This window comes from Bubalus bubalis, chromosome 9, assembly GCF_019923935.1.
Source record: "Bubalus bubalis isolate 160015118507 breed Murrah chromosome 9, NDDB_SH_1, whole genome shotgun sequence".
Lineage (NCBI taxonomy): Eukaryota > Metazoa > Chordata > Mammalia > Artiodactyla > Bovidae > Bubalus > Bubalus bubalis.
In genome coordinates, this window is record NC_059165.1 from 58008488 (window position 1) to 58073324 (window position 64837).

The 64837-nt window shown below is 43.7% G+C and overlaps 1 protein-coding gene and 2 long non-coding RNA genes across 7 annotated transcripts; 1 reads left to right on the top strand and 2 right to left on the bottom strand.

Moving 5' to 3' along the window:
- Nucleotides 1-32350: 32350 nt before the first annotated feature.
- Nucleotides 32351-44320, bottom strand: LOC112586887. 3 transcript variants are annotated; one of them, XR_006553351.2, is made up of 3 exons: nucleotides 44135-44320; nucleotides 43540-43698; nucleotides 32351-32834 (listed from the first exon to the last, which is right to left on the bottom strand). It is a non-coding gene; the product is annotated as an uncharacterized LOC112586887 (long non-coding RNA). The 3 variants fall into 3 exon arrangements; XR_003111379.3 differs by having other exon boundaries at nucleotides 44106-44243; XR_006553352.2 differs by having other exon boundaries at nucleotides 44110-44236.
- On the top strand, nucleotides 44182-55562 carry GNPDA1 (glucosamine-6-phosphate deaminase 1). Of its 2 annotated transcripts, XM_006062639.4 has the most exons (7): nucleotides 44182-44319; nucleotides 45193-45322; nucleotides 48653-48754; nucleotides 50254-50436; nucleotides 51418-51602; nucleotides 53264-53438; nucleotides 54109-55562. In XM_006062639.4, the coding sequence occupies exons 2-7, from the start codon at nucleotides 45199-45201 to the stop codon at nucleotides 54207-54209; spliced, it is 870 nt and encodes a 289-aa protein (XP_006062701.1). In that variant the 5' UTR covers nucleotides 44182-44319; nucleotides 45193-45198; the 3' UTR covers nucleotides 54210-55562. The 2 variants fall into 2 exon arrangements, with proteins under 2 accessions (XP_006062701.1, XP_025148317.1); XM_025292532.2 differs by lacking the exon at nucleotides 45193-45322 and having other exon boundaries at nucleotides 44244-44319.
- LOC123466153 lies at nucleotides 51704-60685 on the bottom strand. Of its 2 annotated transcripts, none has more exons than XR_006641402.1 (3): nucleotides 60539-60685; nucleotides 55662-55763; nucleotides 51704-53537 (listed from the first exon to the last, which is right to left on the bottom strand). It is a non-coding gene; the product is annotated as an uncharacterized LOC123466153 (long non-coding RNA). The 2 variants fall into 2 exon arrangements; XR_006641403.1 differs by having other exon boundaries at nucleotides 51704-53634.
- Between the last annotated feature and the right edge of the window lie 4152 nt (nucleotides 60686-64837).

Genomic DNA, 64837 nt, shown 5'->3' on the forward strand with positions numbered 1-64837 from the left:
TTTGACTAAGCAGCTATATAGCAGTCTAAACTGACTAAGACAAAACCAAAGATTTCAAAGAAGTTTTAAACTTCTTTATCCAAATGAAGTTTTAGAGCATCTGGTACCCTCAATTCAACTGAACACTCAAGGTCTACCTACAATGAAGTCAAAGAGTGGAAAATTGATTTCGTCTCATATGCCCACTGTGAAACTGGCTGCTAGAAGTGTTATGTTATAAATAGTCCTGAGGCTTTATTAAGGTTCAGCAGGAAAGGGCCTGTGATTGATTAGTGATGTCTGCCTCAGGCACAGGATTCAGACATGGCTGTTGACTAGCTTGCCATCCCTGGGTTCAGGTCACACACCTGAATTACCCAGTGAGGAAAGCTCTTAATAGAGGTTTTGAAGCTGTTTTAGCATCAGAACTCTTTGTGAAGATGAAATCTTATTCAATGTTCCAATTTTTTTAATCTTTTTTGTTTGTTTTTGATTGCACCTCACAGCATGTGAGATCTTAGTTCCCCCAGGGGTCAAACCTGTGCCCCCTGAGAACAAGAAGTCTTAACCACTTAACCAGCCTTAACTACCACCAGCCAGCGAAGTCTCGACATTCCAATATTTTGGAGTGGGGCTGCCCTCCCTGAAACAGGGAAGGGAGTAGTCTAGAGCCCCACCCACTCGCCCTCCTGGTCACTCATCAGAGAGGTACTAGGAGCACAGCCTGAACCATCACCACTTTATGAGACTGTGGCTTTCTGTGTTACCAGAGAGCATTTAGCAATTTGTTCATATTAAATTCCACAAGAGGGATGATCATCACCATTTTATAGATGCTGAGATTCAAAGAGGTGAAGGGCTAAGCCCCAGGATCCTCCCTCTTATTTAGGCTGGGGTCTCAAATGTCTCTCGCTCTGCGACTCCATTAGAGCTTGTCTTCTGAAGAAGAGAGCTGAGTTGAACCGAAATAAATGCAAGGAAAAGGGGGGATGATCCTGCCCCTCTGTGTCAAATTCTGTCTCACTCTACCTTCACCTGTGTATCAATTCCACAAGCCCCTTCATCAGTGACACATTAGAGGTTTGCAATCCGGAGCCACTCGGGCTCTAGCATGACTCACATTTCCTCCTCACTGCAAGAGCTGAGGCAACTCGCACAACCTTCTTCCCCTCTCCTTGGCTGTTCAAGAGAACCTGTCATCTCTACCCAGAGGAGAGTGTCGGGTGGAGCTGCAGAGGGCTGACACGGTGGTCAAGGTGAGTCCCCGCGTAAGGCGTTTACAAATGACAGCTCGTTTGTTATCTCACCATGCTCACGCATCATCCCCACAACACTTCCAGCCTGGGCCTCAGAAGGATCTCCCCTCCCACCTCTTCTCCCCTCCTACCTTTTCTCCCCTCACCCACGTTGGCCTCTCTGTAACCGCTTCCATTTTCTGCACTGCAAGCTGAGATCTTTTAATAACATACGTCTGACTGGATCACTCCTTTGCTCAAAACCCTTTAACAGCTTCCTGTTGTCCTTGGTACCTGATGGAAAGAGTACTTACTTGTGAGAGTGTGTGGAAGTGTGTGTGTGAGTGTATACACACACACTCCTGCAAGGTAAGATGGTTTATGGTACTCAAACTGGGACATTACAGTAGTATAGGCTCCATTTGATGCACAGCAGGGTATACGTCTTGTTCATGTATATTAATGTAGGTCCTGACTCACTCCACCAAGGGACTGGAATGGCTGGGTGTTCAGTGTGCTTCCTGGGCAGGCAACAATGGGAAGCATTCTCAGTTATGCTTTGAAAACATCAATCCTGTTATATAAATCAACTACAATGCAAAATAATAATAAATGAGTATTTTATTATCCTAAAAACTTGGACAGGAAACTAAGAAATGACCTGCCTGAAAAGGTGCTCTGTCACAACCTCCAGAAGATTCCTGGATCAATGAAAGAGTATTCTGAGAAGCACTGGGAGAAATTGAGTCATTACCTAAAGCAGTCACGTTACTGCTCCAGCCCTCCTCTTCACTTTACTCAGGGACACTTGTTTATTTTTAGAGATCTTCATCATTTTCAATTACACAGGAACTATACCACTGGGGAGCGGGAAATTTCTCCTTCTACCCCTCTTGAGTTCTTGTGGCTGGACTAAAAATAAAATTCACAAGAGAGATTACGGGAGAAGAAGAAACAAATTTCAATTCATGCACATGGAGGTCCCATAGAAATGGGACCTGAGAAGTGGCCAAAGCAGGCAGCTTTTATAGGTTTTAGACAAACAATAATGTGCAAGGAACTGACAGGACAAAGAAAGTAGGTTTGGGGTGATCAATTAGTGAAGAATCTAAAGAGCCAGTTTAGACTTGGGGCAGTAAAGGAGTAACACAGTTTGTATATACAGGCTTCTTAGCCTGACCGTCTATCTTTGGTAATAAGGGCGTCCTTCTACCTCCAGATGCAGGGAGGGCACCTTTCACATGAGATGGATTTCCTGCTTCCAGGGAGACAAAACAGGAAAGTTAGGGTGTCCCTCTTACATTGAAAGTGAAAGTCGCTCAGTTGTGTCTGACTCTTGGCGACCCCATGAACTATACAGTCCATGGAATTCTCCAGGCCAGAATACTGGAGTGGGTAGCTTTTTCCTTCTCCAGGGGATCTTACCAACCCAGGGATCAAACCCAGGTCTCCTGCATTGCAGGCAAATTCTTTACCAGCTGAGCCACAAGGGAAGCCCAAGAATACTAGAGTGGGTAGCCTATCCGTTCTCTAGCAGATCTTCCTGACCCAGGAATTGAACCAGGGTCTCATGCATTGCAGGTGGATTCTTTACCAACTAAGTTATCATGGAAGCCCCTCTTGCACTGACTGTTTCTAAAGTAATTTTAATTCAAAAGAATCAATATGCCATAGAGGTACATTTGGGGGTGACCTTCTCTGGATCGCAACAACATGAATATATTTTTTGCTAGGAAAAAATGTTAAACAATATCCACTCTCTACTCAGAAGTACCCACTGTAGCCAATTTGGTATTTTGTGTCTTTTGTTTTATGGGGAAGTTGTTTTTGCTGTTTTCCTACAGGGGATGTATCCTGTACTCTACAACCTGCTTTTCTCATTTGACATTTTTGTTTTGGCCTATTTCCCTTTCCGGGTATGCAGATCTACATTGTTCTCTGTAATCACCACATTCTGATTCCACTGAATGGGTGTACCATACTTTATGGATGGGTTTTCTCTGAATAAACATTTAGGCTGTTTCTGATTTTTTGTTATTACACCCAATGCTGTATGTGAAAACTATGCACAGGTAAAGACAAATTCTCTAAAACAGAGAAGAGGAATTTTTGAGGTAAAGCATATATATACACATTTAAAATTTTAAGAGATACTCCCAAATTACCCTCCAAAAAGAAAGTTCAGCGATCTCCACTAGGCAGTGACGTGGTTATACAGGACTGCTGTGTTCATACTCTTGGAGATTGTGTGGCCTAAAACTGATATAATGTTCACAAGCAAAAAGAGGCAAGCAAATTCATAGACTAATACAAACTCTAAAAAATAAAGCACCATTTTCACTGTCATCAGGGATTGGGGGCAGAGAATGGGGAGCATAAAGGATTTGTCAGAAGAACAATCCCTTCCTCACCTTTTCCTCCACCAGGCTCTGCTCCTCTTCCTTCCCATTATCTGGTTGAATAAACCAATATGAAGGGAGAGGGAGAGGGGGGCTTCAGACAGGGCAATTGAGAGCAAAAATTGGTATGTGCTGTAACACTAACTTTGGGGCTTCCCTGGTGGCTCAGTGGTAAAGATTCTGCTTGCCAATGCAGGAGAAGCAGGTTTGACCCCTGGGTCAGGAAGATTTCCTGGAGAAGGAAATGACAATCTACTCCCGTATTCTTGCTTGGAGAGTTCCATGGACAGAGGAGCCTGGCATGTTGCAGTCCATAGCGTCACAAAGAGTTGGACATGACTGAACAACTATACAACTAACACTGCTTTCAAGAGGCTGCCATCACCAGACTCTGTGAGCAAACTGCCAGTGGCTGATTGTACTGACCCAGATGGAAGTTTCCATGCCATGAGCATCTCTCTGGAGATGCTCTGCTCCTCAGCTTGTGATGTAATAAAATCATGAGCATCCTGATTTCCCCGTCTTCTAGCCTTCAGACATTATCTTTTCCTTCAATAACCAATAAAAATGGCTGCTTTCCCCATTTCACATTCTGTGGCAAAGACACCTCCCTTCTCAGGATCTCTATGGGTTCCAGGGTTGCTTATGTGTCCCTGGTTACTTCCTGTCCCTGTCCTGTTCCTGAATCTGCTCCTGGCCTCTTGGCTCTCATACCTCTCTCCATGCTCATCACTGCTGTTCCTTCTTTAGTTTCCCAAATACCAAGTTCTTCTGCAGTTTGTGGGTAAAGGAGAAGGGTCACAAGACAATGTCAAACAGAAAACATCACAACAAATACCAGGCACCACTCTTCTGAACAACTCCTTGACCACTGTTCCCTGGGGGAGCTGCTGACTGAACTTCTCAGGCCCTGGCCTCATGCCAACTTGCCAGGTCACCTCCTCTCTCCAAAGGCCCTCTGCCATGTCCCTAGATTTCTTTCAATTTCACCATCCAGCTGTTGAGAAGAGCTTCTCAAGTCCTACTGCTTTCTTATTCAGCCCCATAGTTGACCTCTCCTGGTCTTGTGGAGTCGTTGACAGGCCCTATCTGTTCACATCCAGGCTCTGCCTATTTGGCCCTCGGCACAGTACTCAGCCTCTCTCAGCTCCAGTTTCTTAGTATGTGACAGGGATTGCACCAAAATGTATTTGAAACGCTTAGCACAGTCCCTGGATGTGCATCTGGGTATCCATCATGACACCATCTCTCATGCTGGGAAATGATGCATTGAGGCCTTTACCGCTCAAAAGAGCTGTTACTGCCCTGAGTTCTGCCACCACCCTGGGACATGTGCTGTGCTGTGCTTAGTCACTCAGTTGTATCTGACTCTTTGTGACCCCATGGACTGTAACCTGCCGAGCTCCTCTGTCCATGGGGACTCTCCAGGCAAGAATACTGGAGTGGGTTGCCATGCCCTCCTCCAGGGGAACTTCCCAACCCAGGGATCAACTAGCAGCTGGCTTTTTAAATATTACTTTCTTTCCTATTAGTTGTAGAAAAGCTTCCTTCAGTTTAACTTCTTAAAGATCTTACTCGTGAAATGCACTAGTTCTCAGGGGTTTCATGAGGAATGGTAAAAGAGGTACTTGGGCAACTTAAATGCTCTTCCTTCAGGCCACAAGGCAGAGATTCAGTACAACCTTCCCCCTCTTTGCCCTCTGCTATGCCTCTTCACAGATGGCACCTGCACCCAGCCAGGAGTTCAAGGCAGATACCTGGGAGTCCATCCATGAGTTCACCTTTCCCTTATCTCCTCTCCCCACCGCCATCAAACCCCCTGCAAGCCCTGTTGGGGCTTCTCTATACATACCCCTCCCCAAGGCCAGCCCCATGCACTGAGGCCACTGCAGCCAATCCTTGCTGGACCCCTGGCTTCTGCTCTTGCCTTCCTGCATTCCATCGTCTAGCAGGCTAGCAAAGCCATTTGAAAATCTAAGTCAGATCACTTCCCTCTCTTACTTAAAACCCATCAGAGCTTCCTGTTGCCTTCAGAGTACAATCCAGGCTCTGGGGAAAGGCTGTGATCCCGCAGCTGCCTCTCAAGCTCCATCCCCCGCTGCTCTCACAATTCACTTCCTTTCTCCTCCTCTAAAACCCTGGAACATTCCTCATACCCTGTGACAACTCCATGGATCTTTCTCAGCTTGACAATTTCTGCTTAGAAAGACCTTCCCTAACCACCCACTCTAGCTCAGCTGACCCCCTCCAACTGCTCTGTATCATCTTGCCCTGTTTACCACCTTCCAAGTCTCTCTGTATTCATTTGTTACTGTCTTCCCCCCAGAAAACTGTGAACTTCCTGAGGGCAGGTGCTATGTCTTGTTCACTGTTTTGCCCCCTTCCCCTGGCACAGTAGGCACAAAATATATATTTATTGAATGAATGAACAAACATGGATGGACAGATCAACCAGGAAAATGAGGAGGAAATTTCCAGGAGAATGTGTGGTCTATGGACACACTCCAAGGGTAGGGTCCCCAGGGAGCTCTCTCTCTACACCGGAGCCTGGTTCCTTCCTGTGAGACAGGTGTAGATGGGAGCCAGGAGTGACAGCCCTGAAGTCTTGGGGGCCTCCGGCGGCTTCCGGAGAAGGCAGAGGGAACGGCTCCCCATCACTCAGAAACGCCTCGACTGCCTCAGGGAAAGGGCAGAGCTGCCTTCTCCAATGCTGATTACCACACAGCGGCTGCCTTCCTCCACCCACCAGAGAGCCCACTGAGTTGCCATAGCAACAGAGGACTGTGCCAGAGTCCAAACAGGGATGTCTGCATCTCCCAGCATGTCTTCTAAGGAGGGCGAGAAGGCGGGGCCAGGGGGGTGGCGGTGAGGTTGGACCACAGTCGTGCCCTGGTTCTGTCTGCCTCTGGTCTGTCCTGGTCTCTAAGCAAATCACCTCCTCTGCCCCTTACCCCCACCTCCCCTCAGAGCCTCCTCCTCTGTGTTCTCTCTTCTGCAGGGGAAGGAGAAGGGAGGGATGGCCTCATCTTTGTATCCCATCCAGGCCCACAAATTGGCCAGAAGAACAAAGGACAAGGGCTCTGTGAGGGCTCACGGCTCTCAAGACTGCTTTAAAAATGTTTTCTTTTTAAACACCATTTTGTTGGTCTAACTGGTCACCTCCTGGAGTTTTTGAGGCTTTGTTGGCTGCCTTTTTGGTATCCCTAAAGAAGCAAAACCTCGCTTTTACTCCCCAGAAGCTAAATGGCCTTTGGAGAAGCTGCTGAGCAGCAGTTTGTGTCATGTGTCAAAAGGATGACAATAGTATCTGCCACTCGTTGAATGTGTGAATACATCTCTTCTCTCAATCCTTACAACTGCCCTGGAAAAAAGGTGCTATAGTCTCTCTTTACATGTAAGGAAACTGAGGCTCCCTTGTTCCTGGAGTCACACTGCTGCTAAAAGGTCAAATTGTCATCTGACCACTGCCCTCTCGGATGCTGAAACCCAAGTCGTGGCTACTACTCTATACTGGGAGGTACCAACAGCTCCAGGAAATGACCACAGTGAGTTCCACCGGCCCCAGTCAACCCCCTTGGGTCCTCACGTGGCCCCATCCTGGCCCCAGCACTCAGCACTTGTTGGCTCAGGCCCCAAGTCACATCACCCCCACAGGGATCTTGACGGCAACTCTCTCAGAGTGGGAACAAAGGCAGCTTTTTTAGCCCCTTCTTTAGAAACCTTGACTCCAAGCCACAGAAGCAGCCCCTCAGATTGGCTGCTACCATGGCAACTGGCTGCTGATCTCTGTCCAATTATGTCAGCCCAGAACTGCAGTGCCTCCGTGTCCATTTCCTGTCCAGCTCCCCAGCCTGCTAGCCCAGCCCCTCTGACCTCCAGGCAGCTTTGAATGCCTACGCTTTCTAATTACAGCTGCCTTTCAGTTCCCTAGTCCTGTTGGAAACCTTTGTAATCTGCATTAAAGGACTCCTCCTCCCAAGAGCCCATTTTTCATACTTGGCCTCTGGCTCTTTATCTGTGGTCTATGAAGCACTGATTGTATTACCCAGCCTGGCCCCCAGCATATGCACTCAGTCGATGCTCAGAGAGCTTGGATACAAATTTCAACTGAATTGTCTGGCACCAAGATCTTTCTGCTGCAATCGTGATCTTGTATGGGTTTACAGTGGCTTGATTTCAAGTCTGATGTCTTCATTCATTCATTCAATGAGCCATGAGCACCTACTGCGTTCTAAGCAATAGGGTTACCATGTTAAACAAGACAAAATGGAACTTTACATTTTTCCCAGGGGAGAGGGATGATAAAGCAAACAAGTAAACAAATAAACAAAATTTGTGGAAGCAGGAGCTGTGATGCAGGAGCTGAGGGGCTCCAATCCTAGGCTGGACGTTTCCCTTTGTCCTCATCTAAGCTCCCAACTTGTGGAGGGAGGGGCCCTCCAGAGGAGGGGGTGGGCAGATGGTATTTGGTGTCCAGTGGGCACTTCTGGATGGGAGTGGCAAAGACCAACCTCAGGGAGAGGGGTTCTTTAGGTAGTGACACAGCTGCAGATCTGAGGCCTAACAGTTACCAGGACTCCATTCTCACTTTGTGTCCTTTCAGGACATCAGCATCTTTCCTTCTCATTGCTGTGGCTTTTCCCACAAGTCAGGAAGTGTGGCTGCTGACATACCTATGAGTTTTACTTTTCACAGCCTCAGTCATGGAAGACAGCCTGACCTCAAGCACTCTTCCATTTCAAGACCAAAACACCAAGAGCAGAGACTCATTGCCCCAGGTGAGAGGTTCCCAGGCCTGGTCTAACCAGAGAAAGCCAAGGATGGGATCAGAGTATGACAAGGGGACTCCTAAGTTCCTGGTTAGTGCTCTGTGGTTGGGGGAAGGCAGACCATCCCAGGGTCTTCTAAACCACTCTTACAAAGTGAGACCCACCACAGTGTGTGCCCCGCTCCACTCCCTCACCCTCACCTCACCCCACCCCATTTCATATTTTAATGGCCTCATCTCTATTTCAGAGAGGAAGCTTTGTGGGTTGTGCCCCAGTTCAGTCCCAGCTCTTAAGGCAACCCTCTGATCTGGGGGCTTCTCTGCCCGCCTCACCCATGTCGCCCTCATGTGGAGTCCCACACACTTCATGCATGAGAGTAAGTCACCATCAACACTGGCAGGGACAGCAAGTATTACTGAAGGTCAGAGGGTAACAGAGACCAAACACCCCATTGCTCAGAATAAGAGCAACCTGTGGTCCGATTCTCATCATCTTCTATCCTTAGAGCTCAGTCTGAGGGTCTTATCTGGTTCCCCTCCCTCCTGACCTCACATCGCACACTGAGCTCACAGCAGGCACCTGCAATTTCCTTATTACTTTCTACTGCAGAGGTGTTCAGCTATCTGCTTCCACTCAAATCAGGTTCCCAAGCCAACCCTGGATATCCTAAGAACACACTAAGGTAATTTGCTCAACTAAAAAATCTCCATGCTGAGCCTACCTAGGACAGGAGAAGCTTTGGAACTGCAGTTACTGGTTTAACTTATCCACTCTCAAATGCTTAGGGCTCCCATCCCCAAGGACCAGAGCAAGGACTGGAGGTGGGGGCAGAGGAGTTCACCTGTAGACTCTGATTTGACCCCAGGATAAGGCCTGTCCTCCTCAGTGCTGAGCTCTTGTAAGGCTGACTGGGAAAATTTACATACGGTATATTCCACTAGGCCTTGTTTGAGGTGACATCTTAAAAAAGATGCACACCATGAGAGTTATGAGTTAAATTTTATTTGGGGGCAAAATGAGGACTGCAGCTGTGGAGCAGTTTTTCAGAGCCATCTGAGGTGCATCTCCCAGGCTGCAATCCTCATTTTGTCCCAGATAAAACTTAACTCACAACTCTCATGGTGTGCATCTTTTTAAGGTGACAGAGGTTAGATGGGGTCATGTGCTTGGATGCCTGAGACTTCCTCCGGGGATGGGCTAGCAGGTCACACACTACTCAACACCCAGAGGGGGACACAGAGGAAGAACCAGTGGCTCCCAGACTGCAGAAGTTGGAGTCGCCTTAGCAAGGGACACAAGATCGCATTCAGGGAAGAGAAACAGTAACATGGCTCTGTTACCAGGGTTATTGCCCCAGAATCATACTCCCCCTTCCTCTTATCTAAGGTTCAGGAGGAAGCTACAAAGGGAAAAAACAACTGGTTAGAACCAACTAAGCCCAAGATGGCAGAAGACTTGACTTTCAGTAGACCTTGAGCCTCTATATTCTCATTTTAATACATTAGCATGCTAAATGACATATCTGTCAGTGCCACAACAGTCGACAATTGCCATGACAACAACTGAAAAGCCTGTAGAGGGCTGAAAAGGAGAGCTGCCTTCTGGATCCAAACCACACTCCTGTTCTCAGATAACTCATGAATATTCCCCACTCTTTTCAATTCCCTCCCTTTTACCTCGACCCTCCCATATTTGGTGGCTCCACCAGAAATGGGGTAAGAAGTTGATTTGTGAGCTACGTTCCTGCTTTTCCATTCTTTGGCTGCTGAATAAAGCTAGAGCTGCTCCAGTCTCAGCATCAGTTTCATTATCAGCTACACGTATCTGATCAGAAAAAGAACCTCCTGGATGGGACAAAGGGTCTTGGTCTGGGCTAGGACCCCAGCACGAGTCCAGTCTACCAATGCAGTAACAGATCCTCTCTCCCACTATCAGTAAGACTGTCAGCTGAAAAAGTTCAAATCCATGCCTGAGTTTCCAGGGCCTGCACTTTTCACCCTGAGTGCCATGGGGCTCAGTAAATGCTGGCCGACTTGCCTCCTCTGCAGCTCTCTTTTGATTTGTGAAGATTCAAAGATGACAGTCATCTGGGAAGATGTGCCTTACATGTTTCCAGCTGCCTGAAGCTGTTTCTATGAATAATCAGAGCCTTCCCTGTGACCTCAAAAAATCTGTGCAGAGGTAGACTGCCCACAAAGGGCCCTCGTGCTCAAGTGCCTTGACTTAGAGGCTATTTTTAATCTTCTGGAAGGATGAGGGGCAGGGATGGGGAAACCAGCTGCCCATGCCACTTTTCTCCTGTACTCCCCCCTGGAGAGTTCATATGAGGAGTTACCAAGATCCTGGTGCTCATTCTGTAGAAGGCTGCTTCCTTCTCATCAGCTCAGTTTCCTAGAGCCTAGTTTTATTATGGACCCCTCCAGACTTTGTGGCCTGAGCAGACTGAAGGAGGTTTCTGGAAATGCATCTGACTTTGAATCCAGGGTCTAGAGACATGGCCTTGAGATCACTTTCCCTCCTTACAAGAGGGAAGAGCAGGTTAGTGGAATGGGCAGAAAGCAGGCAACTTGGGTGATCTGTCCTAGCTCTGAGGAAGTCTGATGGTGAGCAGGTCATCGGCATCTCAGGATCTTGCTTTGTTCATCTGTCATAAGCATGGCTTGATCATTTTCTAAATCATAGACACTCATCTCCACCTTCATACTTTTTGTCACACCTGTGTATCTCCCATCCTATTATACACTTAATCTCTTTATTTCTGAATAATAACTTGGCTCCACGCTAAGCAATACATCCATGAAACCACATGTTTATGGTGCCAGTTTTATTTTCTTGACTATGTGCTAAAACAAATATTTATTTTTAATCACACTCACCTGTAAAATCCCTGAAACCATCCTGAGTTCCAAACACATGGAACACCCTTCATAAACACTGGATTAGAGCATCACTTTGGTTCCTGATATCTTCACCCCTATCGTGAAATTCTAATCCCCCAAAGGAAAAGCAATTTCAGAAAGAGAAAATATATTATTCCTGAGCCAACAGTCAGCATGATCTTTGAAACAAAATTGCTGTTGTTTTGACAGCTTCTCTTCTCCTATCATGGTTTACAGCACCCAACTCTTAACTATAACTTCCTGAGTCTGAGAGTATACTGGGCCCTGGCCACTGCACTTCTCTTTGAGTTCCACGTGGTTTACTGAAGGCCTCAGTGCCAAACGGCCCCACGCCTGCCCCTGTGTCAGGCGGTGGGATTGCTGTGGCCCAGAGGGGAGGGGCTAACTCTCCCACTCCCAAGGGGCTTAAGGGTTGGCCTTTCATCCTGATCAAGTGATCCCAAGGTTAGAGCAAGTCTTTGGTGGGTTGGCAGCCTCATCTGACTTCCTTCACACCCTCAGTGCTTCCTGGAACACTGGATGACATAGTCAAGGGGATCCTTGGCTGGGAACTCTCTTCTCTGGTAAGAAATTGGCAAGTGTGGGAGAGGAGAGCTAGGCAGCCAAGATGGGGAATACAAGATGATTCCCTGGTGAGAGAAGTTGTCTCTGACACCTGCACAGAGAAACAAAAGCTGAGCAGATCATCAGCCAAATCACCCAGGTTGTTCTTTTTGCCATCTTGCTGCTGCTGCTTCTGCTAAGTCGCTTCAGTCGTGTCCAACTCTGTGCAACCCCATAGACTGCAGCCCATCAGGCTCCTCCGTCCATGGGATTTGCCAGGCAAGAGTACTGGAGTGGGGTGCCATTGCCTTTGCCACCTTAGGGGTTCTCAAATGTGGCTGATCATCAGAATCACTTGAAGGATTTTTTAAAAATAAAGTAAAAATGAAGTTCAATGCTGTTACATAACAATTATCCTCCTAGGTGTTTACTCATGACAAAAACATATTTATAGCAGCTTTATACATAATAGACAAAAACAACCCTAAAAGTCGCCTCAGTAGGTGAAGAGAGAAACAAATCAAGACACTGCCATATGGTGGATACTCATGCATGCACGCCTGCTCAGTCGTGTCCAACTCTTTGCTACCCTGTGAACTGTAGCCCGCCAGGCTCCCCTGTCCATGGGATTTCCCAAGCAAGAATATTAGAGTGGGTTGCCATTTCCTCCTCCAGGGGATCTTCCTGACCCAGAGATCGAACCAACATCTCCTGTGTCTCCTGCATTGAGATGGATTCTGTACTGCTGAACCATCGGGGAAGCCCCATGGTAGATACTGCTGCTGCTGCTGCTAAGTCGCTTCAGTCGTGTCCAACTCTGTGCGACCCCAGATACGGCAGCCCACCAGGCTCCGCAGTCCCTGGGATTCTCCAGGCAAGAACACTGGAGTGGGTTGCCATTTCCTTCTCCAATGCATGAAGTGAAAAGTGAAAGTGAAGTCGCTCAGTCGTGTCCGACTCTTTGAGACCCCATGAACTGCAGTCTACCAGGCTCCTCTGTCCATGGGATTTTCCAGGCAAGAGTACTGGAGTGGGGTGCCATCACCTTCTCCGTGGTAGATACTACTCAGCAACAAAAAGTAATGAACTGTTGATGTGATCCATGGAACAGCATGAATGGATCTGGAAAACACTGAAAAATAAAAGAAACTGGATACAAAAAAGTGAATACTGTATGATTCTGTTGATATTCAAGAACAGGCAAAACTCACCCTTGGTAATAGAAATCAGAACACCAGAATCTATGCAGGGTGGGGATTGATTTAACTTTCTAGGACCATGGAAGGACTTCCCTGTAGCTCAAGTGATAAAAGAATCTGCCTGCAATGCAGAAGACCGGGGTTCAATCCCTGGGTTGGGAAGATCCTCTGGGAAAGGGAATGACAACTCACTCCAGTATTCTTGCCTGGAGAATTCCATGGACAGAGAAGCCTGGCGGGCTACAGTTCATGGGGTCTCAAAGAGTCAGACACGACTGAGTGACTAACACACACACAGGACCATGGAAATGTTCTATATCTACACATTTGCCAAAACCCATCCAATTATACTCTGAAGATCTGTGTATTTCACTGTAGATAAATTTTAGCTTAATTTCAAAACAAGACTAAAAAATATATCCCCCGACCCCATCCCATTATCACTGAATCAGAATCTCCAGAGGTAGAATTTGGAAATTTGTATTTTTAAAAACATCCCTAGGTGATTCTGCTACACAGCCGGACTTGGTTGACTGTCTCGTTGTTTACCAGATTTAAGGAAGTTCTACTGCTGCTACTATAAAGACTAGCTATAGTAACAGCTATTGCTTATTGAGCACATATTATGCTCTCAAATTCTTCCAAAAATCTAGTAAAGCAGGCATCATTTTACAGATTAAAAAAAAAACCCTGAGAGCAAGAAACTTGTTCAAATCATACAGCTGATAAGTAGTAAAACCACTTAGCCCAAGTCTTCTTTACTACAAATACCTCATTCTTTCCACCATTCATTCATTCATTCAAACAATCAAAAACATATTAGTATGGTGTGCCTTCCCAGAGCCAGCCCATCTGCTAGGCATGATGTGGTACCCAACCTCCCTGAGAAGTCTCTAAGAAGGAGTGACGGGTGAGTGAGACAAAGTCTGTAAGGCAGCATTTCCCTTTGCTCTGAAGACTTAAGGAGGAAAAGCGATCCCAGGCCTCTTTTCATTTTAATTATTTAGGTGGCTTGGGGAAAGATAGGAGGTTTATGGCTATATAAGTGGAGCTAAAGGAAGCCTCTGTTGCTTACTTTGGGAACTTTCCAGAAGCTAACACCAATCGCCAGTCACGTTAAAAATGGGTTAAAATCATTATCGGATTATGAATAATTCACAAGGCACCCCCTGTTACCCATTACATTTTGTTCTACATAATTGCCTTCTGGAAATCTGCTCCCAGTGAAGGGAATTGGGAGTATGCATGAAATTGAATATTTCTTCCTTTGACAAGTAAATTTAAGCAAAATTGTGAATTAGTTTCAGTCCACTGCTGCCTACCTCCTCTGAGTTGATAAGACTGGTCTTGTACCCCTGCAAAATAACTGAGCAAGGAGAAAAGAGTCCAGCTTCCCTGAAAGGAGAGTCAGCTCCAGCTCCTGTTCACATCAGGCAGTGTCCCAAGGGTTCTAAATATTGCATAGGATTCAGGGTGGGATGGGAAGCTGGAGGAGGGATGTCTGGGGAGAATCAGAGCTAAACCACAAAATGAACTCTGGATAGTATGATTCAAGGATGAGAATAACTGAGGTAATAATCTTTTTTTTTTAATTGATGTAATTCATCCTTTTAGAGTATACAAGACATTGTACTCTGGCCTCTGGCAACCATTAATCCACTTTCTGTCTCTATAGATTTGCCCATTTCAGACATTTCATATAAATGGAATCACGTAACATGTGGCCTTTAGTGACAAGCTCCTTTAACTTAGCATAATATTTTCAAAGTCCATCCATGTTGTAGCATGTATCAGTACTTCATTCCTTTTTATTGCTGAATAGTATTTCATTGCATGGATATACTATATTTTTTTTATCCATTCATCACTTGATAGAAATTGGTTTGTTTCTCCTTTTTGGCTATTATGCATAATGCTACTATGAACAATCATGCACGCGTTTTTGTGCAAGACTTATGTTTTCAGTTCTCTTCAGTAGATATATAGGAGTAGAACTGCTGGCTCATGAGGTAACATATGTTCAATTTTTTGAGGACGTGTCAAATTTTTCCACTGTGGCTGCACCATTTCACATTATCTGCCCCCTCCTCCCCTCCAGCAATGTACAAGTGTTCTGCCCTTTTCTAGCACTACCTTTCTTTCTCTAGCAATACCCTTACTTTATCTTTCTGGTCAAAAGTTATCTGTTCCAAGTACTAGTCACAGCTCATCTAAAAACCTAACCTACATTACTGGTTTAATGTGTCATCTCTCTGGATAACATATTCACAATTTAAGAAAAGTTTCCTGGCGATACAATAATACATTATTTAGGACACATCCAAATTCAAAACATCTGAAGCAGAAAGATGATTTATTTACTTGTATAGCTGGGAAGATAGTGAGGCAGCTTACAGACTCTAAGGGAGAGTTACAGGAACCAAAGCCTCAGCTTCAAGGTGAATCAGTCAATCTCTCTCTCTCTCTCTAATAACCTAACAGAAAGGTTATTCCCAACCCCAGCTTTCTAAGTCTCCCTCTTACTTCTTTGGTTCCCTCCTTCCATGATACTCTCTCCATATCTCAACTCTGCAGCTCAGCCTGGTCTCATTCCACACCAGGTTCTTTCCGCGTGCAAGAATGATGGCTGCCAGCAACTCAGACTTCCATCCTCCCAGCTTAGCAGCCCCAGGGACAGTTTAGATCTAGAGACAGGGACTCTCTCCTAGCATCATGTGTATTATTTCCATCTGATCAATCATGTGTCCAGGAAAATGAAATCTAATATTTGGCTTACACTGGCTTCACACCTACATCTGTGGCCAGTTCAGAAGGGGAATAGGGAAATAGATGAATAGGGTAGGAGGTGGGAGGGACATGCTGGGCAACCAAAAATAATAACTGCCAAAGACCTTCATTCAAAGGGGAGGTGCTAGTGTTAGACGTTTCTGGCATCATGGAAATTCCAAGATCATAGGCAAATGGGTCATTGTCGGGGAGGAAGGACCTGACAACAACCCCAAAGCTGATTCTGTGTCAAGAGCCAGCCCTGGTCTGGACAGTCTCCTGGGGTAACAGAGGACACTGCCTCCTTGGAAAGCCAACAGGCACTTTTCAAATTACAGGGCAATACATATCACTGCAGCCCATGTGGAGACTGGGGCAGACCCACCACTTAACCTGATTACTGCCTCCTTGGTTATTTCCTTCTGATGCAATTTTACTTTTTCCAAATGAGTGGAACGGAATCTTTTTTAGAAAATGGAGGAACAACTTCAGTAATTGAAAACATTTTCTATTTTACCCTCAGTGGGTTCCAAAATCTGAAAAAAACTCTCAAGGGACTTCCAAAACCTCTCAAATAAAGTTAAATGGCTATTAGGGCCTACGCGTTCAAAAGAGAAAATGAGCTGAATCCTTAGATGTGAAAATTGGAAGACCCTGTGGGGACCAGCTAGTCCCCCTACTCATTTTACTCAGGGAGCAACTGAGGCCCAGAGCTTATAAGAGGCCTGTCTGGTCATACAGATAAGAAGCGGCAGAGCTACTAAAACCAGCTCTCCCCCCGCCCATGCCCCTTCTTGACTGGCCTCCTCTTGTCTGCAACTCTCCCTTATGAGCACAAACTTTAAAAAAAAAATTAGCATTTCCCCAGTGGCATCGTGAATAAGAATCTGCCTGCCAATGAAGGGGACAAGGGTCTGATCGCTGGTCCAGGAAGATTCAACATGCCTTGGAGCAACTAAGCCCCTGCCACAACTACTGAGCCCCTGCACGCTGGGGCCTGTGCCCCCCAACAAGAGAGGCCACTGCAAGGAGAAGCTCACGCACCACATCTAAGGAAAGCCCTCGTTGCAATGAAAGATCCAGCACAACCACCAAAAAAATGGCTCCAGATACATAGTAAGGGCATAAGAAGGAGGTGCTGAATGGTTGCAAAGAATTTCCAGTTTTAATTCTTTCTTTGGGCATTGCAGGAATCCAATCTATGCCTGGAGGAGGCTTCTTGCTGAAATAAGCACTGCGGGTGCCATTTTCCAGCTGTGAGTCACAAACAGCACAGGAAGCATCTTAATGAGGTTTTTCTGAGTGAGAAGAGTGTTCTTAAGGGCGAGGAGAGGAAAGAGGTGCAGACATTTTTGAAACTGCAATAAACAGCTGAAATGAACAGAATCCACTTGAGTACTAACCACGTGTAATGTCCTATGGGCAGAACAGAGACATTTCAGACACAATTGTCTCCTTGCACATTTAGAATCCAGTCCCCCAGGAGAGGAGACATGCTTCTGGGACAGTTTTGCAGTCTGTGTGTGTGCGTGTGTGTGTGTACACGTGGGCACACATGTGAATTTGTAAGAGCCCTTTATGCTAAGAGCTCTTAGTTCCTGTCTATCTCATAAGTTGCAAATATTTCTTTCCTGCTTTCATTTGTATTTTGATTTGTTTTTCTCTTCTGAACTATTTCATTTTCATATGTGATCATATCCATCAATCATTTCTTTTGTGTGGTCTAAGTTTTTGTGTGATGACTCAATATCTTTCTGTACTTCAGTTTTCATCAGAATTTTTTCCTAATACTTTTGTACAGTTAAATATTTAAACTATGTGGAATTTCTTTGGGTGTAAAATGTGAGGTAGGGATCTAATCTTTTACTGGGTTTTTTCCCCCTCAAAATAATTAATCAGTTATCACAATAACACTTGTTGACTAATTCCCTTCATACCCAGTAATGTTTTAGAGAGTTACAGGCTGGGAGGATATATACTTCCTTGCTGTTGCTATTGAAAAATACATGCGCAAATTTATGACCCTCTTCCCTTCAAAAGATAGAATTTAATTCTCCTCCTCTTGAGTGTCAACTGCATTTGTTAACCTTTAATTGAATAAAGTGTTTTTAAAATTTTCAGTCCCACTTATTTAAGACTCTGACCCCTGAAGCCCTTGGAGAAGCATTGTCTCTATGCAAACTATCACAGGAGGCCAAGAGTTCTTCTCAGCCCCAGAGTAGAGTACTTCCCAGGGTTTGGGGGTAGAATTGGCTGCCCCTGACTACTACTGGATCTTCATATAGATCTGCTTTTCCCTGAATCTTGCAAAGTGCCTCTTGGATTGTTTCATCGGTGTCTTGCTATAAGCCCCCTCTCTTAGGGTGTTCAGGTCCAGGCCAAAGGAGTGGACAGGAGGCACAAGCCCTTCTATTTACTTACAGACACTTATTCTCCCTTCACAGAGCAAATGTCCCTCATAAATGGATGGAGACCTATAGGGACTACTGTGGGTGTGGATTATCAGCATGAAGAGCAGCTAAGCACAGTGCTCTGCCAGCCCCATTCCTAACCTAACCTGAGAGCCCTCTGGTCTCTCTGACTCTTTGAGTTAGCATTGGTCTTGTCCTTGTTCCAAGTATCCTTGGAGTATCCAAGTATCCCAAGAGTCCTTGGGAACCCAACAGCTCTCTCTCTCCGCCCCAAAGGAACGTGAGCTGGCTGTGCTTTTGCATTATAGATGATCCAGCATTCTTAGGGAAGCAGTGCCTTCTGCACTTTAGATCTAGGAAGGAGTAAGTTGTAGAGAGGATTCTCTTTCCTCTAACCTTCAACCTGGCATTCATTGATAGCAAGTTTTTGTTGTCAAGGGTGGAGAGGGAGCTGCTTAGAGTGACAAGCTGACAGCCTTAAAATCATGCATATCAGTCTTTTAACAAGCAACTCCATGGTTAAAGAGACGAAGCCAAAGCGACAAAAGAATTTACGTTTTCAGTCCCACTTATTTAAGACTCTGACCCCCAAAGCCCTTGGAGAAGCATCATCTCTCTGTAAACCATCACTGGAGGTCAAGAATTCCTCTCAGCCCCAGGGCAGTGTTTCCTGAATTGAACAAAGAATGTTCAAACTACCGTACAATTGCACTCATCTCACACACTAGCTAAGTAATGCTCAAAATTCTCCAAGCCAGTCTACAACAGTACGTGAACCGTGAACTTCCAGATGTTCAAGCTGGATTTAGAAAACGCAGAGGAACCAGAGATCAAACTGCCAACATCCACTGGATCATAGAAAAAGCAAGAGAGTTCCAGAAAAAAAATCTACTTCTGCTTTATTGACTATGCCAAAGCCTTTGACTGTGTTCAATTCAGTTCAATCACTCAGTCGTGTCTGACTCTTTGTGACCCCATGAATCACAGCACGCCAGGCCTCCCTGTCCATCACCAACTCCCGGAGTCCACCCAAACCCATGTCCATTGAGTTGGTGATGCCATCCAACCATCTCATCCTCTGTCGTCCCCTTCTCCTCCTGCCCTCAATCTTTCCCAGCATCAGAGTCTTTTCCAATGAGTCAGCTCTTCGCGTCAGGTGGCCAAAGTATTGGAGTTTCAGCTTCAACATCAGTCCCTCCAAGGAACACCCAGGACTGATCTCCTTTAGGATGGACTGGTTGGATCTCCTTGCAGTCCAGGGGACTCTCAAGAGTCTTCTCCAACACTACAGTTCAAAAGCATCAATTCTTCAGCGCTCAGCTTTTTTTATAGTCCAACTCTCACATCCATACATGACTACTGGAAAAACCATAGCCTTGACTAGACGGACCTTTGTTGGCAAAGTAATGTCTCTGCTTTTGAATATGCTATCTAGGTTGGTCATAACTTTCCTTCCAAGGAGTAAGCGTCTTTTAATTTCATGGCTGCAGTCACCATCTGCAGTGATTTTGGAGCCCAGAAAAATAAAGTCAGCCACTGTTTCCCCATCTATTTGCCATGAAGTGATGGGACCGGATGCCATGATCTTCGTTTTCTGAATGTTGAGCTTTAAGCCAACTTTTTCACTCTCCTCTTTTACTTTCATCAAGAGGCTCTTCAGTTCTTCTTCACTTTCTGCCATAAGGGTGGTGTCATCTGCATATCTGAGGTTATTGATATTTCTCCTGGCAACAGATTTCTCTCAACCTGCGTACAGATTTCTCTTTGACTGTGTGGATCACAACAAACTGTGGAAAATTCTTGAAGAGATGGGAATACCAGACCACATGAGTAGCCTCCTGAGAAATCTGTATGCACATCAAGAAGCAACAATTAGAACCAGACATGGAACAACAGACTGGTTCCAAATTGGGAAAGGAGTACGTCAAGGCTGTATATTGTCACCCTGCTTATTTAACTTATATGCAGAGTACATCATGAGAAATGCTGGGCTGGATAAAGCACTAGCTGGAATCAAGATTTCCAGGAGAAATATCAATAACCTCAGATACATGGATGACAACCACCCTTATGGTAGAAAGCGAAGAAAAACTAAACAGCCTCTTGATGAAAGTGAAAGAGGAGAGTAAAAAAGTTGTCTTAAAACTCAACATTCAAAAACAAAGATCATGGCATCCAGTCCCATCACTTCATGACAAATAGATGGTGAAACAATGGAAACAATGAGAGAATTTATTTTGGGGGGCTCCAAAATCACTGCAGATTGTGACCACAGCCATGAAATTAAAAGATGCTTGCTCCTTGGAAGAAAAGCTATCACCAACCTAGCTGCTGCTGCTGCTGCTGCTAAGTCGCTTCAGTCGTGTCCGACTGTGAGACCCCATAAATGGCAGCCCACCAGGCTCCCCCGGACCCTGGGATTCTCCAGGCAAGAACACTGGAGCAGGTTGCCATTTCCTTCTCCAATGCATGAAAGTGAAAAGTAAAAGTGAAGTCACTCAGTTGTGTCCGACTCTTAGTGACCCCAAGGACTACAGCCCACCAGGCTCCTCTGTCCATGGGATTTTCCAGGCAAGAGTACTGGAGTGGGGTGCCATTGCCTTCTCCAACCTAGACAGTGTATTAAAAAAGTAGAGACAGTACTTTGCTGACAAAGGTCCGTCTAGTCAAAGCTATGGTTTTTCCAGTAGTCATATATAGATGTGAAAGTTGGACCATAAAGAAAGCTGGGTGCCAAAGAATTGATGATTTCGAATTGTGGTGTTGGAGAAGACTCTTGAGAGTCCCTTGAACTATAAGGAGATCCAACCAGTCCATCCTAAAAGAAATCAGTCCTGAATATTCACTGGAAAGACTGATGCTGAAGAATACTTTGGCCACCTGATGCGAAGAACTGACTCATCAGAAAAGACCCTGATGCTGGGTAAGACTGAAGGCAGGAGAAGAAGGGGACGACAGAGGATGAGATGGTTGGACGGCATCACTGACTTGATGGACATGAGTTTGAGAAAGCTCTGGAAGTTGGTGATGGACAGGGAAGCCTGGTGTGCTGCAGTCCATTGCGTCACAAAGAGTCGGACATGATTGAGTGACTGAACTGAACTGAACTGATAGGTTATTAGAAGATACTGGGTGTAATTCACTGTGCTATGGGGCTTCTCTTGTGGCTTAGTGGTAAAGAATGTGCCTGAGCAGGAGACGGAGGTTTGATTCCTGGGTCAGGAAGATACCCTGGTGAAGGAAATGTCAATCCACTCGAGCATTCTTGCCTGGGAAATCCCATGGACAGAGGAACCTGGCAGGCTATAGTTCATGGGATCACAAAAGCGTCAGACATGATTTGGCAACTAAAGCAAACCAAAATGAAAAGCCCTGTGCTTTACAGTAAATCCTTATTGCTTATCTATTTTAGGTACAGTACTTTGCATCTGTTAAGAGCCAGACATCCTGGAATGTGAAGTCAAGTGGGCCTTAGAAAGCATCACTATGAACAAAGCTAGTGGAGGTGATGGAATTCCAGTTGAGCTATTTCAAATCTTGAAAGGTGATGCTGTGAAAGTGCTGCACTCAATATGCCAGCACATTTGGAAAACTCAGCAGTGGCCACAAGACTGGAAATGGTCAGTTTTCATTCCAATCCCAAAAAAAGGCAATGCCAAAGAATGTTCAAACTACCGCACAATTGCACTCATCTCACATGCTAGTAAAGTAATGCTCAAAATTCTCCAAGCCAGGCTTCAGCAATACATGAACCGTGAACTTCCTGATGTTCAAGCTGGTTTTAGAAAAGCAGAGGAACCAGAGATCAAATTGTCAACATCCGCTGGATCATGGAAAAAGCAAGAGAGTTCCAGAAAAACATCTATTGCTGCTTTATTGACTATGCCAAAGCCTTTGACTGTGTGGATCACAATAAACTGTGGAAAATTCTGAAAGAGATGGGAATACCAGACCACCTGACCTGCCTCTTGAGAAATCTGTATGCAGGTCAGGAAGCAACAGTTAGAACTGGACATGGAACAACAGACTGGTTCCAGATAGGAAAAGGAGTATGTCAAGGCTGTATATTGTCACCCTGATTATTTAACTTACATGCAGAGTACATCATGAGAAACGCTGGACTGGAAGAAACACAAGCTGGAATCAAGATTGCCGGGAGAAATATCAATAACCTCAGATATGCAGATGACACCACCCTTATGACAGAAAGTGAAGAGGAACTCAAAAGCCTCTTGATGAAAGTGAAAGTGGAGAGTGAAAAAGTTGACTTAAAGCTCAACATTCAGAAAACGAAGATCATGGCATCCGGTCCCATCACTTCATGGGAAATAGATGGGGAAACAGTGGAAACAGTGTCAGACTTCATTTTGGGGGGCTCCAAAATCACTGCAGATGGTGACTGCATCTATAAAATTAAAAGACGCTTACTCCTTGGAAGGAAAGTTATGACCAACCTAGATAGCATATTCAAAAGCAGAGACATTACTTTGCCAACAAAGGTCCGTCTAGTCAAGGCTATGGTTTTTCCTGTGGTCATGTATGGATGTGAGAGTTGGACTGTGAAGAAGGGTGAGCGCCGAGGAATTGATGCTTTTGAACTGTAGTGTTGGAGAAGACTCTTGAGAGTCCCTTGGACTGCAAGGAGATCCAACCAGTCCATTCTGAAGGAGATCAGCCCTGGGATTTCTTTGGAGGGAATGATGCTAAAGCTGAAACTCCAGTACTTTGGCCACCTCATGTGAAGAGTTGACTCATTGGAAAAGACTCTGATGCTGGGAGGGATTGGGGGCGGGAAGAGAGGGGACGACAGAGGATGAGATGGCTGGATGGCATCACTGACTCGATGGATGTGAGTCTGGGTGAACTCCGGGAGTTGGTGATGGACAGGGAGGCCTGGCATGCTGCGATTCACAGGGTCGCAAAGGGTCGGACACGAATGAACGACTGAACTGGACTGAACTGAATCCCATACTCCTAATCTGTCCCTTCCCCACCTGCATTTCCCCTTTGGTGACCATAAGTTTGCTTTCCATGTCTGTGAGTCTGTTTCTGCTTTGTATATAGACTCTTCTGTATTGTTTTTTTAGGTTCCACATATAGGTGATATCATATAGTATTTGTCTTTGTCTGACTTATTTCACCAAGCAAGTATTCTCTAGGTCGAAGATGCCCTTTATAACATAGTTTACAACAGTGAAAAATTGCCAAGAGCTTAAATGCTCAAAAGTAAGGGGATTTCCACACCTATGGTCAATTTATTTTAAACCAAGGAGGCAAGAATATACAATGGGGAAAAGATAGTCTCTTCAGCAAGTAGTGTTAGGAAAGCTGGGCGGCCGCATGCAAGTGAACTGAGAACATACTCTTACACCATACACAAAAATAAACTCAAAATGGCTTAAGGACTTAAATAAGAGACACAACATCATAAAACTTCTAGAAAAGAACATAAGCAAAACATTCTCTGAGGTAAATCGTACCAATGTTTTCTTAGGTCAGTCTCCCAAGGCAATAGAAATAAAAGCAAAAATAATGTGGGACCTAATCAAACTTCGAAACTTTTGCACAGCAAAGGAAACCATAAATGAAATGAAAAGACAACCCACAGAACAGAGGAAAATATTTGCAAATGATGGGACTGACAAGGGGCTTCACTTCCAAAATATAAGAACAGTTCACACCAAATATCAAAAAAACAAACAACCCAAACAAAAAAATGAGCAAAAGACCTAAACAGACCTTTCTTCAAAGAAGACATACAGATGGCCAATAGATATATGAGCAGATGCTCATCATGGCTTATTATTGCTGCTACTGCTAAGTCGCTTCAGTTGTGTCCGACTCTGTGCGACCCCATAGACGGCAACCCACCAGGCTCCGCCATCCCCGGGATTCTCCAGGCAAAGAACACTGGAGTGGGTTGCCACTTCCTTCTCCGATGCATGAAAGTGAAAAGTGAAAGTGATGTTGCTCAGTCTTGTCCGACTCTTAGTGACCCCATGGACTGCAGCCTACCAGGCTCCTCTGTCCATGGGATTCTCCAGGCAAGAGTACTGGAGTGGGGTGCCATACCACCTTGCACCGTCACTGGAAAAACAGCAGTGCCATGTCCACAACCCTACTCTAAGAAGTTACTTATGCCAGAGGCTTCCCTTGGGCCAGATTTGGGTTTTAAACCTACTTTTCATTAGATGACCGACCAGTAGTTCCTGTGGGCCTTAGTCTCTCCAGCTAAGAAATTTACAAAGAATTTACCTTAAAGGTTTGTGTGAGGATTAAATGAAACAAAATGTGTAAAGTTCTTAGTGCACAGGACCCAGTAAAGGCTCAGTAAATACTGGCTGTTATTTATTATGCTTTACGTAGGTATCCTTACTTATTGTCCCTGTTCTTTTCTTTCTTTGCTGTGGTGGTAAAATATACATAAACTCTATCATTTTAATCATTTTAGAGTAATTAGTTCAGTGGCATTAAGTACAGTCACACTGGTGGGCAAGTATCACCAGAATCCTTATCCAGAACTTTTTCCACCTTTCCAAACTGAAATTTCATACCCACTAAAAATAACTTTCTGTTTCTCCCTTCCTCTGGTCCCTGGCAACCACCATACTACTTTCTATCTATGGATTTACAAGTCTAAGTACCTAATAGAAATGGAATTACATATTTATCTTTTTGTGACTGGCTTATTTCACTTAGCATAATATCTTCAAGGTTCATCCATGTTGTAGCATGTGTCAGAATTTCCTTCCTTTTCAAGACTGAATAATATTCCATTATATGTATATACCACATTTTGTTTGTCCATGGGCACTTGGGTAGTTTCTACCTTTTGACCATGGTGAATAATGCTGCTGCAAACATGGGTGTCCAACCATCATTTCAAATCTTTGCATTTAACTCTTTGGGATATACACCAAAGGGTGGAATTGCTAGTTCATACAGTGATACTATTTTTAATTTTTCTGAGGAACTGCCATACTGTATTCCCATAGCAATGCACCATTTTACATTCCCACCACAAGAGTTCTAATTTCTTCCCGTTCTCACTGAAACTTACCACTGTTTTTTTGTTAAAGTAACCATCCTAACGGGTGTGAGCTGGTATTTCACTGTGAGTTTGATTTGCATTTCCCTACTGGTTAGTGATGTTGATCATCTTTCATGTGCTTATTGGCTATTTGTATATCTTCCTTGGAGAAATGTGCATCTAAGTCCTTTGCTCACTTTTTAATTTGAGTTGTTTGTATTGATGTTGAGTATAGCAAGGTGTCTTACATGAGTTTATTCCTTTCTTTCCAAAATGCTGCCAGAGCCTCCTCTTAATGCCCCAAGTCACCTCAGACTGATAAATGAAATCTGCAACAGCAGCTAGAAACATGAAATAAACAAATGCAGAAAGGAGGGAAGGGAAGGCCAGCTAAGAAGATAAACAAACCAGCTCTAATTCTCTCCAGCCAGTCCTTACTAAATTAGCCACAAAATGTCAGCACCTCAGATTCAAATGTGAAGTGATTTATATAAATGTCACCTTTGAACTTGACAAGAGGAATGAGTCTTTGTACATTAGGAGCACCCTCCCTGCTCTCCCCACAATGGAACAGCAGCAGCAAGCACCAGAAAACACGAGAAAAAGAGTGAGGGGCCTGGAAAGATGTTAGGTCCTATAAAGCAGCTTTCAGGGTGCAGAAACACATCTGGGGGAAGAAACAGAAAGAGTGATTGCTCCCCCATCATGTTCTCCAGAGACAGAATCTTAGAACACAGCGTAGAAAGGTAATGTTAATAAGGCAAGTGAAGCCATGATGAAAAGTTGTATAGGGAAGACAAGTGAGAATAAAATCAGGAGATCCCCTAAAATGACAGCCATCCACGAGACACTTTTTAAGCATACTTGCTCTTCTCATAGTAACCCCAGCCCTGCCCAGGTTCCTTCCTCTAGAATTTGAATAAGACTATAACTCTACATTAAGAATCACACTAAATGCAGGCTCCCAGGCACCGTATTCAGAGATGCATCCTTTGTGGGTCCAAGTGGGGCCTGGGGATCTGTATTTTAGCTCCGCTGTCCACGATGAAAGCTGTGTCGATGGCTAGAGACCATATCTTGAACCCTTCTGGGTACTCTCAGTGGCAGAGATTCTCCTGGGCTATACCCAGTCTGTGGGACAGCCATCATAGTCTCTATTCCCCTTTTCCTCCCCAAATACTGGGAATGATTCCTGAGATGATGAACAGAAAAATTAGGGGACAATGACTTATTATCCCATGACCCAGGATTCTTCCTTCCACAAAAGAATTTTCTAAGACATGTTTTCACTTTTCAGGTACTTGTAAGTGTTTGTTTGCCAGATTAAGAGTGTAAGAACTTTGGCAGATGGCATTCAGGGGAGAGATGGAGAGCATTTAAGATCCATGGCAAACTGAACCTCAATGAATAATGAAGATAATAGGAGAATCACAAGCCAAAGGTACAGAGAGAGAGAATAGGATTTTGTTTGCATGCTTGTCAAGAACACATCCGTTTGTAATAATAATGACTCTTGAGCCAGGCCATATGCTAAGTATTTTACTTGATTTAAACATATATTTATATAAGTAAACATGAACAAAAGAAAAACTGAGGCTGTATTTACAGATGAGTACAAGTCAGTCAAGCAACGTAGCCTTGTGTTTTAGCACGAGTTCTAGACAGCCTCAGGTTCAAGTCCTGGCTCTGTCATTCATTAACTGTATGATCTTAGCAAGGAAGGTCTCCAGGTCTGAGTGGGTACATCTGAGAAATAAGGCAGCATGTACATCACAGGACTGTTCATCCAATTAAAGAAAATGATATGTGCAGACCTCTTAGCATAGTCCTCAGTATGTGGTAAAACCAGCTTATGAGTATTTTTAATGGTTGCTATTATCATTGTTGCTGCCTGAGTAGAGTTTGAGTCCCCTATACTAAATGAGGGCAAGAGTTGAGTCTATAGCCAGTTCTGACTTCACACATTCCCACCAAGATGCAAAGGAATACAGGGGACGCTGCCAGGCCAGTGTTGTCACCAAGGTGTACTCAGAGCTGGAAACAACCTAGCACCAGTTATTCATGCCAGATAACTCCCCCTGCACAGAGAGTGCATCCTAGAAACTGCAGAGATCCATAAGGTAGACGTGAGGTCACTTTAAGAATGAAAGGAAGTAGAAGAGAGCCCAGTACTGAGCAAATATTCAACCATTATTAGACATTGTTATATCTCTAATAACATTGTTATTAACCTGGGCAGGGCTGGGGTTACTATCAGAAGAGCAAGTATGCTTAATTTATAAGATATCTGCTATGGTGTCTCTAAAAACATGAACTTATTAATAGTAATTTGCATTGAGCACCTACCCCAAGAGCCATCTCTTGGGTCTGCATGCCAAATACCTTCCCCTTTTCCTGATGAGAGTGTCTTTTCTCTGGGGAGCTTCCTCCCTCCATCCTAGTAGGTAGACCATCCTGTGGCTCTAGTAGGGCTGCCCATCACAGTGCTCTATTCCAGCTTCTGACAGTCATTACTAAATCACTCCAGGGCTTCCCTGGTGGCTCTGTGGTAAAGAATCCGTCTTTCAATGCAGGAGACACAGGTTCAATCGCTGATCCAGGAAGATCCCACATGCCAAGGAGCAACTAAGCCTGTGTACCACAATTACCGAGCGGGTGCTCTAGAGCCTGGGAGCCACAACTACTGTGCCCATGTGCTGCAACTGCTGAAGCCTGTGCACCTAGAGCCTGTGCTCCCCAACATGAGAACCCACCACAATGAGAAGCCCGTGCACAACTAGAGAGCAGCCCCTGCTAGCTCCAAGTAAAGTCCACGCAGCAATGAAGATCCAGCACAGCCAAAAGTAAACAAATAAAATCATTTAAAAAATTAAAAAAAAAATCAAAACATAATAGTTCCTGGCTAACCAGCCAGAGGTCACCAAGCAGCAAGGTGGGGCATCCAGAGGACCTCAGGAAGGACTGCAGCTCTTCTGTGTGAGTTTTGGGTTCCAGCTCAAGGATTCCAAGGAGAGTCGAGGAGAAGCGAGAATCAGTTCTGGACTGGTTGCTGTTTTGGTCTCAGGATTAAGAAAAGCAGAGGTTAACTAGGGATGGAGTGCTGTCATGAGGTGAGGGCTCAGAGCAGTTAGTTATTCTCAGTAAGACATGAGAATAACAAAGCAGGCCTTTGCTTTTGCCTTTTGTCAGAAGTCAGAAAGCAGCAGTCATCCCAAGAGAGGTCCTTGCGGCATGTCACAGCTGCTGCCCGACTGTGGGAGAAACAAAAAGCTATGGCTTTGCAGCTGACTTTATCTTCCCTGTCCTCCCAGCCAACTTTTTTACTTTGCAGTCCAAGCTGATCTTCACCGTCAGCCCCAACTGTGACTTTGTACAAAGACACCCATCCTCAAAACATTTGACTGTCATTTGCTAGAAAATTGCCCTAATGAGAATTCAATCCTCTGATGACTATGATGTGAAGGAAACCCCTGGTTGCAAAGCTCAAGCTGCTGTGATAAGGTAGAACTCTGCCACACCAACAAGGGTTGCAGCTGGATCGTCCAAGGCAGAGCCTCAGGGGAGGCCCCGCTACAAGCTGCTGGTGCCGAGCTGCCCATCACTGCCTGGCCTCTCCCAGCCTCCCAGAGGACTGACTGTTTAAGCTATTATTTCCATTCCAGGAACTATCCCAGTCTTTTTCCAGTAATCTTTATTATACCAAGCCACTGAGTTACTGTTTCTTGCCACCCTAGAACCCTAAGTGGCCTATCTCTGTAAGCCCTGTGTTGGCTGCTGGGGATAGAGAGGAATAAGATGCAGGCCTACCTGGATGTGCTCACTGACTTCTTGTGACTAAAGGGAGTGATTATTTTCATGACAAAAAAAGATTCTTCCCTTTGCAAAATAATTCACTTCTGGGTACTCCCATCCCTTATTTTGTAAACTTCATGATGGCTTACTCTATCCCCAGTGCCTGGCCCACAAGAAGCCCTCAGTGGATTCACTGAATGAATGATGGATGATGTGATCATCTCCATTTCTAAAGATAAGGAAAAAGAATCTTATAGCTCATTTGGTGGTGGTTTAGTCACTAAGTCGTGTCCTACTCTTGGGACCCCATTGACTGTAACCCGCCAGGCTCCTCTGTCCATGGGATTTTCCAGGCAAGAATATTGGAGTGGATTGCCATTTCCTTCTCCAGGGGATCTTCCCGATCCAGGAATCGAACCTGGGTCTCCTGCATTGCGGGCAGATCCTTTACCAACTGAGCTATGAGGGAAGTAGATACTATCAATAAGTGGTAGAGCAGAGATTCAAAACCAGATCGGCTTGTGTTTTCCCTCCACTACACCACACTATGTTTCCCTTATCCACCCAAAAATGGAGCTCTCCTCTTCTTAGATAGGAGAAATTCCAAGATACCAAGGAAATATTCTAATTTCAAAACATCATGCCATGACTTGGCAGGTCCTCTAAGAGCTAAGCAGGATTACCATATGACCCAGCAATCCACTCCTAGGTATATACCCAAAGACCTGACAACACCTACCCAAATGAGCACATGCACACACACGTTCACAGCTGCACTATAGCCACAAGAAGGAAACAGCCCAAATATCCACCAATGGATGGATGGTAAACAAACTGGCAGATGCATACAATGGAATCTGTTATTCAGCCATAAAGAGAAATGAAGCGCTGACATGTTTCAACGTGAATAAAGCTTGAACATATAGGTACAGGAAAGACACCACACACCAAAGGTCACATACTGTATGATTTGATTTATATGAAATAGCCAGAGTACATAAATTCACAGAGATAGAACACAAGTGTTGGGGCTTTTCAGCGTTGAGGGGAGGAGGAAATGGAGAAAAACTGCTTCATGGGTAGGGAGTTTCCTTTTGAGGGGATGAAAATGTTTTGGAACTAAATAGAGGTGATGATTACATAACAAGATGAGTGTTCTGAATGCCAGTGAATTGTTCACTTTAACACGGTTAATTTTGTTATGTGAATTTTACCTCAATTAAAAAAAAAATCATATTCCAGGAGCTCTGAGGGCACTCAGGAACACCAAATGTTTCCCATGGCACTTATGCTTGCTGCTGTTCATGTGTTGGAGAAGTCCTCTTTTGGAGGAAGTTTGGTCAAACAGCTGGAGTACAGACAGCCTCAATTCAAACCCCAGATCAACTACTTATGTCATGAACTTGGGTGAATTTCTAAACCTCTGGATGCTGGTTTTCTCATCAGTAAAACTGGAATAAGGGTATCTACCTCGTAGGGTTGTTTTAAGGACTAAGTGAGATAATAATGCATGCAAAGCACTTGAACAATTCCTAGGACATGATAAATGCCCAGTAAATATCAGCTGCTATAATGATGATGATGGTCTGCTAAAGTGAGTTCACTGCTTCCAACCCCTCCATTTTCAAAAGTTTTCATCATACTTGCTCTCTAATACATTTTATGCTACAGAGATGTTTCTGCCAGGAAAGGAACTATTCTCCTCAGAACAGACTGACTCCCAGCGAAGAGATCTCCAGCAATGAAATTCCAAATATGTTCTGGAGGACCCTTCCCTCCTGGAAGTGAGCCCGACACAGAATCATTAGAGCGGTCCCTGTGCCCTTTGGCTGCCTGGGTAATTTAGTGCATTTATTGTTAACTCTGTTTCTTGGTCATTTGCTACGTGGGATGACAATGCTCCCCTCCCAGCACCAGGCTATTTCCTGTGCTCTGTGATGTGGCAATTTGGAGCTGTGGGAGACATCCCACATAGCTGGTTGGCCAACTTCAGATATCCATCCTGGTCCAGATGGGTCATTAGGCTCAAAAAACATCCTGTCCACACCCTAAGCATATCAAACCCGTGCCTCTCATCCATGCCTTAGGGCATACATTTGATTTTTTAAAAATAATCATTTGAAAAATGAAGTGACTTAGCAGGAGCAGCAGCAATATATAAAAGAATATGCCATGAAAAGGAAGCCTCTTCTGCTCCCTGCCCTTCAGCCTCTCAGCCTTTCAGTTTTTCTCCTCCAAGATCATCATGACTGTTTCCTGTACACCCTTCCAGAGATAGGTTGCTCATACAGGAACATATATTTATTCCTCCTTCTATGACGCCCACGCATACTCTAGCACAAATGATACCATACAAGGAGTTGCCATCTTGTTTTCTTTTTTGAATACCATAACATTTATTAAGGAAATTAAATTATTTTTCCAAAAGACAAAAAAAATCTTCCCAGAAATACAACTACAGGTCTGAATGGCTTCTCTGAGGAATCCTTGCAAATATTTAAGAAAGTGATACACTAATCATCACATCTTGGTTTCTTTTTAAAAATTAGCTATCATGATAGTATTCATATTAGTTCATGGAACTCCATCTCTTTTTAATGGCTGCAATGTATTCCATCTAACAGGTATCCAAAGATTTATCCAGCCAGTTCACGACTGATTGACATTTAGGCTGTTTCCAGAATTTTCCTTTAACAAGCAGGCTACAATGAATGCCTTCCTAGAAGGAAATGAGAATTCAACTTCCTTCTGTTGAGGTGTGCCTTCCTCCTCTTCCCTTAGCACTTTGCTTATACAGTTGCCTATGGAGAAGGCAATGGCAACTCACTGCAGCACTCTTGCCTGGAAAATCCCATGGATGGAGAAGCCTGGTAGGCTGCAGTCCATGGGGTCGCTAAGAGTCAGACATGACTGAGCGACTTCCCTTTCACTTTTCACTTTCATGCATTGGAGAAGGAAATGGCAACCCACTCCAGTGTTCTTGCCTGGAGAATCCCAGGGGCGGGGGAGCCTGGTGGGCTGCCGTCTGTGGGGTCACACAGAGTCGGACACGACTGAAGCGACTTAGCAGCAGCAGCATACAGACAGGACACGTTCATTACTTTGTCCTGTGTCCTGTACTGACTGTTAGGACACCCTGAATGTCTTGTATTCAGCTTTTTTCAATAAATTACCAAAATACGTCAGAGCTATTTTTCCTCCACAGTAATTGGTGCTTGAATCACTTAAATGGCAACACCAGCTGAAAAACGTAGCTCCACAAATAAAGATTCAGGCAACCTCTTATGATCTCCTGCAGGTTTAGCGGAAGGAAATAAAACGGGTCACTCAGAATTAAATGTATTTATTTGCACATTCAGGAAAGGAAAACACTGTTCTTTGGCCATAGTCCCACGCCGTGAACAGTAACCACCGTAAGAAAGAACTGATTTTTTCCCCCCTGAAAACCAGCCAATCAGCGACACCCTCACTTCAGTAACTATGCTTCTTTATGTGAGCAAATCCAGGCCGACCCAAGCCTCTAAAAGCCAACCAATCAGTGACAGTGTCCATGCTCCTAGACGACAGCCAATCAGCAAGCGTCTCACTCCCAGGACCTTTCTGGAAAGTCAGCCGGCCAAAGGCAGCCTTGCTCCACGGATACATTAACACAGCTGCAAAGTCCTTACATCCTGAAATCCTTTCTCTTCTGAAAATCCACCAGACCCCGCTCCCGGGCTTCCCAGACGCTTTCATAAAATCAGCTCCGGCTTTGCTGAGGGACTTTGCCTTAAAAGTGCAGTTCCCACTTTTAGGCAAACAGGAAGTTCACCTTAAAAAAAAAAAAATCATCAGACGTTAAATTCAATGTATGTTAGTTTGCAGTTTTGCAGCCCTTTTAAGGGTTGGATCCAGCTGTTTATAGTGAGAGTTTGAACCTGTGAATGACGGATGTACTCTCTCACAGCTGTGAGATTATCAATCTCTGATTCTTGTAGTGGTTTTTATTTTTTCAACCTTCCAGAAATATTTTTTTCTTGAGGTGTAAGAGACATGTAACATTAGTTTCAGGTGAACAACATAATATTTGCTATTTATAAATATTGCAGAGTGATCACAAGTCTAGTCAGCAAGTGTCGCCATACAGTTAGAAAATTTTCTTTGTGATGAGGGCTTTTCAGATTTACTCTTAGCAACTTTCAAATATGCGATAAAGTTTAAAGTCATCAGGCTTTACATTACATCTCCATGACTTATTTACTTTATTGCTAGAAACTTGTACTTTTGGGCCCTTTTCACCCATTTCTCTTAATCCTTACTCCTTCACCTGTGGCAACCACCAATCTGTGCTCTGTCTGTGAGCCTGGTTTTTTGTTGTTTTAAGTATGTGTCATGGGCTATTTTATCTTTGTTTTATCTCAGTTAGCATAATGCCCTCAAGGCCCATCCATTTTGTTGCCAATGGCAAGATTTCATTCTTTTTATGACTGAATAGTGTTCCATTGTGTAATCTATGCTGCATCATCTTTATTCATCCATTGATGGACACACAGGTTGTTTCTATATCTTGCCTATTTTAAGTAATGCTGCAGTGAACACAGGGTTGCATACATGTGTTCAAATTAGTGTTTTCATTTTCTTCAAATAAATACCTTGGAGTGGAATTGTGGGATCATATGGCAGTTCTGTTTTTTATTTTTTGAGGAACTTCCATACTGATTTCCATAATCGTTGCACCAATTTACATTACCACAAACAGTGCATGAGGATTCCCTTTTCTCCACATTCTCGGTAACATTTGTTGTTTCCTACAATAATAGTCATTCTGACAGGTGTGAGATGATACCTCATTGTGGTTTTGATTTGCATTTCCTGATGATTTAGTGGTATTGAGTATCTTTTCATGTACCTGTTGGTGATCTGTATATCTTATTTATAAAAAATCTATTCAGATCCTCTACCCATTTTTAAAATGGGATTGTTTCAGGCTTTTTTGCTATTAAGTTATATGAGTTCCTTATATATTTTGAATATTAACACATCGTCAGATATCTATTTTTGTGTATATGGTGGTGGTGGTGATGGTTTAGTTCCTAAGTCACGTCTGACCATTTGCAACCCCTTGGACTGTAACCTACCAAGCTCCTCTGTCCATGGGATTTCCCAGGAAAGAATACTGGAGTAGTTGCCAGTTTCCTTCTCCAGGGGGCCTTCCCAGCCGGGGATCAAACTGGCATCTCTATATCTCCTGCATTGGTAGGAAGGTTCTTTACCACTAGCACCACCCGGGAAGCCCTCTTTTATGGCAGAGCCAAATACAAAGAATCACAGTGCAGAAATTATTTTTGTTTTGTGCAATATTTTTCTCATGAGAAAAGCTTGTATATAAGGCAATTGCAAGTAGAATTGCCTTCCAGATGGGACTTCAAAAACAGTAGCAATTTTTTGCAGACAGTCTTACTGAGTTGAGTTAGTCACACACACAGACACACACACACACACACTAAAACCAAAGGGACACAGGAAATTTCTGGAGGTGATGGATACATCTATTAATTGTGATGACTGTTCCCCAGGGAATACATATGCCCATACATATTCATCAAATATATACATTAAATATGTAGTTTTTGCATATATATTAAAAAGTTAATAATACAAGCCAAAACCACAATGATCTATAAGTAATCTAAGTGCCTACTGATAGATGAATGGATAAAGAAGAAGTGGTATATATGTATATATAATGGATATTATTCAAGCATAAGAAAAGAATGAAATCTTGCCATTGGTGACCATATGGATGGACTTGGAGGGCATTATGCTACTTCAGATGGAGAAAAACAAATACTATATGATTTCAATTATATGTAGAATTGGAATCTAAAATCAAAAGAAATGAACACACTTAACAAACAGAGTCATAGACACAAAGAACAAAAGGTAGTTGCCAGAGGGGAGTGAGGTGAGAGAATGAGAGATACAGGTGAGGAAGATTAAGAGGTATAAACTTCCAGTTACAAAATAAGAATCATGGATATGAAATGTACAGTGTGGGAAATATAATCAATAATAATGTAATATCTTTATATGGTGACAGATGGTAACTAGAGTTATTGTGGTGATCATTTTGTAACATACAGAAATATCAAATCACATTGTTGTGTACCAGGAGCTAACACAGTGTTGTAGATCAATTGTACTTCAAAACCAAACAAACATGTGCACACTACTATATATAAAACATAATCAACAGGGACCTATTGTATAGCACATGGAACTCTACTCAATACTCTATAATTACCTATATGGGAAAATAATCTGAAAAAGAATGAATATATGTATATGTATAACTCAACCACTATTCTCTACAACTGAAACTAACACAACATTGTAAATCATACACCTGAAACTAACAGCATTGTAAATCAACTATACTCCAGTATAAAATAAAGGGAAGGACTTCTCTGGTGGTCCAGTTGTTAAGACCCCATGCTTCTACTGCAGGGGGCATGAGTCCTATCGCAGGTCAGGGAACTAAGATACCCATAAGCTGCACAGCCAAAACATGAATTAATTTAATTTTAAAAACTTTAAAAAATTCAAACTATCTTCCCTCTTAAAACAAATAAATTACATGTGAGTGACAAGCAATTCCAAGATCATTGCTAATTTAGTAAACACATCATTTTTATCATGAAGCTGTGATTCACCCAAATACATATTTCTATTGACACAACAACAATTTTATCTTCAATGCTGGATATTTTAACTAAATTTATAATTGTGTTTACATTACACTGAGCATGATTTCTCCTTAGCAAAAGTTCAATGGCCAAGGACAAGTTAACTTGGTTGTGACCACTACAGAAATCACGTTAAAATGTAAATAGGACTTCCCTGGTGGTCCAGTGGTTAAGAATCCGCCTGTCAATCCCACATGCTGCAGGGCAACCAAGCCTGCTTTCTGCAACAACTGAAGCAAGACCACCTAGAGCCCATGCTCCACAAGAGAAGCTGATGCACCATAATGAAAGAGTAGCCCCTGGTTGCTGCAACTAGAGAAAGCCAGAGCACAGCAATGAAGACCCAGGACAGCCAAAAATAATATGTAAAATTTTATAAATGTAAATGAAACATACATAGACTGTCACTTTTGGGAATTTTATAAGAAAATCCTGCAAAACAACGAGCTATTAAGATCCAAATCACCGGGGAAATATAAAGAAAGAAAGAGGACTCTAATTTAGATGCAATTTATTTCAGATAAACAAAAATATGCTTTTAGAGACACTTATCTGGTGGTACAGGAGGTAAGAATCCGCCTACAAATGCAGGGGACATGGGTTCGATCTCTGGTGCAGGATTCCACATACCAAGAAAACACTAAAGCCACAACTACAGAGCTCACATGCTGCACCTGCTCAAGCCCATGCAGTTAAAGTCTGTGCTCTGCAATAAGAGAACCCACTACGACGAGAAGCCCGTGCATCACAGCTAGAAAGCAGCCCCCACTCCCTGCTCCTGCAGAAAGCCCCACACAGCAACAAAGATGGCGCAGCCAAAAAAAAAAAAAGCTTTTAGAATAAGTATATCTCATGGAGGATTTTCTTTTATCTCAAAATATATATGCATAAGAAAGTAGAAATGATTCAAATTTAACTGGGTATCCTGTTTATTTTTCTTAAATCTGGAAACACTATTCCTTCAGCCTCTGTGGCTTCCTATTTCTGATCATCTCTGTCCATAATGCCACCCTCCTCCTCTTCAGTGACCAAATCCTAACTGTTTTTCAATGCCCATCTCAAAACTCTAGTAATAATAACAACGATCCCTTAGTCACAGCTAATTAGTGCCAGGCACTGTTCTAAGTGCTTTACATGTATTAAATCATTTATTCCTCCTTGAGGTAACTACTCTTGGCATTCATAGTACATACCATAAGGTAGGTGTTATTTTCCTATTTTATGGATGAAGCAATTAAGCAGAAAGAAATTAAGTGACTTCCCAGAAGTTACAATCAGTAAGTGGTAGAGCTGGGAATCAAAGTCAAACAGTGGCTCTGGCCTGCATTCCTGGATATGCCCCAGGTCTCTGCAGCTTTGATCTATGTGGCTCTCTTGGGACTCTGAGCTGCTTTCTCATCTAATATCTGAACCACATGATCATGCAGCTTATTATACTGTCATCCCCTTGTGAAGGAGCCTGAAATTACTAAACTTGTCCACATTTCTCCACTTAAAAGGAATTCTACAACAGCCAAGAGGTAGGAGCAACCTAGTGTACCTGGAGAGATTAAAAGATATGTATGTATATATGTGTATATACACAACACACACACACAATGGAATAATTTTCAACCTTTAAACAGAAGGACATTCTGACACATGCTACAATGTGGATGGAACTTGAGAACATATGCTAAGTGAAATAAGTCAGTTGCAAAAAGTCAAATGCCATATAATTCTTTGTATATGAGGGAACAAGAGTAAACGAATTGGTAGAGACAGAAGTAGTGGCTGCATGGGCTCAGGGCAGGAGGAAATGGGGAGCTGTTGTCTAATGGGTATGCAGTTTCAGTTTTGCAAGATGAAAGAGCTGTAGAGACGAGTTGTAAAACATGAGTGTACTAACCATACCGAGCTGAACACTTAAAAATGATTAAGATGGTAAACGTTATGCTGCTTTTACCATAAATAATTTTTTTAAAAACAGAGAAAAAAGAATTTTGCATTTGCCTTCTTAGTCGCTCCCTTCTCACCTGCTCTCTAGAAAGCCAGTTTTTGGCAGTATCATATGTGGGTTTTTGGAATGAGAGAGAGAGGAAAAGAGAACAACTGGGAAGCCAAACTCTGGTATCTGCATCAAAAAAGACAGAGAAATTTACTGTAAGGAAAAGGAGAATGGACGTTAAGTTGAAGGAAGGGTGAGGCAGTCACCTGCTTTGGCTGGTTATGTGTGATGGGGTGTTGGGGCAGATTTTTTTAGTTAAGAATTTAGAACGAGCAGTGGAAAAAGGTTTTCTGGTTAGCAGTAAAAGGAATGAGGCAAGGAGAATTTTAAAAGGTGCTCTGAGTTCTGATTTGGATTGTCTTTGATATTCCTCTAGAGACCTTAATAACAATTCTAATTGCTTTTGGTCACCAGACTGTTTCTCTGTATATAACTCTGGTGCAAGAACAACAACAACAATAATAATATGGGATTAAACCATGTAAAATGGACAGTATTTGGTTTCTAATCCATATAAATGACAATTTTTGTATGATTCAACCTAATAAGTGATATTTATGGAGCAGCTGCCATGTTCAGGCATAGTTCCAAATGCTTTACATGTGACAATCTATTTTAAACCTCATGACAACCCTATGAAGAAGTTTCCCTACTTCACAGTTGAGGAAACTGAGGCACAGAGATTAAGAAAACGTCCCAGCTAATAAGTGGTTGATCTAGTATCTGAACCCACTGGGCTCCACAGCCAATGCTCTGAAACATGTGGGGCTTTGACTTTTATATGCCAGGTACTGAGCTAGGTGGTATGGGAAATGCAAAGATCAGTGAGAAAGTAGTGAGATCAGAAAGAAAGTGAGAAAGAGCTATAGGAAATGGAGATTAAGACATGGCCTCAGATAATGAGAAGACAGCAAGTAACAGCAGAAGCCTTGGCAGGGGATTCACAAACACAGCAGAAGGCAGCACAATGTGGGAAGGTGTGGCCTGAGGAATGGAGAGTCATCGGTGGGTCGGTCGATGCACCTCCAGGCACAGGGGAGAGAAAACAGGGGTTGGTTGATCTCTTGCTCAACATCTGTCCCACCTATGGAATTTTCCTGAGTGTGTTAGATATCTACTGCCGCATAACAAATTACTTTATAATGCAGCAGTTTTAAACAACAAATGTTTATTTCCTTGCAGCTTGGGTCAGGAATTCAGGATTTACTTAGCTGAGTGATTCTGGTTCAGGATCTCTCATGAGACTTCATTCAATATACTACTGATCAAAGTGGTGCACTTGTTACAAGTGATGAACCTACACATTATAATCACCCAAAGTCCAGTTTACATCAGAGTTCACTCTTGTACATTACAAGGGTTTAGACAAAAATACAATGAAGGACATCTATCCATCACTACAGTGTCATATAGAATAGTTTCACTACCCTATAATCTCTGTACTCCACCCATTCATCCCAGCCTCCCTGTTGTTTCCATTGTTTCCTGTTAATTCCTGGAAAACATCTTTTTTATTGTCTCCGTACTTCTGCCTTTTCCAGAAAGTCATATGGTTGGAATATTAAAATATGCAAAAATCCTCAACAAAATTTTAGCAAACAGAATCCAACAGCATATTAAAAAGATCATACATCATGACCAAATGGGCTTTATCCCAGGGATGCATGCAAGGATTCTTCAGTATTTGCAAATCAATCAATGTGATACACCACATTAACAAACTGAAAGATAAAAACCATATGATTATCTCAATAGATGCTGAGAAAGCCTTTGACAAAATTCAACACCCATTTATGATAAAAGCTTTCCAGAAAGCTGGTACAGAAGGAACATACCTCAACATAATAAAAGCCATATATGATAAACCCACAGCAAACATTATCCTTAATGGTGAAAAACTGAAAGCATTTCCCCTAAAGTCAGGAACAAGACAAGGGTGCCCACTCTCACCACTACGATTCAACATAGTTTTGGAAGTTTTAGCCACAGCAATCAGAAAAGAAAAAGAAATAAAAGGAATATTATAATACATAGTCTTTCCAATAACACACATTTTAAGTTTCCTCCAGGTCTCATGACTTGATAGCACATTTCTTTTTAGCCCTTATTGTAATTATTGTTTTCAGCCACTAAGTTTTGGGATAATCTGTTATGCAGCAATAGATACCTCAATATTCTTCCAGAGTATCCCATAACTAATCTCAGGGGAAAAAAGATATTTATTTTTGTATTCAGTTATTCACCCAACTTAAACCCAACAGAGTATATTTGGCTTCGGATATGGTTAGATCTAGACAGCTCAACTGATGTCAGCAGGGCTTTGTGTCTGTTTTCTATTGGTTCCACATGCCTCACTGACAGCTCTAAACTTTCCTGGATTTTATTAGAAGAAAGATTCATACAGAAGAAAGGTATCTTCTTTCTTCTGACCTGAGTCATCTGCTATAACAGTGGGTCATGTTTTTGATCTTAAGTCACAGAAAACTCTACCAGCAGTGGCTTAAATAAATATCCCACAGAGATATTTATTATTTCCTTAGAGGAAGTCAGGAGTAGGAGGTCTGCTGCTGCTGCTGCTAAGTCGCTTCAGTCGTGTCTGACTCTGTGCAACCCCACAAACGGCAGCTCACCAGGCTCCTCCGTCCCTGGGATTCTCCAGGCAAGAACACTGGAGTAGGTTACCATTTCCTTCTCCAATGCATGAAAGTGAAAGTGAAAGTGAAGTCCTCAGTCATATCTGACGCTTAGGGACCCCATGGATTGCAGCCTACCAGGCTCCTCCGTCCATGGGAGTTTCCAGTCAAGAGCACTGGAGTGGGGTGCCATTGCCTTCTCCGGTAGGAGGTCTGCTGCTGCTGCTAAGTTACTTCAGTCGTGTCCAACTCTGTGTGACCCCACAGATGGCAGCCTACCAGGCTCCCCCATCCCTGGGATTCTCCAGGCAAGATACTGGAGTGGGTTGTCATTTCCTTATCCAATGCATGAAAGTGAAAAGTGAAAGTGAAGTCGCTCAGTCGTGTCCAACTCTTAGCGACCCCATGGACTGCAGCCCACCAGGCTCCTCCATCCATGGGATTTTGCAGGCAAGAGTACTGGAGTGGGGTGCCATTGCCTTCTCCTAGCACTTGTCAAATATCAAAGACTTAAGTTCTTTCTATCCTCCAGTCTAGCTTCATGCTTGTTGCCTCACAGTTATAATATAGCTTCCCCTGCTCCAGGCATCACAACTACCTTCATGACAGGAAGGAATGACAAGGAACAAAGATTATATAGATGAACTCACAAACAAAAAAATTGGGGTAAGGGGTGTACTCACAATTCTTTTAATTAGACAACTTTAGTTCTAAAACAAGAGGATGGGAGGATGAGTATGGGTAACAGTTTAAACCCAGGCATGGAGTGGGAGGAGTCCGAGGAGGGCAGAAGATTAGATTAGAGAGTATTTAATTGCACTCATCTCACACGCTAGTAAAGTAATGCTCAAAATTCTCCAAGCCAGGCTTCAGCAATATGTGAACCGTGAACTTTCAAATGTTCAAGCTGGTTTTAGAAAAGGCAGAGGAACTAGAGATCAAATTGCCAACATCCACTGGATCATAGAAAAAGGAAGAGAGTTCCAGAAAAACATCTATTTCTGCTTTATTGACTATACCAAAGCCTTTGACTGTGTGGATCACAATAAACTGTGGAATATTCTGAAAGAGATGGGAATACCAGACCATCTGACCTGTCTCTTTAGAAACCTGTATGCAGGTCAGGAAGCAACAGTTAGAACTGGACATGGAACAACAGACTGGTTCCAAATAGGAAAAGGAGTACGTCAAGGCTATATATTATCACCCTGCTTATTTAACTTATATGCAGAGTACATCATGAGAAATGCTGGGCTGGAAGAAGCACAAGCTGGAATCAAGATTGCCAGGAGAAATATCAGTAACCTCAGATATGCAAATGACATCTCCCTTATGGCAGAAAGTGAAGAGGAACTAAAAAGTCTCTTGATGAAAGTGAAGGAGGAGATTGAAAAAGTTGGTTTAGAACTCAACGTTCAGAAAATGAAGATCATGGCATCCGGTCCCATCACTTCATGGGAAATAGATAGGGAAACAGTGGAAACAGTGGCTGACTTTATTTTTTGGGGCTCTGAAATCACTGCATATGGTGATTGTAGCCATGAAATTAAAAGACGCTTACTCCTTCAAAGGAAAGTTATGACCAACCTAGATGGCATATTTAAAAGCAGAGACATTACTTTGCCAACAAAGGTCCGTCTAGTCAAGGCTGTGGTTTTTCCAGTAGTCATGTATGGATGTCAGAATTGGATGGTGATGAAAGCTGAGCGCTGAAGAATTGATGCTTTTGAACTGTGGTGCTGGAGAAGACTCTTGAGAGTCCCTTGGACTGCAAGGAGATCCAACCAGTCCATCCTAAAGGAGATCAGACCTGGGTGTTTATTGGAAGGACTGATGTTGAAGCTGAAACTCCAATACTTTGGCCACCTCATGAGAAGAGTTGACTCACTGGAAAAGACCCTAATGCTGGGAAAGATTGGGGCAGGAGGAGAAGGGGATGACAGAGGATGAGATGGCTGGATGGCATCACCAACTCGATGGACATGGGTTTGGGTAGACTCCGGGAGTTGGTGATGGACAGGGAGGCCTGGCATGCTGCGATTCATGGGGTTGCACAGAGTCGGACACGACTGACATGACTTAGCAGCAGCAGCAAAGAGTCGGACACAACTGAGCGACTGAACTGAACTGAACTGAAGGAGGGGAGGAGGAAATAAAGGGTATCATGGATCTATGATAATATAGTCAGCCATCGGTTTCCCAGGGGATTGCTTCAAGGACCCCCACAAATACCAAAATCCACACCAGCTCAAGTCTTTTACATAAAATGACACAGTATTTGCATATAACCTATATACAACCTCCTGTATATTTTAATCACCTCTAGATTATTTATAATCCCTAAGACAACCTAAATATTATGTAAACAGTTGCCGGGCACACAGCAAAACAAGTTTTGCTTTTTTAGGAACTTTTAGAAATTATTTTTCGAATATTTTCTATCCAAGTTTGGTTGAATTTGTGCATGTGGAACAATGGACATGGAGGGCTCACTGTATTTCATTTAATGCTCACAACAGCCACATGTCACAGGTCAGTATTACTAAATTTCCACTCAATCCCCAAATTCCAGAGAAGAAAATTAAGAATTGGGGAAGGGGAGTCATTGGCTTGAGTCACTCACTCAAGAAGTGGATATTGGCAAGAACAGAATTCAAACCCAGGCGTTTTTGATTAGTTCCCATGCGGACTCCAGAGTCTCCAGAGTTAACAGACACCCGCACCGGTTCCCTACAGAAAGGGTAACTCTGGAGTGGTGGTGGTGGCTTAGTCAGTAAGCTGTGTCTGACTCTTGCGATCCCATGGGCTATAGCCCGCCAGGCTCCTCTATTCACGGGATTCTCCAGGCAAGAATACTAGAGTGGGTTGCCATTTCCTTCTCCAGGGGATCTTCCTGATCCAGGGATTGAACCTGGGTCTTCTGCATTGCAGGCAGATTCTTTAAGGACTGATTAAGGCCCAATTAAGGTCACTTCCTAGACCTTTCTGAAGGCAACTGACCAGCAGCCTATTATCTGAAGTATTTGGAATAGGGTGGGAACCTCACTGAGAAACATCTGCAATCCTCAGTCTGAGATGAGATTTCTAACTAAATTAAAAATAAATAAATAAATAAAGCAAAACAAACAAACAAAAAACCCTACACCAACAGTGAAGCCAAATAACAAGTACCCAGAACTTGTGTTCGCTGCACAGTCCCAGCTCATCAGGGTCTCACCAGAAGATGGAGCCGCAGCTGGGCCCAAAAGGAAAGGGCGAGCCGAGTCAGGGGAACTGCAAGACATGGGCGCCCAGCTGCCTTGGGATGGCCCGTTTGGTATGTTCTCATTTCTGTAAAATATAAGGATCTTAACGAAAATTCACTGAGGATGTAGTCTAAACTGTTAACATGATCTCAGGGTGGAGGAATAGAGGAGACCAAGAGTTTACGTTTTTCTCTAGTTTATACTGCTGCAAAGATTGATTTTTTTCCCCCTAGAGGTAGAAAAAAATCCAATTATATTGAAAACAAAAAAAGCAGTACTATCTAGGTAAAGAAATGACACCTAAAAAAATAAAGGTCAGAGACAAGCTCAGCCCTAGAGGAAGAGATTCTGCTCTTCCTCCCCGGCCTCACCCCCAAAACTGAAAACCTGGTCCCAGAACCCCCGCCCGGGGGACTGCATCCCTAGGAGCAACCTGGGACCCCCTCCCGTCTCTCTCTTCCACCAAACCAGTCTCCGGGTCCCGTTTCCCACCCACTCTCTCCGCCGCCACCCCGGCCTACTCAGCCCCGGAACTCAAAGCACAGTGGGCGGCCCCTGGCCCGCGGGGCAGACGCTTCCGCGGAGCCGCGGCCCCTAAGAATCAGCCCCGGCGACCGAGCGCGCCACCGCGTGACCTGCAGCCACATGACCCGCGCGGGGCGGGGCTGCCGGTGCAGTCGCTGCAGCCGCCGCGGGAGGCATCTGCGTAAGTGGGGAGCGGGGTCCGCAGGGACCCTCTTCGCGGGCGAGGTCGGGGTGCTGCCCAGCCTCCGGCACCCCGGGGCCGGGATTCCCAGCAATCTGCCTGGACCTCCTTCCTGGGAGGGCGATGGGATTGCCATTGGGGTGGGGGGAAAACCCCATGAATCGCAGACCCAGCCACCTCAGTCTCGGGCCTTTCCACTCTGATTTGACCGCAGTGCTGGGGGAGGAGTAGACGCCCTAATTCCTGAGCGATTGCCTTTACCCGGCGTTCTGTGGTGGAAACAGGATTCACAAAGCAAGGCCGGCCCGTAGGAGCACCCCTCTCTGGTACTGAAAGAGAACACACCTCTCGAGTCCGCCACCTACTCTAGTGATCCAAGATGATCCCATGACCTGTTTAGTGAGGAGTTGTTCAAGGGTAGAGCATAGCATCTAGCCAGGTGAGGGTCGTCAAGAAGGGGAACGGGGGCCTGGGTCGAGCTACAAGATACTAGCCAACATATTATGTTGAATACTATGTGCTTTACAGGCATTTTCTCATTTAATATTCACCATCATGAAATCTCTCAGGTAGGTGCTGTTGTCCCCATTTTCAAGTTAAGAGAAAACAGGCTCAAAGAACTTGGGTCCTTAACCAAGGTCCTGCAGTGATAAATGGAGGAACCGAGATTGGACCCCAGGTCTGTCCCGCAGCAGCGCCTCCTGCTGGGTGGTGGAGGCACTTGGCCCAGCTTTTTGATATTCCTGTGAACTGAAAGAGCCTTCCTCTTTCTGGCTCAGCCTAGAGAAAGGGGCTTACCCCTCCATCACAACCACCTCCACCCCTTTCTCCTTATGTCTTACCAATAATTGTTTCTGTCACCTGCCTCTGCAGGACACGATGAAGCTCATCATCCTGGACCACTATTCTCAGGCCAGTGAGTGGGCGGCCAAATACATCAGGAACCGCATCATCCAGTTTAACCCAGGGCCAGACAAGTACTTCACCCTGGGGCTCCCTACTGGTGCGTTGTGGGATGGGGAGAGTGGGCAAAGGCATTAGGGGCTCTCAAGGGTCCAGGTAGGTAGGCTCATTCAGACAAGGAACTGCAAGGAGGGCTCTGAGGTACTGCCCCTATGAATGAACAACACCCCTGCGCCCTGGGCATACAAAACAGAGGACCTAGCTTCCTCTGGTGGAGAAGGCAATGGCACCCCACTCCAGTACTCTTGCCTGGAAAATCCCATGGATGGAGGAGCCTGGTGGGCTGTCGTCTATGGGGTCGCACAGAGTCGGACACAACTGAAGCGACTTAGCAGCAGCTAAGCTCCCTCTGGGGTTTGTTTTGTTGCTGCCTGCTCCTGAAGAATCCTGGAGTAGAAGGGATCTTGGTTAGGCACGAAAAACTTTGATTTTTAGGCTATATTCTAAGTCAGCCCTGGGAGCCAAGTGTCCTTAACAGAATTAAGTCCAAATACCTTAAGACATACATTTTATGTAATGAAGTAATTTCTCTTCTCTGCACCTATAGTGCTAATAACTAAGCACCGTCTTTGGGAGAATTGAATCACTCAAAGCAATTTCTGTAAGACTTAATTAAACATAGAACCTAAGTGAAAAACAGTTCCAATTTCTTTGGGGAAAAAATCAGAATGCTGCCTTTATCGGAGGATATTTTGATTCTAGCTCGTCAAGGCAAATGTTCTGATTATTTCAGAGATGGGGTGGATTTGCCTCAGTGGCCCATATACTATTGGGTGAGTCTTCAAGCTTTTTCTATATACAGCCAAATAATAAATATTTTACACTTCACTGGCCATATAACCAGTGATTGCAATCACTTAACTCTGTCCTTGTAGCTCAAAAACAGTCCTAGACAATACATAAATGAGCATGGCTGTCTGCCAGTGAAACTTTACCAACACTGAAGTTTGAGCTTATATAATTTTCATATATCATAATATTCTTTTGTTTTTTAAACTGTTCTTTAATTTATGAATGCTACAAAAACAGGTAGTACGCTAGATCTGGCCTGTGGGCTGAAGTTTCCCCATCTCTGCTCAAGAGGTTTGTGGGAAGAGTATATGCAGGTGCCTGTGAAACCACTAACATCTCAGACTAGGACAGGGCTGCACTAACATCCTGTTTTCTAACTGTACAGTCAGGCTAGGCTGGAGTCTGGGCTTCTGCTGAAACCCCTCCCCATTGCCGCATCATTTGCAAAATAAATCCAGCCCCCTCAGAGTGGTATTAGGCCTGTCGAAGACCTGGCCCCTTTCTTACTATCACACTTGAACCAGCACAGCATTTCCATGTGGGTTCCTTGGAATACTCCTGTTAGATGAAGCACCAGTCAGGGTTTTGGGTGGAAGCTACCAAAACCTACTCTGGCTAATTTAAGAAGAAAAGGAATTTATTGGCTAGATATTGGGGAGCTCACAGGATCAAACCAGTCAGTCCTAAAGGAAATCAACACTGAATAGTCACTGAAAGGACTGATGCTGAAGCTGAAGCTCCAGTACTTTGGCCATCTGATTCAAAGAGCTGACTCATTGGAAAAGACCCTGATGCTGGGAAAGATTGAAGGCAAAAGGAGAAGAGGGTGTCAGAGGATGAGATGGTTAGATAGCATCACTGACTCGATGGACATGAATTTGAGCAAACTCCAATAGATAGTGGAGGACAGAGGAGGCTGGTGTGCTACAGTCCATGGGGTCGAGAAGAGTCAGACACAACTTAGTGCCTGATCAACAACAACACACAGGATTGATGGGAAGGCTAGAAGTTTGGAAAATGGACATGACAAAGTTCAGGGGGAGGACAGGGAAGCTGTGTAGCTCAGGCATAGCTAAGACCATGTCACAGAGACAAGCTGGTTATTTTGTGTGAATGGGGCTGCTGCCATTCATTCAGATATTTTTCGAATACCTGCTATATGCCAAACTGTTTTCAATGCCAGAGATACAGCAATGAATAAAAAGAACACAAATTCCTGCCTTCCTAAAGCTTATAGTGGGAGAAACATCATAAACAAGTGAATTAGCAAAATACAGAGTAGACTGGATGGTGATAAGAGGGAAGGAGAAAATGAAGCAGGGAAAGTGATAGGGAATGTTCAGGAAGGGGTGGGAGTTAGTGTTGGATATGGGGACAGGGAAAGTCTCTGAGTAAAGGCCCTAAAGAGGTGAGTTGGCTGTGCAGATACTGGTAGGGTAGCAATGTTGGCAAAGGGAACAAACCCCATGTGCAAAGGCCCTGAGGTGAAACTGCTTGAAGCAGGATTCCTGAGGTGGGCGGGAGGCAGCCAGGGGCCAAGTTATACAGAGCCTTTGTTAGGACTGGGTGTTATTCAGAAGCCATTAGTGGGTTCTGAAAAGAATGACTTGGTTTGGGTGGGGCTTTTTTCTTTCCATCTTTTTATTTTTAGCAGTTTCACATATTCAAAAAAGCTGAAAGAATAGGTACTGTTTATCTGGATTCACCAGTTGTTAACATTTTGCATATTTACTTTCATATCCTGTGGCTCATGTTCTGCCTATACATACATACACACTCCTTATAAGCCACTTGAAAGGTCCAGAGATCCTCTAAGTCTTTTACCTCTAAGTCCTTTAGCACATAACTCCTCAGAACAAAGACATTCTCTTATATAACCACAATACTACTATCATACCTAGGGGAATTAAAAATCATTTCACAATATCTAATACAAACTATATTAATTTTCCCTCTAATTGTCCATTTATTATTTGTAGTTTTTAAAAAATTAATCCAATGTCCAGTCAGGCTTCATGCATATCTAGTTTCTTAATCTACAGTAGTCCTCTTGCCTCTTTATGGGTTTATGACTGACGTTTTAATGAAACTGCACTTGAGTTTGCTGCTCCAAGGGCAGGTCTCCCCGAACCCACAGGCTAGCCTGTACCACAGCTGACATTATGTGGTGTAATGTGTCCCCTCTCCTAGACAGTGAGCTCCTCCAGGGTGGCTGCTGAGTCTGTCACTTCTCCGCATGCCCATAATGTACCTCTCACATACTGGTTGCTCAGGGAATATCGTGTTGGCAATTAAGTCTGACATTCACTCAGGTGCTAATCACAGTCATTTCAATCGTCAGTGCTTTAAGTGCTAGGGATTCAGCAGTGAACAAGACAAACATAGCCCTGCCTTCCTGGAGCTTGCAGTCTAGGGGGAAAATAGGTTATTAAACCAGCAACTCAATGGATGGCAGTTGGGATTGAGCATTGGGTAGGACTTCAGATCTGACAGGTATTCCTAGTGAAGCATCCCTGATTCATTCCTGGTTGCCCTCTGGGGCAATGAAGGGGGTTCATTGCTGTGGCCTCTCTTGCAGGGAGTACCCCACTTGGCTGCTACAAGAAACTGATTGAATACTATAAGAATGGAGACCTGTCCTTCAAATATGTGAAGACTTTCAACATGGATGAATATGTGGGTGAGTCTTTGTCTTTCACGGTCTTACCTGATTCCAGAAAAGTCATACTCCTCGCCTCACAGTATCAGCCAGGAGAGGATTGGGGACATCTCGGAACCAGTGACATTTGGTGGTAGGCTCAATTGGTGATACCACATCCTCCAGGCCTTGGTTTCTTCAGCTATGACATGAAGCTAATGAAGCTGACTTTTTGGGCTGTAAGCATTAAGTGATATAACAGATGTGGAAGCTTCTGTTCTACAGAAGCAGACACTTGATAAACTTTAGCATATTGCCCCCTCTGTCTCCTCCCCAGCTCCATGCAATTTCTTTCTGGAAAAAATGACTGCAAATAGGATCTGGGGTCCCATGGCTGGGGCATGTCCCCCCACTGTCTGTGTTTGGACTTTCTTCTGTTCATCTTCTAGTCCCCTTCCTGCCAAGTATACTGGGAGGGGAGCTGAGACTGGTGTCCTTAAAAGTGGCACCTTGGACTCCTGTCACCCTCTGTACTGCCTACCATCATCTTGTAATGGTTTCACTTGAAAGGTTCTTTTTTTTTAATTGTGGTAAACTACACATAACATAAAACTTACCATCTTAACTGTCTTTCTGTGTACAGTTTGGCATTAAGTACTTTCACACTGTTGTGCAACCAATTTCCAGAACTCTCTTTATCTTGCAAAACTAAAACTCTAGCTATTAAACATCAACTACCCATTTCCCCACTCCCCTAATCCCTGCTGCTGCTGCTGCTGCTAAGTTGCTTCAGTCGTGTCCGACTCTGTGTGACCCCATAGATGGCAGCCCACCAGGCTCCCCCATCCCTGGGAGTCTCCAGGCAAGAACACTGGAGTGGGTTGCCATCTCCTTCTCCAATGCATGAAAGTGAAAGGTGAAAGTGAAGTCGCTCAGTCGTGTCCGACTCTTAGCAACCCCATGGACTGCAGCCTACCAGGCTCCTCCGTCCATGGGATTCTCCAGGCAAGAATACTGGAGTGGATTGCCATTTCCTTCTCCATACCCAGCCCCTGAAACATGCATTTTAAACATTCTTCTTGACTGAAAAACATGCTTTTTGGGAAGCCCTGAAATTAATTCTCGCCAGCCCCCTGGTGTTCAGGTTGGGGTTCAGGCTGAGCAGGGTGTAACTGGGAATGAATGGTGGGGTAGGAGGCATAGGGTAAGGGGTATGCTTGCTTCCTTCCCTAGATGGACCCAGTCGTTACCCCCCAGGAGGCTAGCCCACCTCTAGAGGCCCAGAATGACCCTAGCCTGCAGCCTCTGGCCATTTCCCTGTGAAAGGAGATCAGAATGAGGGCCTAGTCCCATGGTCATGAGCAGACAAGGATACCAGCTCAGCCTATCCTGAGTGGCTGGGGGTGGGAGGGCTGGGGCCCCAGCCTCCCTGATAGGCTCTTCCCTGAAAGTGTCTCTGGGGGTCAGGAGGTATCCTGGCATCTTTGGGAGGCGGACTCTGGCTCAGCCTGGCATGACTGAGTGCAGCCATGGCCCCATAGGCCTTCCTCGAGACCACCCAGAGAGCTACCACTCCTTCATGTGGAACAACTTCTTCAAGCACATTGACATCCACCCAGAAAACACTCACATCCTGGATGGGAATGCAGCTGACCTGCAGGCTGAGTGTGATGCCTTTGAAGAGAAGATCAAGGCTGCGGGCGGGATTGAGCTGTTTGTTGGAGGTGAGCTCGACACTGCAGGAGGTGTCCAGGGTGGCTGGAACACATGAGAAGAGGACAAGACCCATGCTTGTCTCCCAAACAGCTTCCTGTCTGTGCCAGTGGCAGGGATCATTTGTTCGCCTGAGGTGGCAGGGAAGGCACAGAGCGGGAGCCCCTGCTGCTCAGAAACTGATCTGGGGCATCTCCTCTTCTTCAGTGTCTTATCTAAAGTGAGGTATTTGGATTTGGACTCCGATTCCCTCTGTTTCCTAGATGGAGTTTTATGGATCAGTCACGGGAACTGGCTGATCAGTTAAACATTAAAAATCAGACTCATGTAGTTCTAAAAGATTCTACCATCAACCCCTGCACACTATAAATAGCGATTGAACCCCAGAGAAGTTTTGTGACTTGCCCTGGGTCAGCCAGCCAGAGCAGCAGAGAGAGGGTGGGGCCCTAGGGTCTCCCTACCTTGAGTTGCCCTCTTACACTTCTGTCTGTCATGGCCTCTGGAGTCACCCACAGCTGGCGGAGGTGGGAGGCTGAAGTTGAAGTTTTTTACTGCTCCAGATTTAACCCTTCTTTACTTCCAAGTGGGGAGGAAGAGGCTAGGAATGCTCATGTTTTGAGATATTATAAACATGGCAGCCCCTTTCCAGGCCTTGTGTATGTTTTATTCAGTGTGACTGTCCAAGCAGCGGGACCCATGACTAGTGGCAGACAAGAGAAAAGTTACACTTGGATGATCTGGGGGGCAGAAGCTTTTTGAATTGCTCTCTCCTTAGCTTTCTGAGGGGGTTAGCAATTTAACAATGTGTGTGTATGCCTCAGCTAGAAACAAGGGGGGAAGATCAGATGCTTAAAGTGTATCTTAATTGAATGAGGTAAGAGACACGGTCTTCAAGGATTTTTTTCAGACCCTAAGTGGGGAAGGAGGAATTGTCCATTCTTGAAGTCTTGGATCCCTGGTATTGACAGGGCTGCCCCATCTCTCTTGGGCAGGCATCGGCCCTGACGGACACATTGCCTTCAACGAGCCGGGCTCCAGTCTGGTATCTAGGACCCGTGTGAAGACGCTGGCCATGGACACCATCCTGGCCAATGCTAGGTTCTTCGATGGAGATCTTGCCAAGGTGCCCACTATGGCCCTGACGGTGGGCGTGGGCACTGTCATGGATGCTAGAGAGGTAAGGGTGCAAGGCATCCACAGGCCTTTCATTGGCCAGGGGGTGAGGGGGTGGGGGCGGAGCTAGACTTGTCTTTTTGCTGCTAATTTTAACTATACAAGTACCACCTGAATTCACTTTTATTAAAAATGAAGACATTATAAATAAGGCTAAAGTCCCAACTGAGACCCTTCACTGTTCTCCTTCTCTGGAAGTAACCATTCTTCCCAGTGTGAGGTGAAACCTTTCGACAGTGACTGCCCAGGAAGCTGCAGGCTCCTAGTCTCTGCTTACCCAGCATCACTAATGTCAGAATATGAATTTGTACCTGCCCAGGTACTGAGGGGACCCTCTGGTTCCCTGCAGTTGGTGGCGGTCAGTCACTGCTTGAAGGGAGCTCCCCCTGCAACTACAAGATGCTTGTGCTTATAGCCCTGTGTGTAGAGATTCATAAATGTGAAGTGTGATAGAAATAGTATCTTGACCTGAATTTAGTTAAGTCTTTCCATAGAAATCTGGGTATCATTAGAATTTTTTGGTGGCTCCAGTTTCCTTACTTTCATTAGAAGCTTTTTCTCTTCATTTCTGATATATTCAGTGAGAAGCAGCTACAGAAATTTTAGCTTCAACTTTTCCTTGCCCAAGTCTGTAAACAAACATGTAAATCAGTGAAAAAGATCCCCTGTCTAAAATGAACTTTTGTGAAATGGCAGCAGATTTCTGTTGGGTAACCTTGAATCAGTACCTAGGGAGATCATTTTGCTGGTTTTGGTAAATACTGTGGTTTGAGGGCTCTTCCTGCAGTGTGCAGAAAGGACCTGGGGCTGGAAATCTGGAAATTCTCTTTTTGAAAATGAATTCTGGCATCCAAGTCACATTTCTCTTTGTGCCTCTGTTTTTTCATCTTTCAAGCAAGGAACAGTAGATCCTGCTCACAACTCCATGATACAAGTGAATTACAATGAAAGGGTATATGGAGAGCTATTTATAATCACTTTCCAACACTTGACATCTTGATATTTTAAGCGTTGAGGGGAGTCTGTGCCTGTTTTACTTAGACAAAAAGCATGACTCCAAGTCACATGAGCAGGTCTAATACTCTGAATTGAAAAGTGACCAGATTAAGGGGCAGCCTTATTTGGATTCAACCTTAGCAGCCACACAGATAACTCTCACCATTGCTTCCAAGGCCTCCTTGTAGACAGTGCCGATTGTGACCCCTCTTTTTCAGTTTGTCACTGAAAACTCACCCACCCTAGAAGCCCTGGGACCTAGTGTCAGAACAGTTGGGATAAGGTGTGGGCCTCGGTGTGCACGGCACATGTGTTCACAGGGCACTTTCACAGACATCATCAGAGGTGCCAGAAGGCACAATTACGTGGTGGTCAGAGCACGGACTCTAGGTTAGAAACAACCTGGGGCAGGCTACTTAAACCCCCATCACAGAACCTACTTCCTTATCCTAGAATGTAGGGATAATGATGCTCCCCACTTCGGGCTACTTGTGTGATAAAGCACATAGAGCATGGAGCATAGTGTGCCCCATGCTAACGACTTAGAATGACATATAAAAACAGTAGTCCTTACGATCAGTTTGGGCAGCCAGACTAGAATTCAGGTGTCTGGACTTCCAGTTTTGCTGCTTCTTATCCTCCATCACAGGCTTGTCTTCTGATCCCCAGGTGATGATCCTCATCACAGGTGCTCACAAGGCGTTTGCTCTGTACAAGGCCATCGAGGAGGGAGTGAACCACATGTGGACCGTGTCTGCCTTCCAGCAGCATCCCCGCACAGTGTTTGTGTGCGACGAGGACGCTACCCTGGAGTTGAAAGTGAAGACTGTCAAGTATTTCAAAGGTGAGGGTGAGGTGGGTCAGAGAGTAGGTAGCCAACTTCAGACGTGCCAGGAGTGAAGAGTGGATCTAGCTTGCATGCTCTGACCACTGTAATTCACAACTGTGATTTAAAAAAAAAAATCAAACCCTCCTCTCAGAATACAGTTTTTTCTTTCCATCCATGACTGTAAGGGTCCATTTTTGGAGACCTGCTTGCTCTGAGGAGGAGAAAAGAATGAAATCAAAGTTGGAGTTCTAGGGCAATTTGGTGAACTCCTTGCAGTGATACTGAGCCTCAGATTTTTTCTCTTTTCAGATCTCATACAGGCCTTTTCCTTCTAGTCAAGGCACTGAACTGTCATGAAGATCTTTTTTCTTCTACTTAAAGAGGACACTCACTGCTTCAAACATGAAAATCCTCATTTACTGAGCAGGCGAATAGAATTTGTTCTTTGGTGAACAAATGGCCAACTGTCCTAGAGACTGAATTTATAAAAGTCCCATGGATTCTAGCATTCAATAGGAATAACAAATTCTTTTCCTATTCTTAAGATGTTTATCATTTGGGCCCACAGAAAAATGATGATGAGTACCAGTTCTAGGACAAAATTTGAGAGCTCCTGGACGTTACTGTTGATAATGGAACTCTGCCTCTACCTGCATTAACAACTTTTGTTTTTCATTTTTTGTAGGTTTAATGCTTGTCCATAACAAATTGGTGGACCCCTTGTACAGTATCAAAGAGAAAGAAATAGAGAAAAGCCAGTCTTCTAAGAAACCATACAGTGATTAGCCTGTGCTAATCCTGGTATCAAGTACCTCATTGGGACAGGCCGATCTTTCTGGAAATTGTCTTTAGGATGACAGAATTGTATTTCTTTAATCTAGTATGGTTACTCCAGATAAGTGGACAAACTGTTCTTGACTATGCAGCATGGAGTTTGGTCATGGAGTTTAGCTACTTGTTTGTAACTTACTCTTAATCAGAAAAAAAAAAAGGAATCACTCCATAATTCTGATGTCTGCCCCACTGACTAGGGGTTTTTAGCTTTTTGTTCTGTCTGACACTGTTCATATGTATACTACATTCCTATCAGTAAGTTCTACCATGTACACTGATTCTCAACTGGGGAGGAAGTTAAGGGCTTATATATATTGGATAGAACCTCTCTGGAGAGTCTTGAAAGTCCCTCTTGAAGAGAGCTGCCCCTTATTTGAGAATCACTGTTTTAGATTAAGGAATAAACACTCTGCGTCTAAAATCAATATGAGGAAGCAGTCCTTTTGGTCAATAACAGAGGCCATGGGAAGGAAACTATCCCTTACTTTCTTTCCCCATTTTTTTTTTCCTGCTCTTTCAGTTGGCCCTTCCTTGAACTCAGAGGACTCTGAGAGAGGATTTGGGTGGGTGGGGCTAGAGAGAAGGCTTTCTATAAACTCAGAGCTTCAAGGGACCTAGCCACGTCAAACTCCCCTCCCACAGGGACCTTCCAGCACTGGAAGGCGGAAACATTTTTCCCACGGGAGTCCTGTGTTTTGTTCCAAAGTCTCACTGTGGAACCTCTCATACACATGAAGGAGGTCCACAGGGGCAACAGACACTGTCAAGTTCAAAGCTGTATTCAGCCAAGGTTGTGGGGCCAGGGCAAGCAGCTCAGTTTAGAAACACACAAGTGACATGTTCTACACTAAGAGCTGAGCACCAAAAATATACCAACTTTGGAAGTCGCCTAATATCCTTTCCCCACATAAAATACCCTATCCTTCTAACCCTCCTGGGCTCCTGTGGCATGGCCTCATGTTCCCAGAACATTAGGAAACACACTGCTTTTGCCCCTTTCTCCTTTGTTCCTTGTTCACAAAATGAGTCTACTGCTCTGCTTTCCTCTAACTTCTATGCCTTGACGGTTTTGATGCTGCCTCCTCCTCCCTGTTTTTGTGCCAGCTGAAAGCTGCTGCCACCTCTTTTCTGGGAAACATCTTTCAGAGTCTGGCTCAGGCCTCTCTTTAAGCACTGTGTTTGGTACCAGTGTTTTACCTTTAGCTTTTATACGTGATTGTACTGCCATTCTGTTTTAAGCTAATGGATCAATGAACTTGTTTACAATGTGGTATTTTCTATTAAATCCAGTATTTTCAAGTAAAATGTGTCATTTGTGGATTTCCTCCCCCAGAGGTCAGAAGCTGGCCTGGGTTGATATTTCTATGTTTTGAGAACAGCTAGTGAGTAAAGCACCACACTCACTCCTCATAGCAGCTCAGCAGGAAGTCAGTCACAGCAACTGTTGATCTCTTCTTCGAACACCAGAGAGGAAAATAACCAAAATATTTCACAAAAATGAAGTGCCTGTGTGAAAAAATGGTAGGAATGAACAGATGAGCGATGAGCAATAAATGGTCAGCTTCTGGCTCTGCTTGACATCGAAATGAATATATGGCTGTTAAATAGAATAAGGCAAACTTGTGACCAGGAGGGATGTATCAACTGCAAGGTACAGAAAACAGGTTTTAAGGTTTTTTTAGTTAAAAGTCAATACAATGGAACATCTTGGGTCAACATAACCAACTGAGGTATGGGTAGCAGTTGAAAGAAGGGTTTACTTTTTTAACAACTGTTATTAATATATGTGCCCATATAAGTCACTTGTTTTAAATATAAACTCAATGATTTTTATTAGGTCTGTGGCGTTGTACAATTCCTCACCACGGCCCCTTCCATCACCCCCCACAGCTCCCTAATCCTACCCCAGCCCAGGTGACCACTCATCTGCTTTGTCTCTATAGATTTACCTTTGTTGGACATTTCGTATATAAATAGAATCATACAGCATGACATCTTTTGGGTCTGGCTTCTTTCACTAAGCATAGTATTTTGATGTTTATCCATATAACATGTAGCAAACTGTCCATTCCTTTTTATTGCTGAAGAGTATCTCATTGTATGGATATACCACATTTTGTTTATTTCATAAAGAAGGGATTACATTATAAGTAGGCATGTTAATAGGAAAAAAATCTGAATGAAATGAGAAAGGATTTAGTGATGAATGCTAAACGGAGATGTCTGTATGAACTCAGGATCTTAAAAAAATCTGTCATGGGAAAAAAGTCTAAAAGAGTGGGTAGATGTATATGTCCCCTTCATGGATCACAGCCTTGTCGTGGTGAAGGGACTTGCATAATTCAATGAAGCTATGAGCCATGCTGTGCAGGGCCACTCAAGACAGATGCATCATAGTGAACAGCTCAGACAAAACATGGTCCAGTGGAGTAGGGAACGGCAACCCACGCCATGGAGAAACCCATGGACAGTATGAAAAGGCAAGAAGATATGACACCAGAAGATGACCCTCCCACCCCAGATCAGGAGGTGTCCAATATGCTACTAAGGAAGAGCAAAGAGCAATTATGAATAGCACCAAAAAGAATGAAATGGCTGGGCCAAAGGAGAAATGACACTATGTTGTGGATGTGTCTGGTGGTGAAAGTCAAGTCTTATGCTGTAAAGAACAATATTGCACAGGAACCTGGAATGTTAAGTCCATGAATCAAGGTAAATTGCATGTGATAAAGCAGGAGATGGCAAGATTGAATACTGACATCTTAGGAATCAGTGAACTAAAATGGATGGGAATGGGTGAATTTAATTCAGATGACCATTATATCTACTACTGTGGGCAAGAATCCCTTAGAAGAAATGGAATAGCCCTCATAGTCAACAAAAGAATCCAAAATGCAGTATTTGGGTGCAATCTCCAAAATGACAAAATGATACCAGTTAGTTTCCAAGGCAAACCATTCAAAATCCTAGTAATCTAAGTCTATGCCCCAACCACTGATGCAGAAGTTGAAGCTGACTGGTTCTCTGAAGACCTACAACACTTTCTAGAACTAACACCAAAAAAGATATTCTTTTCATCATGGGATTGGGATGTAAAAGTAGGAAGTCAAGAGATACCTGGAATAACGATCAAGTTTAGCCTTAGAGTACAAATGAACCAGGGCAAAAGCTAACAGAGTTTTGTCAAGAGAACCCGATGGTCATAGCAAACACCCTTTTCCAAGAACCCAAGAGACAACTCTACACATGGACATCACCAGATGGTCAATACTGAAATCCAATTGATTATGTTCTTTGCAGCCAAAGATGGAGAAGTTCTATACAGTCAGCAAAAACAAAACCTGGAGCTGACTTGCTCAGATCATGAGACTTTATTGCAAAATGCAGGCTTAAACTGAAGAGTATGGAAAACCACTAGGGCATTCATGTATGACCTAAATAAAATCCCTTATGATTATACAGTGGAGGTGATGAATAGATTCAAGGGGTTAGATCTGGTAGAGTGCAAAGAACTATGGATGGAGGTTCATAACATTGTACAGGAGGCAGGACCAAAACCACCCCAAAGAAAAAGAAATACAAGAAGGCAAAGTGGCTGATTAAAGAGGCCTTACAAATAGCTGAGGAAAGAAAAGCGAAAGGCAAGGGAGAAAGGGAAAGATATACCCAACTGAATGCAGAGTTCCAGGGAACAGCAAGAAGAGATAAGAAGGTCTTTTTAAATGAGCAATGCAAAAAAAAAAAGGAAAATATCAGAATGGGAAGGACTGAAGATCTCTGTAAGAAAATTTGGAGATACCAAGGGAACATTTCATCAAGGATGGGCACGATAAAGGACATAAACAGAAGGACCTAACAGAAGCAGAAGAGATTAACAAGAGGTGACAAGAATACACAGAAAAACTGTACAAGAAAGGTCTTAATGACCCAAATTACCATGATGATGTGGTCACTAATCCAGAGCTGGACATCCTGGAGTGTGAAGTCTGGTGGGCCTTAGGAACCATTACTGTGAACAAAGCTAGTGGATGTGATGGAATTCCATCTGAGCTATTTAAAATCCTAAAAGATGATGCTGTTAAGGTTCTGCAAATTTGGAAAGCTCAGCATTGGCCACAAGACTGGTAAAGGTCAGTTTTCATTCCAATCCCAAAGGACAATGCCAAAGAATGTTCAAACTACCATACAGTTGCAATCATTTGACATGCCAGCACTATGCTCCAAATCCTTCAAGCTAGGCTTCAACAGTATAACAGAACTTCCAGCTGTACAAGCTGGGTTTTGAAGAGGCAGTGGAACCAGAGGTCAAATTGCCAATGTTTGTTGGCTCATGGAGAAAGCAAGGGAATTCCAGAAAAATACCTACTTCTGCTTCATTACACTAAAGCTTTTGACTGTGTGGATCAGAACAAACTGTGGGAATCTCTTAAAAAGATGGGAATACCAGACCACCTGATCTGTCTCCTGAGAAACCTATACACAGGTCAAGAAGCAACAGTTAGAAGCAGACATGAAACTGGTTCAAAATTGAAGAAGGAGTACATCAAGACTGTATATTCTCACCCTGCTTATTTAACTTATGAATCACAAACTGGAATCAAGACTGCTGGCAGAAATATCAACAACCTCAAATATGCAGATGATACTACTCTACTGACAGAAAGTGAAGAGGAATTAAAGAGCCTCTTGATGAAGGTCAAAGAGAAGATTGACAAAGTTGGCTTGAAACTCAAAATTAAAAAAACTAAGGTCATGGCATCTTGATCCCATCACTTCATGGCAAATAGAAGGGGGAAAATTGGAAGCAATGACGGATTCTATTTTCTTGGGCTTCAAAATCACTGTGGACAATGACTGCAGCCATGAAATTAAAAGATGCTTGCTCCTTGGAAGGAAAGTTATGACAAACCTAGACAGCATATTAAAAAGCAAAAACATTACTTTGCTGACAAAGGTCCATATAGTCAAAGCTATGGTTTTTCCAGTAGTCATGTATGGATGTGAGAGCTGGACCACAAAGAAGGCTGAGTGCCAAAGAATCGATGCTTTGGAACTGTGGTGCTGGAAAAGATTCTTGAGTCCCCTGGACTGCAAGGACATCAAACCAATCAATCCTAAAGGAAATCAACCCTGACTATTCAATGGAACGTCTGCTGCTGAAGCTGAAGCTCCAATGCTTTGGCCACCTGATGCGAAGAGCTGACTCACTGGAATAGACCCTGATGCTGAGAAAGAATCAAGACAAAAGAAGGAGCAGCAAAGGATGAGATGATTAGATAAAATCACTGACTCAGTGGACATGAATTTGAGCAAACTCTGAGAAACAGCAGAAGACAGAGGAGCCTGGTGTGCTACAGTCCATGAGGTCACAGAAAGTCATGACTTAATGAATGAACAACAACAAATATATATATATAAAGCTGATTCACTTGCTGTACAGCAGATATTATACAGCTGTACAGCACATTATAAATCAACTATAAACACCAGTAAAAATTTAAAAAATAGTAAGAATAAATTTTTTTTAAAAAATCTGTCTTTCCAAGGCCTGTGTTTCCCAGCAGCAGTGCCATCATGCTTGAACCAGCTCTCGTGCAGATCAGGTGGGATGTATATTCCTGGGCCAGATTGGGCCTCTGATGCTACTCAGGACTTGTTGGAGAGAAGAAATCATTAATGTATGTTCTGGGCAGCGATCACAGTAGGCCTGGAATATTTTGTTGCCAGAAAACAAGGATGCTTTAAGAATGGCCATCACCAAAAAGTCTACAAACAATAAATGCTGGAGAGGTTATGGAGAAAAGGGAACCCTCCTGCATTGTTGGTGGGAATGTCAATTGGTACCATTATGGAGAACAGTGTGGAACTTCCTTAAAAAATTAAAACAGAATTACCATAAATTCCAGCAATCCCACTCCAGGGCATATATCCAGAGAAAACCATAATTCAAAAAGATACATGCATCCCAATGTTCACTGCAGCACTATTTAACAACAGTCAAGACATGGGAGCAACCTAAATGTCCATTGACAGAGGAATGGATAAAGAAGGTGTGGTACATATATATAATGGAATATTACTCAGCCATAAAAAGAACAAAATAATGCCATTTGCAGCAACATGGATGGGCCTAGAGATTTTCATACTAGTGAAGGAAGGAAAAGAGAAAGACAAATATCATGATATCACTTATATGTGGAATCTAATTTTTTTAAATGACAAATAACTTATTTATAAAACAGAAACAGTCTCAGAGATTTCAAAAACAAACTTATATTTACCCAAAGGGAAATGTTGGGGTTCTTGTTCAGTTACTAAGTTGTGTCCAACTCTTTGCAACACCATGAACTGCAGTATGCCAGGCTTCCCTGTCCTTCGCTATTTCCCAGTTTGCTCACTCACGTCCAATGAGTCAGTGATGCCATCCAACCATCTCATCTTCTGTCACCCCCTTCTCCTCTTGCCCTCAATCTTTCCCAGCATCAAAGTCATGGTAGGGAGTTCTGACAAAATGTGGTCTACTGGACAATGAAACAGCAAACCGCTTCAGTATTCTTGCCTCAAGAACCCCATGAACACAATGAAAAGGGTCAGGGGATAAATTAGGAGCCTTGAATTAATATACACACACTACTATATATAACATAGATAACCAACAAGGACATACATATAGCACAGGGAAATCTACTGACCATTCTGTAATAACTTATATGGGAAAAGAATCTGAAAAAGAATGAATACATGTACAACTGAATTACTTTGCTGCACATCTGAAACTAGCATAACATTGTAAGTAAACTGTACTCCAATAAAATTTTTTAAAAAATAAATAATACAGCTAAGTAGAAAAAGGTCAATCTGTAAAACCCTTAGTGTGATACACAAAAAGGAAAAGATAGTATATATATAATTTGTATTTCAGGGGTTGGATGGAATGTGCTTAAAATTTCATTTAGTAAAAAGCAGCAGCATGCCAACAAATGGGTGTCATGCCTCCTATTAAATACATGTTTAGAAACTGCAGATGGATACAAGAGACTAGCCCACTATCTACACCCAACCCTGGTCGATATATCCATGGCTTACTCCCTTACTTCTTCAGGCCTTTTGCTCAAATGTCATTTATCAGAGATATCTTCCCTGACCCTCCAGTGTAAAGTAGCAATCCTGATTCCCTATGCCTCTCTGGGATATTTTCTGATGCCTCTTTCCTGGGAACTAACATCCTTACTGTGATGAGATGCTAGTGAAAGGTGCAGAAGTTTCCAATAAATGGACTGTGATAGAATCTTCGATTATGAAATAATGGAAAAATAAAACAACTCAGTAATTTGGACCTCAAGAGTGCCCTTAACAACTATTTTCCCCTAGTCCTTTCGGTTTCCTTAAAGAGACCTAATTCATAATGTCTCAGGCCTCTAATCCCTCTTCCTCCAGCTTTTCTCTGACCTTGAAAATAGAAGCAAGTGGTAAAGAACTTCCACAGGTTCCCACCACCACATACACCCACCTGCTAGCCTTGCCCTCAGTTTGCCCTCTTCCTGTGGTTTGTCCCTTGTCCAATCCCTCTATTTGTACACTAGATCCCTTTTCTTGCCTCCTTGAGGGCATTGCTCCTGCAAGACTCTCCTTTCACACCGACAGCATCAAACTGTCCTTTTTTTTCCCCCTGAATCACCCCTACAAGAATACAAAACAAGCTTTAAAAACAAAACTCTTTACCCTGTTTGTCCCCTCCTATAATAGCTTCATTGTGATTCCCTTTGCAATAAGAAACTTCCTGGAATTATCTATACTCTGGCTTCAATCTCTCTCCAATTCTTTCTTTATTCTCATATTCCCATTATGCACATTACACACCTTTTACAACTGCCTCACAGCTAAGTGTCGGACCTGACTGAGCGACTTCACTTTCACTTTTCACTTTCATGCATTGGAGAAGGAAATGGCAACCCACTCCAGTGTTCTTGCCTGGAGAATCCCAGGGACGGGGGAGCCTGGTGGGCTGCCGTCTATGGGGTCGCAGAGTCGGACACAACTGAAGTGACTCAGCAGCAGCAACAGCACAGTTCTTAGATACTCTGTACCTTTTCTGTATCTTTTGTCTTTCATTCCTTTTCCTCTTTAAATTTCAGTTTTTCTATTGACATATCTTCAAGTGCAAGGTTCCTTTTTCAGCAGTGTTAAGTCTACCCATGAACCCATCAAAAGCATTCATTTCTGATAGTTTTTATATCTAGCATTTCTTTTCCATTCTTTTTTGGAGTTTTCCATTTTTTGCTTATATTCTTCATCTGTTCCTGCACGTTGTCCACTTTTTCTATCAGAGACTTTAGCATATTAATCTTAGTTGTTTTAAATTCCCATTCTGATAATTCTAAAATTTCTGCCACATCTGAGTTTGGTTCTGGTGCTTGCTTCATCTCTTCGGACACCAGCAATTTTCCTTGAGGGCAGTCTTCTGTCCTGGAAACAAAGCTCTGGGGTTATTTCAAAAGTTACTACTCCCTGCAGCCCACCCCCCACCCCCAGCCCCCCACCAGCCAACACCTGACAGAAGCAGATTCTTCTGCCAGTCCTCAGAGTGACAAGAGGATTGAGCTCCTGGCGGTAAAACCCACATATGGGTGGGTCCCCTTCAAGTGAGCTCCCAGGTTTCTTTTTTTAAGTTGCAATAATTTATATGGTATGTGTTACAAATTGCTCCCCATAGTTTTAAACTCTCACTAATCCACACTCAGCCCCCTAGCAATTCATTTAAAGCCTAATTATTGCCTCCGGCAACTTCTACTTTGGGAAGCAGACCTGTATTTTCCGCATTTTCCTGTCTTTCTAGTTTTTGTGGAAGTTTACCCTGTGACCTCAATTCTCTGGTGGAGCTAAGAAAAGTTGATTTTCAGTCTGTTCATTTTCTTTATTACTGTGAAGATATTCCATTCTTTCTCAAACACATTGCAGATTTTCATCCCCTCCATTAAAACAGCACTTGCCAAGGTCACCAATGGACCTCTAAATGGATTTCCAAGTCAATTCTCAGAGCTCATATTACTTGATTTATTTGCAGTATCTGACACAGCTGACCACTCTGTCCTTCACATCTGACGTGGCTTCCAGGACATCACACTCTACTGATTTTCTTACTTCACTGGTCACTCTCAGGCTCCTTTGCTGGTTCCTCCTTATCACCCTGAATTCTTAGCATTTCGAGTGTCATAAGATGCAGTCTTTGGACCTCTTCTCTCTTAAAACTCACTCTCTTGGTAATTTCATCCAATCTTACGGCTTTAAATACCATCTATACATTGACTCCCATATTTACATCTCCAGCCTCCCATATTTATATCTCTCTCTTGAACAGCAGAATATCCAACTGCCCACCTAACATCTCCACTGAGATAACCATCAGACATAGCAAATTCATCTGCCCACAGCCCAAGTCCTCTGGCAAACCTCAGCTACCTATAGGTTTCTCCATATCACCTATTTACAAAGACCTAGAAATTGACTCTGTTGTCTCATCTTCTCACATTCTATGTCCAATCTATCAGCAAATCCTGTTAGTTTTACCTTCAAGGAAGTACAGAATCTGAACATCTGTCAAGATTCCAAGTGCTGGTACACTGGTCCAAGGCACCTGCACTTCTCACCTGAGTTACTGCAGTCGTTTCCTAATTAATCTGTTTCTGCCCTTGCTCACCCTGTTCCCTCAATACCAGACACTATCACACTTCAAAATCCTCCAAGGGCTTCCATCTCAGAGTAGAAGCCAAAGTTTACCTGAGGTCCAAGCAGTCTGCAGCATCACCTAGTCCCATCCCACCTCTTAATACTCTCCCTTTCTCAGTCTGCCTAAGTCCTTGTTGGCTACCATGCCATTCTCGGAGTCCTCTAACATGCTCCTATCCCATGGGCCTTTGCTTCTGCTGTTCTCTTTGCCTGGACTCTCTTCTCACATTGTCCACAAGGTTCACTTCCATACTGCCAAGGCTTTGTTCAAGGGCTATGCTGATGAACTCCTCTCTACTCTTTAAAATTCCAACATCACTCAGCCTCCCCTAATAGCCTCCCTTATTCCTTCTTCCAACTTTTCTCCATGGTGCTTATCTTCTGATAAATCATGTAATTTGCTTAGTGTCTGTTTCCTTCCACCAGAATTTAAGTTTTACTAGGGCAGGGAGATTTATATCTGCTTTAATCACAGCTACATTCTCAGCCCCTAGAAAAAATTTTGAGGTGTTAATATATTCGTTAAATGAGTGAACAAATACTAGGAAACACAACAAGTTTGTATTGGAATGGGATTGACATTAAGACACACAATCATCTCTTAAATTTATATGCATTTAGGTTATATTACGGAGAAGGCAATGGCACCCCACTCCAGTACTCTTGCCTGGAAAATCCCATGGATGGAGGAGCCTGGTGGGCTGTAGTCCATAGGGTCGCTAAGAGTCGGACATGACTGAGCGACTTCACTTTCACTTTTCACTTTCATGCACTGGAGAAGGAAATGGCAACCCACTCCAGTGTTCTTGCCTGGAGTATCCCAGGGACGGGGGAGCCTGGTGGGATGCCATCTA

Coding starts and splice junctions, on each gene's coding strand:
- GNPDA1 (XM_006062639.4), top strand. CDS start 45,199: ATGAAGCTCATCATCCTGGACCACTATTCTCAGGCCAGTGAGTGGGCG. Junction 45,323..48,652: donor CACCCTGGGGCTCCCTACTG/GTGCGTTGTGGG, acceptor CCTCTCTTGCAG/GGAGTACCCCACTTGGCTGC. Junction 50,437..51,417: donor GATTGAGCTGTTTGTTGGAG/GTGAGCTCGACA, acceptor TCTCTTGGGCAG/GCATCGGCCCTGACGGACAC.